Source organism: Grus americana, chromosome 4, assembly GCF_028858705.1.
Source record: "Grus americana isolate bGruAme1 chromosome 4, bGruAme1.mat, whole genome shotgun sequence".
Classification (NCBI taxonomy): Eukaryota; Metazoa; Chordata; class Aves; order Gruiformes; family Gruidae; genus Grus; species Grus americana.
Genome location: NC_072855.1, coordinates 39,675,421 through 39,747,509, shown reverse-complemented (window position 1 = coordinate 39,747,509; position 72,089 = coordinate 39,675,421). Strand labels below are relative to the sequence as shown.

At 37.1% G+C, this 72,089-nt stretch overlaps 1 long non-coding RNA gene across 2 annotated transcripts; it reads left to right on the top strand.

The window, feature by feature from the left end:
• Nucleotides 1–39,839: 39,839 nt before the first annotated feature.
• Nucleotides 39,840–64,632, top strand: LOC129205772 (uncharacterized). Of its 2 annotated transcripts, none has more exons than XR_008576851.1 (7): nt 39,840–39,926; nt 44,013–44,414; nt 44,980–45,088; nt 48,911–48,997; nt 50,159–50,372; nt 58,651–58,749; nt 61,191–64,632. It is a non-coding gene; the product is annotated as an uncharacterized LOC129205772 (long non-coding RNA). The 2 variants fall into 2 exon arrangements; XR_008576850.1 differs by having other exon boundaries at nt 39,860–39,953.
• Nucleotides 64,633–72,089: the final 7,457 nt, after the last annotated feature.

The window sequence follows — 72,089 nt, the reverse complement described above, 5'->3', positions numbered from 1 at the left end:
GCGAAGTGTAGGATATTTCCCCTCTGATGGCCAGTAGGCTCTTACATGTACTGAATGAGGCTAAACCTTGCTAGCTGTATCCGCTGGAAAAGAAGGATGACTAATTTCACCTGTTGCAGAAAGAAAAAAACATGTCTGATCCCAATATAATAAGATTAGAACTGAAGATAGAGGTGGTATTTTTCAGCCTCAAACATCAGTGTAAGGATGGAAATTGCTTTGCTTGTATTGTTTAACTAGACGGGCATCTAATTGTGCACTTTAGGTCATAATGCTAATTGTTATGAAACAGAGAACATTAAAAATTAATAGATAAGGAAGAAAATTATTAAATGCTTGCTCTGTGAGGGAAGCAGCATTCCCTATCAAATATCCTAGCAATTTATATTTATGGAAAACTTGGCTTTGTGCGTGGAGCATCTTCTTGAGAGGATTGTTTGGCCTCTGAGCATGCAGTTTTCTGATGGTTTTGCATTATTAAACCATCTAGTAAAATCCAGCTGCTAACAGCTGAGCAGAACAAATCTATTGGGGGCTATAAATTTTGAAATGAATAATTATTCTCAAAACATGAGAAGCTGGCAGAGCTAGTGTAACATAAGAGACAAATTATTTTAGTCTTGAAACTCCATAGTCTCTTCTAATCTGTTTATTCTTTTGCTTTCATTATAAAACTTTTTTTTTAATGCAAACTGCTGTTGGGGTCTGTATTTCATGAGAATTGCCCTCATCACCAAGCGCACAAATAGTCTTTGAAATAGGAGTCAAAGTACTTGCATAGAGTACCTACTTGTATAAAATAAGTCTGTGTGACATGCTGAAGATGTGGTATGCCAAACTTGATATTTATGCAACTATTATATAGTCTTCGTAGTATAAATTAGTACCATAATTATTGCAGTCACTGAGTCATGCAGTAGTATAGACAGAAATTGAAGAATATTAGCTGACCCACTGAAACAGCCAGTGCTCAAGCTCTGAATCATCCAGGTTAGCTTTTACAGTGGTGTTTGCTGAGGGGAATCACTTTGTAAATTGCCTCCTGGGCAGTTTTCTTGGAACTGTATTTTCCGCCAATGATTTCCTGTGGGATGCTAAGTCACTTAACTTTTCAGCTGCCTCCTAGAGAAATTATTTCAAGCAGCTGTAAATGGAATTTTGATAACTGAACTTCATCTGCTGGTTTTCATCACTTATGTGAAAACATGGCATCTTGATTAATATAATTTTCATCCTTTTTTTTTTTTTTAATGACCATTGCACTATGAATGCTTAAATGAAGAGTTGTCTTTTTTGAAAAGTTGTGTTTAATTCTCTGCTCACTCACAATTTGAGGAAGTAGGGGGAGAAGCTGAGTCCTTGAACATTGAAAAGAACTTTGCTTAGGCTATGGCACAGAATAAAGGAATTGTTACTACTTAGAACTTGGATGACATCATTTTAGTGAAGGGGCTATCTGCATGTACTATAAAGAAAAAGTAGTTTACACCTCATACTGCATGCCAGAAATGGACTTGCCCTGCGTGTAGTGGCAAGTCCCCAAACAAGCACAGAACAAAGTAGATCACATCACAGTAGATCCAACGCGTCTGTTTGACCGGTGCGTACAGGCACCGCATGTGAGTGCACCGTTACTACTGGGTCATTCACCTCCAGCCTCAAGAGGCCATGTTTTAAGGGACTCTGATGATATTATTTTTTTTTTTAATGCACTCAGGCCTTTATGTTTAAAGGCAATAGAAAAATATTTTGCTTTTTTGTTACTAAGAAGGAAGATGGTGCGTATGCATTGGTTGGAAATGAAAAATGTCCGAGATATACACATTCAACATTTAATGAATTATATCAACTTTTTAGTGTGTTTCAGTAGGAAGTCAGGCAAGTTCAGAAGTGCAAGGTTTGCTTGGATGCTTTCACTCAAATGGAAGGAATCTCTGTGTTTTTCTATTAGATCTGATTCTAAAGAATTTTGATTTGAACACAGAATGATTTCTTTCAACTCTTTTAGCAAAGTATGAATCTGAACCTCTGAAGGAACTGTCTTTTCTGGAGGAAAACTGAAGGTGGTAGGCTGTGCTATTTGTTAATTGACTGCTACTTATCAGCCAGGTAACTGCTTGATATTTTAATCTGGAAACATACAGTTTGCTGTTCTAGAAATAAATTATGAAAAGGCCCCTGAAAAATGATATATTACTTGAGTCCATGTTATATTTGAAATTGTGAAAGAACTCTGGACATGCAGCCTATTCTAACATGATCCTAGATATTTATGGGTCAGTTAGATTATTTTCATAATTTTATCCCTTTTTTTACTTTCTGTGTAACAAGGAAAAAGTCTTTAACTTAAATATTGGGGTTTTTTCTGGCCTTAGAAATAAAAGGCTTTGGTCACATTTTTGTAAAATGCCTTGTCTGAATGCTGCATCCTTTGGGGAGAAGATATAGTTGTGCAATTGCTTGGTGTGTGATAATCTTAAATATTTCATAAGTGTTACTTTTTTATGCTTAGTTTTCAAGGCTTAGACTTACTGTGTCAATTCATTGCTGGCAGCCTACTTGAAACTAAATGTCAAACAGCTTCTTATTGTTCCAGAAAGGGTCCTTAGGCTGGCTTGGTTCTAAGGTTCAGGTATGCAAAAGGAAACATGGAAAAAGTTTGAACGGACAAGGTAAACTTGAGAGCATTGCAAAAAAATTTGAAACGGTTCCAATTATTCTACTTGATATTTTTTCTAGCCATTAAGATTTTGCATAAGAAAGTATACTAACTGTTATGGTCATGCCTCAAAAATCTCTTTAGTTGCCATAGAAGATCCTTAGTATGCTATTTTATTTTAGAGAAAATATGCAGCTTGCTTTATTCTCTAGGCAGTATAACTTGTTTTTCATGAGTTACAGTCCCCTCCACAAAATCTAATAACTCCTATAACAAACATCGATCTACTATGCCATGAAAAGAAACAATTTTCCTAAGGTATATTAAAATTCTTGTTTTGACACCACAGGTTAGTAATAAATCATACTAGAACCCCTTGTTTGAATTTTGACCTAGTTCAGGAATATTATGTTTCACTGAATAATTTCATAAGAAATGTTTACCTATTTCAGAAAAAAAGCATTTTACTTTTTGCAAAAAGTTCAAATGTAGGTGTCTAAACTGTTTAGGGCAAATAATCATAAAAGGATGCAAGCAAATACACCTTGGTATTATGCAGTGCCCTGATTTTTTTTGTGAATGTCAAGATTTTTGAAATCTTCATTGATGACCTTCCTTGTTCTGGGTTTGGTGTTTTGGTGTGGTGGGTTTTCTTTTTCTTTTTTTTCTTTTTTTTTTTTTTTTTACACTTTATTGTAAATGTAGCTCAGAATTACCAGTTTCTAGGAACTGATTTTTTTTGTTTAACAGAGCTTAATGGCTTCACAGGGAACACAGTCTTGTGGGAACATCCCTCTTGAGACTGATTAATGCAAGCTGATGTTATTTTCAGGTTACTATATCTGATCTTTGTCATGGTGATGTATGTAATCTATTTAACTGTTCCAAGTGCACAGAGACTAGAATAAATGAATATGTCTGTGTAGGGCTGACAAATATTTAGACAATTTTTCTTATTTATTTAGCTTGTCAAGGTAAATTTAGAAAATAATTTTTTATTCCCCTTAAAAATAATCAAAACACATTGAAAAGCTCACAACTAATTATATATATTATTTATATCTCTATATATGGATATAAATAAATAATTCTGGGAATATCCTGAAGTTTCACGGCTACAGGAAGAAACTTTAATGTCTGGAAACATTGCAGATATTTAAACTATACCAACGTGCTCTTTTAGTTCTCACAATGCAGTGTACTTCCATGTTCTACAGAAAATAGACAACTATGCGTTACAGGGTCCATAGGAGACACATCCTGTCTCAGAAATTACTTGATCTAGAATTAATCAAGAAGGAAAAAAAGACTGCCAGGGGGTGTATTTTCAGCACGTGTTACTGATATGACCAATGGATTTTTTTTAAAAAAGCATGTATAAAACATGCATAACCTGTCTAGCTGGATTTAAATGTTTTTACCTTAGATGGTAGAAAATAAGGAATCAAACTTTAAAAGGTGAATTACCCTCCACAAGCAAAACAGAGACAAGTATTTTGGCTGATTATGAATTTCCATCTGTGCCATATTTGGTACTCAACAATTCATAAAATGAGAGCACAAAATCAGTAGAATCAGCTAATCCTGACTGAAAGTTTTATAAAATAACTAACATCCTATTGCATAGGTTAGATCTATTTTGTTAGCCTCTCTGCTGGTGTTAAATCATAGACAGTATGATTCCACACTCCTGTTTTCTGTACTAGCCAGGAAAGATGGTTAGATCCATGCTGCAGCCTTTGTGAGACTGAGGTATTTTAAAGGAAAACATGAGCTAACGATGAAAGCCAATTTGTGTTCAGAAAGAAGAGTTCATGTATTGGAGAGTTAAATTCCAGTAATTGGCATAATACTAAGCACTGTCTCTAATTACATGCAAATGTTTCAGTACTAAACACTGTAGAATGCTGGAAATGTAGATTGCTAAAATAAAGTATAAAAAAATGCAGCTGAACTAGAAGTACAAATTAACGGTGAGATTCCAAAGAGGGAGTTCTCCCCTAGTGCTTATATGTCTTTTGTTAGTTTAAACTTTTGCAGCTTGAAAAGCAAATGAGTGAGTGACTGGAATAAGTATTCTTGGAAAACTGAAGAAAAAGAAATGAGGGAATATTTTTAAATAAAAATCAACTTCTACCTTTAAATGCTTCTTTACCTATGTTCATGGGTGAATTTGTCTTGTAGAATCAAAAAAAAGTAAAACTCATGGGTTGAGATAAAGAAAGTTTAATAGGCCAGAAAAGGAAGAGAATAATAATAATGATGATAAAATAATATACAAAGCAAATTATGTACAGCACAATTGCTCACCAGCTGCTAAGCGATGCCCAGCTAGTTCCTGAGCCACGGTACTCCTTGGTTAGCTCCCCCCGGCTTATATACTGAGCATGACATCATATGGTATGGAATATCCCTTTGGTCAGTTTAGGTCAGCTGTCCCGGCTGTGTCCCCTCCCAATTTCTTGTGCCCCTCCTGCAGAAGGCTCGTGCCTCCTCACTGGCAGGGCCTGGGAAGCTGAAAAGTCCTTGACTTAATTGTAAACGCTGCTTAGCAGCAACAAAAACATTAGTGTCTTATCAACGTTGTCTTCATACTGAGTCCAAACCACAGCACTATACCGGCTACTAAGAAGAAAATTAACTCTGTCCCACCCGAAACCAGGACACCAGGCTTCCGTAGATTGTCAAGTATAATCTAACACTTTCAGACCTTAACAGTTCTGAAATATGCCTCTTTTTTTTTTATGCAGGATTTTTCTGCAAAGATTCCTATATTGACTACACCTGAAAGGTTAAAGTGTGAAATAATGAGTACTATTTAATTTTGAATATTGGGTGGTTTTTTTAAATACTCTAATCTAGATTTTTTTTTTCCAAAAAAGTGATTGCACTGGACAGTTAAGACTGGATTCACCTTATCTGATCAGTATTGGCTAGAAAGTTAAGTGATAAATCTTGAACTAGTTTCCACAGTCCTTTCCTAGGTAATTGAGAAAGAACCACTTCTGAAGAGTGATTAATTTTACCTATTCTGGACATCAGTTTTAGATAGGAATGAATCTTCATATGAAACTGCCCTTCTCTCCAACTGGAGAAAGGTGAAAGTCTGGTTAATTGCTACAGACAATCTGACTTAAAGATGATTAGTGGTGCACAGGGTGACCCTTACAGTTTGAAACTGAGACGACTTTATCATAGATAAAATTAGATAGCTGAGTTCACCTGTTGTGTTGCATCCTATAGTAGGATGTTGGTAACAAAAATGTCTACATGAGGCTTCATGTGGTAGAAAGAAAGGAAAATGTAGCAGGAAAGAGGGAGGGAAATAGCAGAAGAAACAGAACACTGATTTAGTTGCGTTTATTCCTATCAAGGCATAATTGCACCTGATTCTGGAGACTCCTTAATCTTTTTTGGTTTTGTTTGTAACTGAAAGCTTCAATCACTTTAGAGACTGGAGTAAGAGAAAAAGGTCAGCAACAGTTGACCTTAAAAGCATATTCATTTAAATTTAAGAGTCGTTTCACCTAACAGTAAATTAAAAACAACTTTTCATGAAAGCTGACTGAGAAGCAGGCAGCTGCCACTCAGGTTCCATGCTCGTTCCTGAGCAATAGCTGTTCTGTGATGTCAAAAAGCACAGTAGCAGCATGTTCTTTCATTTTCTAACAAGTCCTTGCCGTAATGTTTAGGGCTGGGCTGTTTGCATACATAGTTTGAAGAGCACTGATGTGTCTTCCTGTTGGACACACACTCAAAATGGCTACAGAAGATGCAGTACAACATAGAAATAGGTGAATTTGATCCTTGTCTAAGTCTCAGACTGTTTACAATAGTAGTATTCGAGTTTTGTTCTGTGGTTGTCTGTCTGAACTAAATATCAAAGAATCTCAGAATAGTTGAGGCAGGAAGGGATGTCTGGAAACTGTCTAGTCCAATCCCTGTGCCCAAAGCAGGGGCACCTAGAGCGGTTTGTGCTGAGGGCTGTGCCCAGCTGGCTTGTGAATATCTCCAAGCAGGGAGACTCTGCAACCTCTCCAGACAACCTGTGCCAGTGTTTTATCACCCTCACAGGAATAAAGTTTGGGTTTTTTTCTAATGTTTAAATGGAACTTCCTGAATTCCAGTTTGTGCCCATTGCCTCTTGTCCTGTCTCTGGGAACCACTGAAAAGTCTGACTCTCTCCTTTTACCACCCCCCAAAGGGACCTCTGGAGATCATCTAGTCTGACTCCCCTGCTAAAGCAGGTTCTCCCAGAGCAGGTTTCACAGGATTGCATCCAGGTGGCGATGCACGCTGATTTGACTTCCCCTGAGCTTTCTCTTCTCCAGACTGAACAGTCCCAGCCCTCTCAGCCTTTCCTCATGTGAAAGATACTTTGGTTGCTCAATCAGCTTCCTGGCTCTTTGCAGCGTGTGCTCTGGTATGCCTTCGTTGTACTGGGGAGCCCAGAACTGGACCTAGCATGGTGAATGCATCTCACCAGGGCTGGTGAGATCACCTCCCTCCATCTCTGATGCTCTGCCTAATGCATCCCGGGATTTTGCTGGCTTGCTTTGCCACAGGAGCACGTTGCTAGCTCATGTTAAACTTGCTGTCTACAAGGACCTCCAAGGTCATCTTTTGCAGTCAAGGCTGCCTCATCCTCTGTCCCTGGGCAGAGGTTCTGGCTTTCCCTGCTGCTCTACCATGCTTGGGGAAACTCCCCCTCCTTGCTCTCCCAGCACATCCTTCCCAAAGAAGAGGTATCCATCCACGGCAGTGCTGCATGGCGGTGACCTGTCCCACCACATCTCTGCCATCCCCGTAAGATTGTAGCTCTTCAACTCATGAGTCTAGAATAGTCTAAACTCAGCAGAATAACAAAAGCAGAAATCCAGAGGAATGTCCAGATATCTAAATAGTTGTGTGTGATATAGCAAAGGTGGCAGCAGTAATTGCAAGAAGGAAAACAAAAAATTGGTGAAAAATATCATAAATGCCTTCTTGCAATGTTATCGGTTTAGCAGATCTCATGAATATGTCAAGGTTCCACTTTGTGATTTTAGAGTCTGACAATTGCAGTGAAGCAAATAATATCCTACTATGTTAGTTATAGTGTTTGTTTTAATTTTTATTCATGATATGGGGAAAACTTGTATTGGCTGAACCTGCATGCCTACATGTGGAAATCAAGGAGGGGGGGGGGGAAAGGCGGGTTTAAGGATACAACAGGCAGGGGATATTGAGATATTGAAGATGTTTGCAAAATGGTTTTATTTGATTGCAAAAATGTGGCAACTGTGTTCACCTGTTTCAGGTAGATTTTTAAACAAATGCTTGCATTCAGAGTCTTATGGGTTGTATGATAATGCCTTTAACTTTCATCTGTGTAAATATTTTTACATGGGGACTTGTTATAGGGAAACAAAATAGATGTTATTTTTAGTCTCTTAAAATGAAAAATTCTATAGTGATATTGGTTAATTTAGACACTTAATTTCTGCCTACCTAAGCGTGTTAAATTACAGCCTGTCTGATACAGCTGGCAGTTACAGCCAATGTATTTTAGAATTAATGGAAAACAAGAGGTCATTGATCTTGTGATTCAGTTCAGAAAAACACTATTTTAGTAAATGTAAAAATTTGCAGAAATGAACTCTTAAGTTCGGTCTGGTATCTGACTGAAAGAATTGTTTGGCTAGCTTTTATTGCCTAATAGTTTTATTTAGATTTTTGGCATTTAGCAATGGTACAGTCATGCTGGGAGTAACACAGGTTGCTCAATAATGTGTTTTGTTTCCGTAAATGGACACAGTGTATGTTAGGGTTTCATGTTGTGTTTGCCATTATTTATTTCAAAACTTGTGTTTAGAAGTTACTATTCATATTTGCAAAAAATAATACAATGAAAAATGGTAGAGGTTGGTGTCGCTCTTACTTGCTGCATGCTGATAGATATCTTCAGGTTTTTAATATGTGAAGTCTCCAAAAAGATGGAAGTCAGGAAGGAATTGGAAATACTTAATACTGTTGTAGTGCAAAAGTGTCAGTAAAATCTGATGTCTTTGCAGGCAGTCTTTAATTTGAAGATGTGGCTTCAAAAGATCAAGTTTATTGTATGTGACATGTTTTCTGAAGATTTTATTTGGGTGGATTTACAGTTAGTTGTCCCAATCACTATAGCCTTAGATATCAGAAAGGAGATTAGCCTAACACTGGCACCAGATTCTGCCTCCAGAAGTTTTATAAATCACTTGAAAGAGAACAACAATAGTTGTAAATTTTGTACTCAATCTATTATCTTGGTAGCAAACTCTGGAAGTCTAAAATAAAAAATGGGTTTGTTCCGTACTATGCATAAGGATGTTTTCAGTACTCCACGATCCAAGAGGGGAGCCAGCAGTTTCTAGCATCCCAAAAGCTTCTGTTGCTTTAGTAGGGGCAAAGGAGCTGGAATCAGCTTCCAACCCAGCTATTTATTTCTGAAAAAGTAGTTGACATCTGGTATAAATAGTTCAGCCTCTCAAGTGAATCTAATGCTTGTTGCTCAAAGTAGAGAATCAAATCCAAAAGTCTTTAATAATTTTAGTGGGTTTTTGCAGAACAATTAATCTGTTACCCAGTTATTAACATAATCATTTTTAAGGGTCTACTATTATTCAAGAACATTTTATTCACTTTCATTCTGTGTTTCTAAGTACTAAAACTCCAAATGAATTTTACTTTCATGTGCTATCATGGTACGCAATACAAGAAAACATACTGATCTAAATATTATTTGGCAACATCTAAGCTGAGACTCATTGCTTGGAGAAAAATGAATGATTTCCCCCCCCCCCCATATCTGCCTTCTGAATTCTTTGAGCTTCTCTTTTGATTTTTTGCCTTCCTGTTTTTTCATGTCTCTTGTTAATTTTACATGTTGCTTGACATTCTGCATTTATTATTTTAGCAATAGCTCAACGTTTTGTGCCAGTATAATAGCCCAAATTCTGAATATTCCATAATTTATCCTCATTATACATTCATTGTACTAGACCTCCTGGCTTAGGAAACTCTTACAGAGCTACCACAAATCACCCTATGTTAGCAGGCTACATTTTTCACTGAAGACGATAACGATCATATTGGCTGAGAAAGGAGTTCTAGGGTTGAGTCACATACCACGTTTCAGCTACTTTTCGGTGAAAGATTTCCCTTTTTCCTTCCTCTGTCCCACTTAATGTTTCAACCAGCAATCTGAGTGTTTGAACATCTAGTGTGGATTGGTGGCTTTTTTAATGTGATTTCTGAGCACTCGAGATACTTTCAAACCAGTACTATAGTCTTGCTACAGCTTTTATAATTCTCGAGGGAAAATGAGTACAACAATTTTGGTGGTCCTTAGTTATGTAGGTTCATCTTGCAGTCTGCAGCTGAATCCGTGTTAAAGGACCCTTGGATACCACCCTGAGCAGCATTTGTTGGGAAGACAAAGGCTCTGCTGTTGCGGCCTTGGTCTCTGCTTCAACAGCAGTGAGGCAAAGCGTGCCAGCTGAACGGTTGTCTGCAAAGAGCTTGAAAATCCCTCCTAGCATAAACATCTCATTTGTGTATCCAACTGGACAGAGCCTGGATTAACCAGGTTGTGCACCACCTGGAATGGTTCTGCAGACTGGGGGGGTGGCTGATGGCTTTGCAGGAGCAAAGAGAGCTTCATCTCTTTGCCTTCAGCACAGCCCCGGCTCTATGATTTCCAAGTCATTTGGAGTAGTTAGGAAACCCAGAACACCTGTGCTTTGCCGAGCTCTCCTCCTGCTTCATCATCTTCAGGTTATTGGATAGCAAAGTACGCTGTGAGGATGGAGCGGATTAAAAGAAAGCACTAAAGGGAAGATACGATGTTTACAGTACAGAAAATTGTTATACGTTGCTGCTGTTGTGAATTGTCTGGTGAGTCTATAGTGCTACCCAGACAGTGGTTTTCTTTGGTGGTGTTTTCACCATACTTTTTCTTTTCATTCTTGACTTCTCTAGGATTTATTTATAACTTTCCATTTTTCTTTTTTTTTTTTTTTAAAAAAAACCTGTATTCCTTTATAGACTATTTTATGTCCTTTTGGCTTCCCCCTCTGCTCTCCACCCCAGGAATCTTCTTTCAAGTTCTGACTCTTAACTTCTTACAGTTTTACCTTCTGCTATAACAATTCTACTCGGTTCTTCTCAGTCTTGCTTATCCTTCTCTTTTTCCTGTCTTCCTCACTTGTGTATCAAATTGGAAATATCACAAAGCATGCTGATTCCTCATGGGAAGTGTTGTGTCTCTTTGAAAATACCATCATAATTGAAATCAATTTCATGCAAAACCACACAATGACAGAATAAGTGCTATTTAGCTCCTTTTACTGTGATGTTCCTGGAATTTGGAGTGATTGGTTAATGGTGAGCTGTTGATACCTTGTACTCAATGATAAAGAGACAAGACTAAACAAGAGAGAGTTCAACTATAGTGTGCAAAGTGATTCTGAAATTGTTGTACTTTGTATTAACACAAGATGTCAAAATCACTCTATCTTATTTTTCCCCTCCTCCCTCAATGGATTAGTCAATTGGTAGTTAACAAAATAACTGCAAAAAAAACCCCAACATAATTAAGAAAAGCCTTTCTTTCTTTAATTAGATCTTGCCTTTTCTATCTTGGAGAGAACCCAGTGTTCATGACAGTACCATAAGGTCATTTAATGTCAGTGTGATGGGTATTCCTTGATTTTTTTTTTTTTTTTTAGAGCAGTTGAAGCTGTGGAAGAATGAGAGCATGGCCAAATGCTATTAACCAGGCAATATATCCCGTAAAAACTATCATCACTGTAATTCCAGTCTATGCTTTCAGACCTTTCCACAACATGACACCAGCACAGATGGCAATGCAACAACATGATAAATCCCATAGAAAGCTTGTTGCAATTGGAATAGGTGAGGATCGTGGATCAGTACAGAAGGGTTGTCCTTATGTGCAAATGCCTCAGTCCGCAACAGAAGCTCAAATCTGTGAAACTTATTTATCCGTTCATCTTGAGTCGTTCCTAATGCCAGCTGACCACAACTCTTGCTCAACCTTCAGGGAAACAAACCATGCATACTAAATCTCTCCTGATTATTCTGAGGTACAAGCACCATAGGCCCAGATCTACAAATAATATTTTTAGATGCTTAATTCATATTGATTTAAGTAGGGCTATGTATCTAAGCAACCTTGACATCAAAAACTTTCCCTTCTGCTGTTTGTTTATTGCAAATAAAATGACTAGTGTCTTGTACTTCCAAGTGAGGCTGTACAAAGTAGAACATGAGTCTCTGCTATTTTCATTCCTACATCTTATAGAAGAAGCATATACAATTCTATAATTTTTTTCCCAGTCCTTTTTGAGGAATAACTTTGGGTTCAATCATATTATATACCATAATGCTACTTTTATTTCCAAAGGATGTGTGCTGGGGCCCTGCTTTCCTGGAAATGGCTGAACGTCTGCTTGCTGATGGGAAGTAGTGAATTAATTTCTTGCTTTGCTTCTGCATGCAGCTTTTGCTTTCCCTATTAAACTGTCTTTATCTTCACCCAAGAGTTTTCTTGCTTTTACTATTCCAATTCTCTCCCCCCTCCCGCTGCATGGATGTGAGCGAGCAGCTGGGTGGTGCTGAGCTGCCTACAGGGGTTAAACCATAATGACTGTGTAGAAAATTTGTCTAATGTGAAGACTTTCAGAATCTCATAAATGTAGTTGGTAGTTAGTGATTTTGAAACTGTACTGAAACCTGGCTTATTTTTTCCCTTCTATTTTTAAAACCTTATTGCAGAGTACCCAGCACGTTCAACCACGAAGATACCTGCATTTTTTATATTGTTGTCCAATGGACTTCAAACTTTTTTGTTTAGCAAAAATAATTTCTCGTTATGTTCCAAAACATGCTGAGTGACTCAATCTGCCATAATGCATTTCTTCTTAAAGTGTCAGCTCAATCTCAGAAAGAAAATAAACTTTAGAATGTGGAGGCATAAAATCAGGAAAGGTCCATGGGATGTTTAGATAGAGCATCACTAATGGTCAGGAGAACAGGAAGCGAAGATAACTGCAGATGGAAAAAACACAAAACAGTAAAAGGGAAAATGAGGAATGTCTGGTTTTAACCTTTAGAAAAAGCTGAACTGAATTTCAAGGTTGAAATGGAATCTGAAACCATGTAATGGGGTTTTATACTGAATGTTTGTCAGAACTCTAATGATTTTTGCTTTTCAGCAATCTACTTCATGACAACGAGAAGTATCCTTCTGTTCTCCTGTGCCCTGACAACATCACAGGTAATGCTGTAGCGTATGAAGTCTCAGGCATATAATTGATTCCACTTCAGTTATATATGTGGTCAGACCTTTTATAATGATAAAAGTATTTTGTTTCAATCTTGATTCTTTTTCTTGATTTTAAAAAAAATAACGAAAGAAAAAAACATTTGTTTTCTGTTAGAAGTATGGGAATGAACAAGCAAAGTACAAATGTTAAACAAGATCAGAAAAGCTGTAGTGAGATCGAAGTTACTTCAAAAAGCTTTGTTGCTTTACTGTTTCCTTTTCTGTGCACAGACATTTGTGTATATGGTGGCAGTAGTAACCTAGGGAAAGAACAGAGGTAAGAAAGGGGAAGAACAGTGGTGTGGAGATGGAGGTTAGAAGAACTGCCAGCGAATGATAGAAACACTCCTAACATATTAAATAAAAGATCAGCTTAACATTGCTGTTGCCCAGGGAGCTCCGTAAGCATGGGGTGGGTTTGACGTGGAAGAGGATTGCATTTGCTCTTGGAGTTGTCATTCCTGCTGGGATCAGTGCTGAAAGGATTTTTCTCAACTTAAAATGCTTGTTCTGTCTCAGAGAATTCCTGTTTTTACCTTCCAGATGGGTTGGAAGGTGCTTTCAGGTTGGCTGGAATGGGACGGAGAAACACAATCCATGTTCTGTGGGAATGCAGTTACGGATGTCACTAGGAGATATTTGCCTGTTTCAGGTGGCTTCTGTGGTTACATAGGAGGAAAAACTAAACATTTTAGTTTGTAGTTTGAAAAGGAAAAGGTGCTTCCTTACAGTGTTGGCAATAACTTTCAAACAGCTGTCTACCTGTGCTGTGTAAAGCATTTGTATTTCAAACACAGCAGTGGTTGAAAGAAGATAAACATTCATGAGCTCAAAAAATTGTTATAAGTTTTGATGCACAAAGTTACTACATGGTTCATGCAAGGAAAGAAAATTGGACACACTTGGCTGTGACAAGGCTCAGCAAGACTTTCAAACACAAAATATCAACTGCCAGATGTGCTTTATCTTTATTACATGGGAGAAGAATATAAATGAGGTCAAACACCTGTGTGCGTAAGCTGGCATTTCAGATAACGTTTTTTCGCACTTGGTATGTTTGTAGCATTTAGATTTGTCACTTAGGAAACTGCATGACACTTCTAATGTGTTGTTAAAAAATGACTTAGAGCTAGAGATTTTTGATTAATTATGCTACTTGTAAAAATATTCCAAATTGTGTGTCCTGGAAAAAAGTATAGGAGTTGTAGGACTTGACAGCTGAAACATGACTTCTAGTTCATGAATGTTGATGACAGCAGTAACTGAATCTTTGATACAATACACTCATGCCTGCTCATCCTCAGGAGAAGCCATATAATTTTTAATCCCCAAGCAAATGAACCATTGTTTCTGGTTCATAGGAAGGTGTACTATGGGTTGTTTTGTGATTGATTAAAGAAAATAAAAGTAGAAAGCATCACAATAACTACTCTTTAAAAACCCAACTCCTATCATAGTGAGAATATTTCCATATTTTTCTTTAGGTAACAATTTAATTTATGAAGTATTAAAATTTTAAGCATACTGTTGACATAAATTAAGAATTCACATAAGTTATAATGAAATTATAAGAGTAGAGGCAGAGGAGAAGGAACTAAAACCTACCACAGGGAAGTAGCTTTTACTATTTTTACTGATATCAGTAACACTTGGTGAGTCTGCAGCACTATTCTAAGACTTCAGCTTGTGCCAATCTGTTTGCTGGCCTAAGTAAAACAATTTTTATTCCAGAAACTCCATTCTCAATCTTTTCAGCAAACTCAATGTTGGAAAGGTCCTTCTGAAATGGTTGAAATTTTAGCTCTGTATTTCTACTAGGAAAAGTGACAAACCTTAGTGAATAAGAAATTAAAATTTAGAAACTGAATATTTTGAAACTATTTTAATAATAGAAGGTAGAAAGGAAAATGGACATTTGAGTTAAGAAAAAAAAAATGCAGCAGTTAACATACAAGGGATCATTGTAAAGGGATTGTTACCAAAGAGATCTTGTAGGACTTGTGTTTCTGATTTCTAAGATTTCTGTTGTTGTTCTCTGAAATAATCTGATATGTCAAGCTGCTTTTAACCCTCAGCAGTACAGTAAGACTGCTACCAGCTCCTGTTGCAAGGATGGGCTGGAAAAAAAGCCAGTGCTTGTTTGAGTGTTACTTCTGCGCTACCTTTTGTTAGAGACACAACAGGCAAATTCAGTCTATTTGGGATGGTGAGAAAGGAGGGATGTTCTTGTTAAGGGAAGAGTGAATTGAGGACTGGGCTGTTTGCTCATCAGAAAGCTTTGGCTGGAATGCTGCATCTTCCTGTCTTGAAGCTTCTGGTAAAAATATTTTGTTCTTTATTGATGGGAGACAAATGTGTGCAGATTTTTTGGCAATATTTTACATGTATATGGGTAGACAAATATAATACTGGGAAATGTATATATAATAAAAATAATATACTCATTGGTTGCAAAGCATAAGATGAAATGGCTTGTCAATACCTCAAATGATATAGCTTTTCCCTCATTTAGACATCTGCTATATAGCAATAATTCACTTTTTTGAAAGGCACGTTAGTTGTGTTTTGAATTTTTGAGCTAAGGACATGAATGAGAAAAAAGATTTCAAAATGGTGGCAAGGTCCTACCATTAAACTCTAGGCCAAGCAGAACTGAACTTGTAACTTCAACAAGGAGGAATGCTAACCTACAGATGTGAGGCCTCATGAAACCCAATAATACTATGGTTCTATTAATAAAAGCAATTCCTCTCAGTTTAACTGTGATAATATCTTAAAAGAAAATCTCTTCTTGCAGAAAATACTTTAAAATTGCACCTGGGGACATAGACAGTGTATATGAGTACAAAATACCAGAAACCAGTAGAGAGCTCTTGGAGGCTGCTCTAGGTCAGGATCCGTGTGATATTGCCCCTTAAAGTCACCTGGGCTGTGCAAGGGGATGCAGGGCGCCTCTAGGCTGCACTTTGAGAAAGTAGTTCCCTATTCAGTCTGCAATAACATAAAACAGTTCCACCACTGAAAAAGCAAGCACCTATGTCCTCCTAAATGCAGCTGCTAATTCTCAAGATGAGAATATTTTTGTTAATTTACAACACTATGGATTTTTCCACCTGTCTCATTTGTGCAGGTCTGGGGTTTTCCATTTGTCCCTGTTATTTCTTCTTTTGATGAAACTCATTTTACTGAGATAAAGTAAAATAAAAAATTGATATGGGTTTACATGGGTACATGGATTTTTTCTTCCTCCTTTTCTTATTAAAAAAAAAAATAAATCCCACAGGATATGTGTTTACTGGTTTTATTTCTTATATCCTCTTTCGAAGTGGGCTGTTAAATTCCAGAGATTAGAAATAATTCACACTTTGTTTTCTTGCAAATATAAGGGATTCCTCAGAACAGTTTGTTGCATCCAGTTTATATGGCTTATTACAAGTCTCTTCTAGCAGCATAGCAGGGATAGGCCTGGACTCACTGTATTGAAACTGTTCAGGGCTGGATTTTCACTTGGAGATCAGTTGCATTTACAGACATTTGATCCAGTAGCAGACTGGTCCTATGAATGAGCTGGGACTGGTGCCTGGGTTGGCAGTATTTGCTCTGATGTCACTGAAAATATGGTATTCCCAACATAGATCTATTTGTACATTATGTTAAAGCTGTAGAAAGTCAATTTTCTACTCCTTGGGTCTAGATAATGCCTTTAAAGTAGGTTCTGGAAAATGACTTTTTTTTTTCTTGAAAACCTTTGAATTATGTAGGCACATTGGTGGGTATTAAATTAATTGTGATCACTTAAGAGAAAGACATTGCCAGCATTGATGATAATTTAATGAGGATATTTGCTCAATACAACGTGGTGAAAGTGAGAGTGAAAAGGTACATCTTATTCTGTAAACTCACCTTGTGGCTCCATTCAGGCTACTCTGCTAACTTGAAAAAAAAAGGAATTAAAGGGGATGGCAGAAAAAGACCAAAAAAAGATTATTTACTTTAATAATAAAATTGATAACAACACTAGGCAGAGATGATTTAGTTTTACAAAGTAAAAAGGACATGAAAATATGATTTCATATTGACCAATGTTGTGAAATGTATTCACAAAGGTTGAAGACATTTCCCGATCTAACACAGTGGTGCCTTTCCACGGGTACCACCTTGGCTCTTCATTGCTATCAGTCTTTCTTGGTCAGCACTGGTTCCAGAGTACTTTGGGAAATCACGTGCACAAATTTCTTAGTTGGAGGTTGCGCTCAAAACAGCTCTTAGTGAGAAAGGGAAAGGTGAGGGTTGGATGTTATAAGTCATCTGTACACACAGCTAAATGAGAGTAAACGTTAAATTGAGTACTATTGTATTCTGGTGTATCTTGAATGTGCTCTTAAAACACAGGTGTATTCTGAATGAAACAATTGTGCTAGTCTTATCTTGTTTCTACTCAAGCAAAACTATCACTTACAGAAAATAGTTTCCCAATCAAAGACTACAGAAGCTTCTCATCCGCTCCATCATAGATGAAAAAATGCATGACTAGATGAAATTTCAGGAGCACAACCGACTTCCAAAATACATCTTTTCTACAGTACGGTTTCATTTTGGCATAAAATGAGTATGGTTGTATTATGGCAGGATCTACATGAAATGTGCATTTGCCAACACTTTGGGAAAGATATTGTGAATTAAGTTTGGTATGTGAAACCATGAATATATACAAAAGTGCAACATCACACATAACGGGGTTCTGTTTTTCTTGCCTGTCTGGGAAAACTAAGCCAAACCAAAGTTATCCTTTCCTGAGTGACTCATATAACAATTCAAAATGTCATATAGTAAATAGAAATTCTGAATTGTCAGTATAAGGTTTGCTTTTCTTGCTTATCAGGAAAGGTAATGAAGAATTTTCTTGTTCTAGAGGACTTCTTGGCAGAAATTAAGAAATTAAATTTATGACATGTGTTTCAAAATACCTGCAAATTATTCACGGCCTCATAACAAACTGATGCAAAATTCAGGTAACTTGAAAATCTTTCCATTAGTTATACTTAGTTCTGCTCTCAATTTTTTTTGACTGACGTGTTTTTTTCCAGTCTGAAGCAAATTCAGGAAAATAAGGTGTAATTAAGAAACAGTCCCTTGAATTTACCTGCACTGATAATCAGCATGAGGTTTCAGCTTGCACAGGAATGTAATTCTCGTCTTCTACACCTCAACCAAAGATGAACATGAGATGAACAAAGACGAATCATTTAGGCCATACAGAGAGAAAGGAAAGCTCCATCAGGTTTGGTACTGAAGATATTTTTCACAATAGCAGAACCCTTGGCTGATTCTACAAATTTTGCCTGAATCATTCCTTGCTTTTCAGACAAGGTCTCACGGTGGGATTTTTCTGTCCTCAGCTTAAGCTCAATACAGCAGCAGTAAACAAGAATTTAGTGCCACAAGTTTATATGGGCTTTTCTGTTCCTTTCCTTTAACAAAATAAAAATATGAGAGCATTCAAAAGGTAGGATACAGTGGAGCACCAAGGCTTGCAACAGGATCATAGTTAAAAACTGCCCTTCTTATCATTGATAAACAGTTTTTGTTATCTCTGTATAACTGATGTTGATCACATCATTACTGAATATGTTTCCAAGCTAACTATAAATTGTAATTTACCATAGAAAAAGTTTAATTGAAATATTGTATAAATAACTGATGGTTAGTCATTCTGAGGAGCTTTAATCACATACCTTAAACTGTAAGGAAAAACCCTCAAGCCTAAAGATAAATATTGATACAAGTCTTTATATTAGAAGCACAGGCAAAATAATGTTGGAGCAAGATGGATTACTTCATAAGCATAAATGACATCTGTTACAGCGAAGGCATTAACTTGCATGTAGCTTCAAAGAATTAATTGCTCAAAAGTGATTAGATTGATTTTTAACTGTTTGCAGAGTTCTTCAAATTGGCCCCTGTCAATGATAACCTAAGAAGTTAATATTTACTTCCTTGTTACATTTCCAAAGATGAATTGAGACATTATGTTACTATTCCTCTCTAGCTATCAATAGATAACTTTTAATGGGGAAAAAAAAGGAGTGATAGTTTTGCAGAAAAAAAAAAATTGTGCATGCTTTCCACAGAACAATTGGAATGAACGCAAATGGATGGGCTATTTATTAATGATCTATCAGAGACAGCAATTGTTCTTAATTTTTCCTATATGATTTGTTTTGTATGTACAGCCCTGACATCAGAGAAGGCAACTCTCTCCAGGTTAGTGACAGAGTACTTCAAATGTTTAAAATAAATTTTCTCTTTTGCAGTTAAATAATAATAAACTCAGAATTTTATTAAATTATGATAAAAGCTTTAGATGGATATATCTGCTATGCTGAGTTAGTCAAATACAGTAGAGCTCATATCTCCAATACAAGTAGGAACCCTGAGCACAGGACATTAGATCCATCAGATAAAATTGATCAACAATGCTTATATTAATAAGCTTCTGAATATAAATTACTGAGAAAATGATTCATTGTCAGCAAGCCTCCTGTCATTGTAATGTGTTGAATAAATGTATGTGTGATCAAATCTATTTAATTTTTTTCTTCCTTCTGTCTTGTATTAAAAAAAAAAACCAAAACAACTCAATCTATGGTTTATTACGCTCAAGATTTAAAATTTCAGGACAGTCTAAGCAATATTATTAATTCAGCTATATTTCTTTTATTTTAAAGATTAAAAATTAAGAGGAGTTCTAGATGTTGGTTGAGTGCATCATCAAGTTCATGTATCCATGCGTTTATATTGGTTTTCTCTCTCATTCAGGAATGGAGAGAAAGACTGGTTGCCCTCTGTCTCTGCTGCTTACCCTAGCTGCTGATGTTCTTCTACCAGTATTTTTAGACATGTGGTCATTATTCAAGACCTTGGAAAATTTTGACCAATAGGGACAAAAAGCTCCCCTGTAGCGGTAAAAAGAGAACACTTTGATGAAAAAATATTTTCTTGACAGGACAACATGTTTCTTACTACTGAATATATAAACGTTATTAAAACTAGACAGAAAGATGGTGTTCATCATAGTCTGGGTCATGATTTCTCAGAGCAGTTCAAAAGGACAATATTAATGGGTATATTAATAATAACTGTCACTTAATAAATATGTTCTTGATGTAGGCATTTTACTTATTCTTTTATACAGTAATCATTTTGCAATACTTATGCTAACAGTAATTAATATTCCACAAAGAATGCTGTCACAGAAAAGTAATCTTCAGACTTGCAAATGTGCTTTTGGTTTTCACTTTGAAAGATTACTTGAATTATGTTTCTGATAGTCCGAAGCTTTTGACTGATGCACCATGTTAGACCTCTAGGGGCTGATAAGACAGATAAAACTCCTTGTGAAAGCAGTTGTGGTGGAGAGTGGGTTTTATTTCTCACGTTATACCCATAAACGTGTGAAATCTTTCTAATTTGTGATGTGAAAAGGAATTTCAAAAGCTGACGCAATCACTCAGAGATTTCAAGTGTGACGCTTGCTGCCTGTAATTCCACTGCTTCTCCCAATACCTGATAGGGATCACTGTTGATGCTGGGCTCTACATTTTGAGGGATTTGGGAACTGGAATAAATAATAAAAAGTTATGGAGAAATTAATTTTCTGCATCAAATGTTTGTGGTACTTGGGAAAGGAGCATATCTGTTGACACTATATGATTCTTGTTTTTTATATGCAAATAAAACTGAATTAGTCAAACTTAGAATTATCATCCTGTAGCTTTTCTATAACATCTTGCCAACTACAGGCAGTACTTCATTAGCATTTGGCAAAAAATATTTGGTTTACTACACACGGATTTATTTTTTTAACTACTACACACAGCTGATTTTTGAAAGTGAAGGTCTAGGAGGACATTAAATCCACAAAACTTAGTGATTATGTGTATGCAAGTGTGAATGCCTCAAAGTATTAAAAAAAAAAAATTTGTGATCCACTTTCTACAAGTATTACATCTAATTAGTTCATTGGCAAAAGTGTTAATCAAATTTGGTTCTGGACCTAATGCTATTGTTCACCACAGAAAGTCAATTTTTAATCTGTAAAGGCAGGAATGCCTGTTGGAAATGTTTTGGTTGTGATGACTTACCAAGCTAAAAAAAAAAGGAAATACACCATAAAAGGATGAATGTCTAATCATTGCTGATGATATTCTGAATAATCTATACCGGGTGGGGGGGGAAGTAGTCAGTGCATACAAAAGATCTATTAACTTCAAAACAAATTGAGATAAAGGATGTTGCCTAACAGATAAACTCGATAAAATTGTACCCTGGTTACAGACAAGTCATTGGAGATGAAGCTTGAAAAATCCATATTATATCATTTCTTTATTATCCAAAATTGAACATAGAAGGAAGATCTTGTGATTAGGGCAATGGACCAGAAAATAGGCAATTCTAAGTTTAATCGCTGGTTCTGCCTTGCCCTCTATGTATGATAAAGACAAAATTACTCCTCTCCTGGTTCTCAGCTACATAAAATCATGATTTATAATAAGTTTTAAGTCTTTCATGAGCATAAGGTGCAACCAACTGATTTGAAATATAAGTTTTGACTAAGTAATAATCGCAAGAAACTTTGATTCTCAATGAAAGTAACTATGCATGAAACAGTATTTCCCTTTTTTTGTATCATGACCGTCCCTCCGGATGGCAAAACAAAAGCCTACCCTGCTTTGGTAACTGATGTGATGATTTTTTTTTTTTTTTTTTGAAAAGGAAAATATTTACTGATAATCTTTTAAAACCATGAAAACGTTTATCTTTGTACTTAGGTTGTTATGGGGAGTGCATCTTATACAGGAAGTCAAAGAGTATTGTTAGGCCAATTAAAATCTTCAAAGCTAATAAGACAACAAAAATTTATTGTGGTTAGTCCAGTTACAAAGATGCTAACATTCCCTGTCCAAATTATCTAATTAACACAAACCAAACCTCCTTAGCAATAGAGATATAAATTGTTACCGAGAAGCTTATCAATATGTACCCCTCTTTGTCTGGTGTCATGTTCTTTCTTCTTCTGACTCGCCAGGTGGTCTGGTTGCCAACAACTGTCTCCTCCAAGGCGGCAGCGTGGAGAGTTGTAGTGAGTTGTCAGCATCCCCAGTTCTTTGCTAAATGTCTTGTAGTCTTGATGGAAAGAGGATATAGTTGTGTTTTGCAGTCTTTATTGGGAGTGACTGCCCTTACTTGTATTTGACTTGTCAAGTGTGGCACGTATAATTTGAATGCATGCAAATTATAATGGTTGTTTTCAAGTGCTCAGCCTAAAGCAGGATTGTTTCAACAACATATTTTCAAATTCATAGTCTCTTAGTGTATGCATTTTATATTACTCATTCCAATTTATGTAAGAGTTTCATGAGTAGAAATCAATGCTGGGACCTGAATCAGAATCTTGCCCTTGTCAGTCTTTTTCACTGTAAACTACTTCTGGATTTGGATTTAAGAATTTCATATCTGTAATCCAGAGTTTCCAGTGTCCTTATCTCTGCCGCCTCAGAGGTTAGCAGAGGTTGGGTCCAAAAGTATAGCTATTTCTATAAATAAGATGATGCGTAGGTTAGAAAAATCTATACCTATCTGTTCAAATCCACTGAGCTCATGTTTTCTTTACTGTGTCCAGAAATCAGTTAAAAAGCACATGTATCTGTTAGCCCTTACACATGATTGTTCTGTTTCTGCAGTCCATTCTGCAAAGGCCAAATAAATCATCAGTCATGTGGAAAGCAGACTAGAATGAATGAGATACTTCACTAAAGAACTGTATGCGAGGTACTTAAGACAGATGTACTAAAGTTAGGCAACGTTGTTTCTTCACTTCAGTAGATTGTTTTATATTTATTTTAAAGGAAAAATCTATACAACTTCAACTTTTTTGTGCAACATCTGGAACACTCAAGTTTAAGATGATATTGAAATTGATTGCTACCTTGCATGCATAAAACTTGTGACTATTATAACCAATGGGTACTTTATTAGTTTTGCAAGACTGCAAATTGGAATGTTTTTCAAATAAAGTTTCATCTTTTGAATGTTCATTTTCTATGCAACTGCACGGAAAGACCTGGGATCTGGATTCCTAAAAAGATGGCCATGCTATAAACCATGTTTTTACTAACAGTTGCCTATTGTAAAAGATAAACATAACACCAACATAGATACTCTGATTTAAAACAGAGAGTGGGACCTTCAAATTAATAAAACTCACCCAGAGAGAAAAAAAATATTAAAAATTTACAATGCACTTCGATGTTATAGGCAATGATGCAATAGTTGCTGAGAGTAGCGGCCTGCCAGGAGCACTAACGGCACCACGTCAGATGCCTGTTTACCAGATGCTTTAACCCAGAAAGCCAAGCTCGCCGCTTCCGTTGCGTAGGGAATGTCAGGATACGCGAATGGTCGTCCTGGAGAGGGACCTTTCACAGAAGGCTTGGGAGCTAGGATGGGGTCAGCTCAGCTCCTCCTCGCTGTAGGACCAGTTTAATTTTTCTTTTTTGTCTGCCCTTCTAGAAAGCATCTTATGATGTAATTTGATATACTTCAGGCAGTTGATGTGTGCTATGAAACAAGCATTTTTTCATACCGCATCCCCCACTGTACAGTAGCGTGAAATCACAGCAAATTCAATCCTATAAAACTATTCCTTTTTTCATTACTGTGTCTGTCAGGGGTTCTCTTTGTCACTTGTTCTTTATAACAGCTCCAAACTTTTGTTCTGCTTCTTATCCTGTATGTACATACAGTTGCTTTGTGACAGAAGTATTGATTGGAAGACAATTAAAGGTTTGGATGTGGAAAAGGACCTCAAAGTTCAGAGTCTGGAACAAAAAGCTTTCGTCTATTTTGTGGTTTTTTTTTTTAAATGCTAAGTGTTCAAGGTATTTGGTGATTTAGGTTTGCAAAGCAGCATACTTCCAGGTTTTTATTCTTGTGCTTTGAAATTTAGGTTGGTGGAGTGCTTGGATTTCCTTCTTAAATGTAAAGGTCAGGTCATTAGGTGAAAGAAGTGAAAGACTGCAATTTTTTTTGTCAGTATTTGTGGTAATAGCTCCAGTGTATATATCCCATTTTGTGAGTTCCAAGTTCCTCACAACAGGCATCTTTTTTTTTTTTTTTTTTAAAGTATTTAGGCAATTATAATGCAGCTTTCTGCTTTATGGAGTTGTTTCTAAGTATCATTTCAAAACAATTAAGTGACAAATGAGAAAATCTTGAGATAATCCTCCACAGAAATGTCCAAAAGGAAATGAAGTAAATGAAGGATAAGGTCAAGAAAGTAGAGACAGACTCAAGAAGAAGCAGAGATCAACTGGACGTGCTAAGGAGCAGTTTGTCGAAGGCAGGTAAAGGATCCCAGGCTACAGGTGTGGAACTTGCACCAGTGGTTTAACACAGATGGAAATCTGGCTGTTGCAAAGCTGTGGTCGATCTGGCTTTCATTCCATTAATCGCAAGACCTGAACCATAGCTCACTGCCTAACACATTGAAACCCTTCCTAAATGCTTTTTTGTGAAACATTGCTCTATGAAAAATAGCTGAAAATAAAACTGTGATTTATTGCAGGCTTAGATTTAAAACTTGGAACTACTAGCTGCCGATACCTCTGTCCAGACCGTGGTGCTTTCTGTGCCGAGAGGCCATCTGTAACCCGCGAGCCTCAGGTGATTCATGCCGCTTCTGTTGAGGAGCAGACAGGGGAATTACAAGTGAAGGAGAACGTGCCTGGTTTTCTTTCACTGACTGATAATTTGTATGGAGGAGTCATGTGTTGAGGTACAAAAAAACCAGCAATAACTGCTCCACGAGAGCTTCCAATAAACTGTATTGTAAATGATTGTTTTCTCATGAGAAGTTGCCGAAGTTTAGTGAGGTAAATGTACTTCTCTGAGAGTTGGGTTGCTTTTTTTTGAGAGAGAAAAGGCTGACCCCTAAATTCACAGACTTAACGAAAAATGTAAAGTAGAAAAAGTGTTGGAATGTGGATAATATAAATTTTTTAGAAGGTGTAATTTTTCATTAAGAATGATTTCAGATTTTTATAAGCTAAAAAAACCCTCAGTTTTTTTACTTGAGATTTTTTTGTTTTCTATGTGCTCTAGACAACAAATTAGACTGTTATGATTTAAATTATCTTGAAGGATCACAGTTGGAGCTAGTATTTGTCAGACTCTGTACAATAGGTAATTAGATAATGAATATTGCCAAATAAACTATGATAACATTTGCTAATAGTGGGGCACTATGAATTGGCTTTTGTCAATTATAATAAAATTACATATGAAAATATATTTTGTAGATACACAGTTTTCCCAACCATTGCGTACAACCAGTAGGCTCTAAGGAAGGATGGGGATGTGAGAGAAACGATCTTTCTTGTGGTTGCATTAAATTTTCATGTGTGTTGCTACAACAGATACGAGGTTTTGAGCTTGCCAATGGCAACTGTTGAGTCTTTCTGAAATTTGTGGTTTCGCAGTGTACCTAAAAGCACAGATTTCGTAAGTTTCTGGAAATGTGTCACAAAGCAACCTCTGTTCTGGGATAAGAAATAACAGTTTTCCTGTTATTACTATGCATTTACTCAGGCTTGTACCTCGATGGTTTTTATTTCTCATCTGGATCAGGAGAATTATTTACTGAAGCTCATCTAACATTTTGTTAGAGCTGTCATAGAATCGTCACCTGGTAATCAACCTTTTGCTTTCTCTCTGTAGAAAGTAGGGACACGTATAAAGCCAGTTATCTCGTGTTACAGAAGGCTGACAAAACAGAAGCACTGTTTAAAAATGAAATAACTTCTTTAGAGTAAGTGTCTGCAACCAGTTTCCAGATGACACAATGCGTGATAAGCCACAACTGTGGTATTAAGCAAGAAATTGACATAGGCTAGTGGATAAAAATATAAGGTAATCACAGTTACAATTAGGCCTGATGTTGCTGGTGATTGTATTAAACTTGCCTGTGTCTAATCCATTGGTGAAAGAAAAAGAAATTTAATCATGTTCTACAAAATGACTGCATTTGCAGATGTATCCTTATTTTTCTTCCCCAGAATTCTATCCATATGTATTACAGACCTATATAATTTTTTTCATACTCTTATGATACCAGAAACAACATTTGTTTCCCTCTGAGGACCCCTTTTCTGATGTAAGGCCAATTTCTTTATTTGCCTAATCTGTTCCTGTACCAATTTGTTTATTTCATGTCAATGATTCAGATCGTAGGAACAGTCAGATAAGCAACATTAGTATAGTTAGCAACCTGTGCTGAATGTGACGATGATTTCAATCTCGTTCCTGAGAGAACCCACCACCTCTGCGAGCACAGCTCTCAGCCTTAACTGCAGATACCAGAGATCAAGATTAAAAAATTAAGGAGAATAAAAAAGCATTCTCAAATCCACAGGTGCTTCTTCAGGCATCAGTACAGCAATATAGGAAAGGTTACAGATATTTTCTAGAACAAATGTATGAACAATTAACAAGAGAAGCGTAGCAAACATTCAGGACACAATTATCCAGGATGACTAATGTGATGAAGCTATATAAAACTTAACAATTTCTGCCTGTACACTTTTTTTTGTTTGTTTCAACAGTGGGTAAACAAAAATTCTGTCATACTGTCTATTCTCTTTTGAAGGCAAAGGAAGACACAGAGATGCTGCAACATTAATATACTTAAAGAGATTTTCTTCTCTCCTCTGTCCCTTTTTACCTTTTTTTTTTTACTTCACTGAATCTAAATAGCCACAGAATATCGCTTATCAGCAGTATAAAGCAACAAAAACTTCTGGCAGGGCCTTAGAAATTTAAACTGGCTATAATCTGTCGAAGTAATTCATTTAGACATGCTACCATGTGTTTTGGTACAACAGCAAAGGAATTTTTCAATGATACTACAAATGAATAAGACTGCAATTGGGCACCTTCTTGTGAAAGTGTGTTCTGGTTTGACCAGTTTCTCATAAATTCTATTTAATGAATTTTGTTTCTGGACTCCAGAGGTTTGCAGGATTTTGAAGTGTGCTCGTTGTTTAATTAACATGTAGCACCCTCGCTGTTCATGTGCCAAAACTCATGTTTAGAAAATATGTGGAAACTCCCATTTTCCTTAAGCATAGGTCTTCATCTGGAACAATTCTGTAAGTCGTGATAATTTAACCACTAATGTATTAAAAAAAACAGTTGTCAAGAAAGACTGGGTTTATTTGATGGAAGACATTTTTGTGTTCCTTTGAAGGACAATGTCTGTGAAGAGTATAAAACAGAAAAGCTGCAATGCCTTCAGAAGAATTTACAGAACTGCATTGTTGATTTCTCTATGGATATACCTTATACACTTAATGAATTACGTATTGTACTTCTTTGTTTTTAGAAACAACCTTGGCATCAGTTAAAATCTGGTGATAAATGACTAGGTGAAATTGCCATTAAAGTTAATGGAAAGCAGTGTTCAGCTTTCAAGTTCAGCTTTGGACTGACTTAAAACAAAAGTTAAAAATCATGCAACTGACCCGTTTTATTCTTCTCGCTGCCTAGATTTTTCCCATATGGTATTAAAGGAAGCATCTTATCGTAAAATTTTAGAACTATTATTATATACAATTTATCAGAAGAGAGCTACCATAGTCTAATATTTTCATCCTCATCGTTTTTATGCTGTTGTTGTATCTTGAGGGACACATGCTAAAAGAAATAGAATTGGGAAAGATTTCTTCTTTTGTTTTATAATGTCTAAATAACTTCTGACAACTACTTTTTTCTTTTTTCTCTTTTTCCTCTTTTTTTTTTTTTTTTTTCTTTTCAGTGGGGATATTTATTTGTTCAAGTTTTCCCTTGAAACTGGGTTTCCTGCTGACTTGATGTCTTGGTTGAACACTGCAAAATGAACTTTTCAAATGGAAATGAGCGTGTGCGTGAACTTTTAGTTTCTGAACTGACTCTGCTAGAGTCAACAGAAGGAACATTCTTTGATTTACTAGATTAGGTTTCCAGGGCTAAATTTGCAAAACAGTTAAGCTCAGACCCCGTGGCACTAGCTGTCTGAACGCTGCAGGGTGGCTGCTGGGGGCACCACACCAACGTAGGCTGTAGCAGTGGGCACCGACCTCTTCCTCTTAGCAGTCTGTCCCTCTCTTGACGCTGCCTCCCTTGCCCTGGTGAATTGCCTAGGTTTTTTGTCCAACTGCTAGAGAAAAATCAAGTGCCTATAAATGGAAGTCGTTTTCTTAACAGTACACTGAAAAAAAATTACAATCAGGAAATCAAAGAGCAGAAATTGAATGAATGGAATGAATGAATGGAATCAAAAATCATCTCTCACTTAGCCAGAAGTTTTGTTGATGAAAAAGGTGCAGAATCATCTACTTAAGGCTGGAAGATGATTTCCATCTTCAGGTTTTCATCTCTAAATTCTCTCTAAAGCAAATAACCTGTGCCTTTCTTACAGAACATACTGATAAAGTCCTTGCTTGGATTGTGAGAAGCACAGGTAAAAATAAAAAAAATCTTTCTTTTGCTCTTGGAGACTTGACTAAGATGTAGACATCTGAAAAATGTCATACTTTAATTCCAGGCTGTGAAATACTGTAGGTACTTTTGCCTTTCCTGATGCAGTTGTGTACTCCTCCTGGCTCAGTAAATTAATGACTGCTAATTCAGAAGTGCTAAGGCATTCCTTGATGCCAATTGTACTTGAAGACCTTTTCAGAGCTCCCTCCTATAATACTTGCATCTTTTCTCTTTTAACATAGTAATTTAATCTCACGGAACTAACACGAATTTAAATATTTAAATGTACATTGTTATTTTATGTATCTGGATTATGTCTTAGGCTTAAAAAACAAAATAATTCTTAGAAAAGTCATGAAATAAAATGCAACAATAATTTTCACTTCATTTTCACATTTTGTAGTACATAGCCCATTCCTAGTGGTGCCACTGCTGGTTTTGGGTTCCTTACCTAGGCTATGAAGTTATGTATTTTGTAATTAGACAAACAAAAAACTCCCAAAACACACACACACACACCCCGAGTAATATTTTTCTTTAATTTTGGATAATAGCATTTTAAAATAGATATCTCATTGAAACTAGTAACGTTACTAGATGGTCAGTAAAGAGAATATGGGGCTGGCAAGCACTTGAACACTACAAGTACGTATGAAAGTCAGTGTGATAATTTTGGGTATTATATTAGGTCATTACTGTATGTTGTCTGGCTTTCATTTAAAGTGGAAAAAACCACATTTTTATGCTGTGGCTTTCTTATACTCTTCTATTATTCTTGAACTGAATATACTCTTCCTTATTTCTTTAAGGGCACAAGTGCAAAATTCAGTTCCACTAAACAAGAACATGAAGGAAAATGCCATTTCAACACGAAATTTTGATAGCATGTGAATCCTTCAGGAATCACATGTGAAATCTTAATTCTGAATTTTTAAGTGTCCAATTGAGTTCAGCTACAGAATCAAGTTGTAATGCTGTAGAATAATCTCCAAGCTGCCCTTGATTTAATTTTGATATCATGTTTTAAGAATATACCCCTATAGATATTCTGGACCAGTATTTTTTCATATATTTTCTGGATTTATGATGAAGGGTTTTTACCCTGTCTGATCTAAAACTGAACATAAGGTGTACAGCTCAGATTTATTATTAAGACAGAACTAAATAGAATATTTCAGCTGGGACTGATCTTCTAATCTAACTGCCTGACCACTTCAGGGCCGACCATAAGTTAAAGCATGTTATTAGAGGTGTTGTCCAAATGCCGCTTAAACACTGACAGGCTTGGAGCATCGACCATCTCTCCAGGAAGCCTGTTCCAGGGTTTGACCACCCTGTTGATAAAGAAATGCTTCTTAATGTCCAGTCTGAACCTCCCCTGGTGCAGCTGTGAACCATTCCCACGTGTCCTGTCATGGGTACCAGGAAGAAGAGCTCAGCACCTCTGTCTCCACTTGCCCTCTTCAGGAAGCTGTAGAGAGCCATGAGGTTGCCTCCTTCTCTGGTTTGGAGAAAAACCCAACATCCTCAGCTGCTCCTCATAGGACATGCCTTCCAACCCTTTCACCAGCAAAAAAACCCTATGAATATCAAATTTTATTTTGAGGTAAGTTTCACACAGAGACAGCAGGTTGTGCGGAGCTCCCTTTGTCCACAGCTACAGTGAGCTTCCAGCTGCCTGTAGAACCATAACAGGGTACAGACTAGGGCTACGTGTGTTTCCTTACCTTTAGGTCAATGTCCTTGTAGAAAGTTGCAGCACTCTCGAGCTGAATGATAGAAGAAGGAGAGGACAGGTACATGCCATGATCTGGTCATGTCCCTGCCTGAGGATGTGGTTATCAAAGAGGAACAGAGCAGCCACCCCTCATTTCCGTGGGGCAGCCCCTGCCTCCCTGCCTTCCAGCCTCAAGTCAAGGCTGTCAAACCTATGTCTCCCTGACAGACTGGAGACACCTGCCCTGGCCCAACCATGTCACCAGCTCACCTGCACTGTGGGCCACCACCAGTGTTTTCCCCACTGTGACCTGGATGCTATTACAGTAACCGACAGATACGGTCAACTTGCATGATGCCAGGACATGCCACGACAGCGAGTGGGCTCACGATGAACAGTCAGGGACTGCATCCTCTGTGTGCAAACTCTGACCTTCTACCAAAATGGTAGATAATCTACAATTATCAGATTATAATTTTCCAGGCAGTGGACCTGTTAGCTGTGCCATCTTCAGCTGGGAGAAATTAAGATCCCCAAAGGTTTACTAGTCCTATATATGTTGGACTTAATCCAAGAAAGTTGTCTAACTCATCTGCTGCCTTCAGTAGCCATATTGCCCTCAAGGAAGGCAGGTGTTTTCTAGACATCAGTAAAGCTGCTGGGATGAGAACCAGACTGAGCAGCTCTGAACAGGTCATTACCCATTTCTGTGCCTGTGCGTGAAAGAAGGTGCTGAAACGCTGTAATCCTCTAGCATTTTACACCTTGTTTGCGTTCAGTCTTTGCAGGGATAAGCGGTTACACAGGGTGCAAAGCACTTATGACTCAAGCCTGTGGTGTTTCCAGATGGGACGAGCAGCACCGGCATCTGAGACCTCACGAGAGGTCCTGCCTGCATTTTCAGACACTAGGAGTTCGTACGCTTCAGCTAAGCTCCAGATAAGCACGTTGACTTTGCGAGACTCTTCTGAATCTAGCACAAGTTCTGAGCTATTTAAAGCTTTTGTTCACTTATCATTTCTTGTTTCCTCTTTTTACCCAGAAATAGATTAAAATAGAATATTGGATGAAAGGAAAGCATCTACATTTGCATACAGGCAACAGTTTCATATTGCTGATGTGAAATATCTAGTAATTGAAAGGAAGGAATCAGCTTTATGAAGTTCAATGGGTTTGCTTTGTTTCAGCTTTCCATCTTTTGCAATAATGTTCTTGTTTGCATTGTATGAACGTGTCTAGATACAGAAAGCATTCTGCTGGCCTTCAGCTAATCAGAATTAAATCATTAGAGTATGTAGGAATTTTCTTTCTAGTTTAAAGATGGGTAATACTTCATCACCTCACGTTCTTGCTTTGATTCACAGAACAACCTCTCACGCTATTTACTAGCTACATAAGCATCTAGTTTCCTAGAGCTACAATAAAAAAGTCACAACGGGCAATTCTGTTTCTGAAATTTTGTGCCAGATTTCGCTGCCCATGTAACTGACCTTTCCCTGTTTTTCTTGAAGCATTCCTACCTGCTGCAAGGCTGACTTGGTGCTTTTTTCCCCCCATATGTTCCCCATTTTTAGTACGTTTAGACGTTTTATCCCTCAGGCCTTTACTTTGAAATGTAGAAACTGTAATGTTTGGACTGCCTCTCTTATCTTTACAGTCCCGTCTGTTTTTTCCTGTATCGATAGATTTTCATTCTATATAAAAGAGTTTTCACTGAGGTCTTAATACACTTGATCACATCCATGAGGTCAGTAACGATCTTTGACAACATGCTAAGAGAAAAATGTTAAAATAACAAAAATTAGAAATAATTAAGTGTACTTATGCTATCTCATGAAAGTTAGAGGATAAAATAGGAACAAAAAAGAGAGAATCTTATGCAAAATTTAAAGTATAATTAAGCATATTTTTTTAAAAAACAACAAAACCCACACTAAGAAATTTGACTCCTGAACTAAAATAAATATTTAGAGTATCTTATATTCAGGTTGCTTATTGTTACACAGAGAAATCGTACGGATCCCATCAAATCCCTTATCTGCAGGGAAGAAAAAACTGTAAAAACACTAACTTAACCTTATTAATATGAAACTCTCCAGTTTTAAGGAAGAAAAGGAGTAGTGCTGCCTCCTGCTTTGTTTTATGAGAAAAAAATAAATTGCCTTGTGAATGCAGATTCTCACCATTTTCAAGACTATTCCGCTACACCTTTATAATAAAGCTGGGAAGGCATTGGAGAAGATTGATAAGGACTTACTGTTTCTTTTTGGGTCCTGCACGGGGAGGGGGGGGTTAGTAAGATTTTGTCAGCTCTCATCCTTGCTTCTGTTTCTGTAGTACAGGATAGTAAATGCTCTTATTTCTGTCTTCTCAAATACTGGCTAAAGTAACTCCATCTGAAGTATTAGAGATGGATTCAGAGTAGCCTCGTCTGCCTTTGCATTTTGTTTTATTGAACAGACTCTTGTCTTTCCTCTAGTTAAACAGAGTGCTGACGTGGAAGCCACACAGCCTTGTTGTACATCACCTTACTTCAAATATTTTGGAGGCATTTCACTTTTTAGTAGAATGTTTCCTTCTTTCATCTTTCTATGGGTAGAGAGGGTTTCCTCTCTTGCTGAGAAGTTAATCTTCAACTTCCAATGACTGAAAACAATCAATGAAAACTAGATAGATTTTATGTCAAACATTGTTACAAATATGCAAGTTATTTTTGGTGACGGTAACTACCTACTTGTAAATATTGTGCAAGAGTATGATAGATTCTCTATCACTTGAAATTTTTCTACTCTTTCAGTCTCAATAAGGTTTTAAAGTATTTGCTTTAACAATGAATTCACACTTGATGCAAGAGATACTAGGTGAATTCTTGTTACATAGGGATTTGGAATAGATATCACAAACTCTTTCCCTTGTTTTCAAATCTGTTGGCAGTCTGATGTAGAGTCTGATATAAAATTACTCTTCACGGAGTACAATTTCATTTTGGAGCTATGTGTAAAATAATATATACATCTATGTCAAGAAGGTGTGAAGCTACATCATGGGCAGAATTAATATTCTGTTGCTATTTCTCAACAGTACTTGTCATGGTCTTATTTTAAGTAAAAAGTTCATATTTGGGAGTTGTACTAAAATCTGTTGTGGCAGGGTTTTTAGTAATTTCGTTTATCCCTAACAGTCCATCTGTATATTCCATAACAGATACTTAGTTGTCATCGTTAAAAACCCAAGGATTAGTCATGTAGCAATCTTAATTGTTTTCTCTGTTATTCTTTGCCACTTGTTTTACCATTGGTTGAGCTGGTTGTTAGTACATTATCCCTGGCCCAGGGCACCAAACCTTTCAAATACCACTTATTCAGGTGCGTGCTCTGCCAGTTACATCCATTGTGCGTTCTTCCACTTACCTTGTAAACAGGTTTATTTTGGTTTTGGTTTGGTGGGGTTTTTTTTTTTTTTTTCTGCTAGGTGTCATATCTATAACTGCACCTATTCATGGAAAAAAAAAGGCAACTGCAAGGCTATGTGAAATTGATACACATCGCTGAAAGAAATGTACTTGGATATGTGTTGTCATGGTTTTACTTTCCATGCCAATTGTACATCAAGGTTCAAAGGAAAGGAAAGTGTTTGGTTTTGTTATCTCTTCAGTCTGTGCCTTGCCAGAACTTTTATATTTATTCTGATGAGATTCTATAGTTCAACCTATTGCTAAATCGTACATATAATATTATTGGGGAGTGCTAGGACAGCACCTTGAAGGGGGGGGCGGGGGAATGAGGCTTATGAGCACATCACATCTGTAATTGATATATGTCTATTTCTCTCTCCACTAATCTGGTTAGGCATGTGGGAAAAAGACCATCAGATGATTCTATAAACTGATTTCTGATGTCTGAAAAAGGTTTATTTGATTTTCTTGCAGGAAAGGCAGTTGAGAGATTTATGGTATTAAAGCATGCAGTTGAAGACTGAGTGTGCTCAGCAAAATGTCTGACTTCATGCATTATTTTAGGCATGTCATTCTCTCTGAACAGATGTTCTTCTCTGAAAGATGTTCAGGTTAGGAGCAATTGTATTCTGTATTTGTATACGTACTGGAACAAAACAAGTTAACTGTTATCGAAATGCCACCAGCAAGCCTTATTTCTACAATATACTGAGCCAATATTTTTCTCCCAAGATTCATGTTTAATTAAAAAAACTCCAGAGAATACATTTAGTTGGGAACTTCAAAATAAAGAATCCATATAATTTCTGAAAGGTCTCCTGCGAAATACTAGTGCTGTGCTGTCTCTGAACTAATAGATGTCAAAATGAGGGAAAAACCAAAGCAATTAGTAAATGTTATATATCATTTGAGGAAGTTAAGATTTTTAATTAGAGTATTTAAAGAAGAAAAACTTTAGAATAACAATTGAGTAAATTTTAGATACATCTTTTTCTGATGTAAATTCTGAATACTGTATCCCCTAACTTTCCTAACTGTTACTTATTATTTCCTAATGACATTGAAAATCCTATTTTTCAAAATTACAGAATTCAGGGCTGTAATTGTGGAGAAAATGTTTGCCACTGGGCAAGCAACAGAAAGGAGATGAAGCAATACAGTACCTGATTTGGGAATGTAGAGGTATATATAGGCAGAGAAATAAGTTTTTGTACATGTGATTATTTTTGTAAAACAGAAAAAAACCTCAAATCTGAAGTCTATAGTAAAATGTTTAGCATTCATGTATGAGGTTAAATATGACTCAGATGATTGAACAGCATCAATATTAATAGTTTGAGGAAGGAAGCAGCAGCAAAGAATTGCCATGCAATTGAACAAAATGAATGAATGTATGTGAGAACATCTGAAAAAGCCATATATCTCCAAGGTGTGTGTGTGTTATGCCATGAAATGCTAATGATGTTGAACTAATATTTTATTTTCAGAAGCATTTCTCTCTATCTTCTATAGCAAATAACTGAAAATGACTTTTCCAGGTCACACTTACAATATTTCTCTGTCCTGAGGTGAAGATTGACTATTATTGGCATCACTCGTAAGCATTGACCAAAAGTACTACAGGAGCATTATAGTTGTTTGTCTGTCATTGCAGACCTTCATCATCACCCATTAAAAATCTGCTCCAATAGTCGTTGCTATCACAGCATTTTCCATTCTTCACCCTACCACATGAAACTTCCTGAATGTACTGTTTATGCTAAAATAACTGCTACAAATACAGATACAATAGGCTATAGTAGGATATTTTTTATTTTTCAATAATGTTATTTATGCTTCACACTGATGCTAGTAGAAAGTAATGGAGCATCCTTCCTGTGGCTGTGCAGCAGCAGCCATCTTGTATTTATTCTGCATTAGGCTGTAGAAGTCTCACTTTTCTGAGCAACGTTATTGTGATACAAATGAGGGATATCTTACAGTACAATATATTTTTTTTCTAGGTTTAAATTTCCTATATTTTTAAGCCTCTGCCTACATCATCTCTCCATTATGTAATTTCTTATGGAAAAATTGCTTCACTATGCCGGAAATCACTGTCAAACTTCTCCAGAACACGTTTTCAGGGGACAGCAGGGTATGCCTGCATAAAAGAAATCATCCTGTGCTCAGTGACGACCCAAGATCCTTTATGATCACAGCCATTGACACGTTGGTTGGAATCACTTTCTTAATGAACTATTGATGGAACAAGTGTGGCGAGAAATTTGTTATGAATTAATGAAGGAAGAATAAAAATGCAGTAAAAAAATTATACTGAAACAGAAACTATTGCAAATAAAATATCAGAACAAAAATCTAGTAACATTTTCTGGTAATTCAGCAACTGTTAGTTGGGTTACTGCTGCCCCTGGGTACACCGACATTTTCATATGCACTAATTAGCAAAGAGGTCAAATAAAATTTCAAATAAAATAGTTGATTTGTGGCGTTTTGCCTCTATGGAGAAACTAATCTCAAATAAGCTCTGGAATAACTGTCAAAGTAAAACACTAGGTATACTCATTCTGCTTGCCAGGACTGGCTATTATATACATCTAATTAACTGCAAACGAAATGGAGAAAAATACATTTGTAGATTTTTTAAAATTATTTTTATCTTTTAATGAAGGTTGAACAGTAGCTGTATGCTGAAGTACGAGATGACGTTGCCCTGCGTGCGTACACACACACACTTGCTTTTGGATATAATCGAACGCTGGAGCATGTGACAGCGATGCGGAGGCTGCCCTGGTGAAGGAACAAAGAGCCCAACGTCTCTTCCACTGGCTGGGCGAGCCTGCGACGCTGCGCGCTTGGGCTGGCCGCACCAGCGAGCTCTTTTTGCTAATTAGCGCATATAGAAATACCCAATTACACGGGAGCAATACTGACTTGAATAGAGACAGCTGAAGTACCAGAAGAAGTTATAAACTGTATTTCCAAACCAACCATAACTGCAATTCTTGTTTTAATCACAGAATTTCCCAGTTAAAATTTCCAGCTGCGCTACAACCATAACTTTATCTCCATGAAGAATGGAAGAATAAATGACTAAATATTTAAGCAATAGCATCATCCATGCTCTCACAACCAGTGTCTACAACACAAGTGCTTATAGAATTATAGGTATTCCTATCTAAAAAAGCAAAATTATTCTGTGTCTTAATGAAAAGCCAAAAGATTGTCTGAATTCTAATAATAGGTCTCAGTTGCCTGGTTTCTTTAGCCCAAATCGCTTCTCGATGAGTTACTGTGCTCCTTCTGTACTGCTGGAACAGCGCAGAAGTAATGACAAAGAGATTTTTGTTCCTTGCTCCTCTTGCAGACCTACTTTTTCCTGGCCAGGAGTGTGACCAGAAGGATCTTAAATCTCTCTCTCTCTGAATATCCTTATCACGGGAGCATACTTGCAGATCACTGGGGTATTGCAAGCACACGTGTAAGCAGTTCCACTCAGCTGAAATAAATGGGTGCAAGTGTGTCTGGGTGAGAACGCTTATCATCCAGTCTACCATGCAAGCAGACTGCGGTATTTAACTAAATATGGTACCGTGCCTGAATGAGAGCAAAAAAAGCCACCAAACATTCCCCCCCCCCAAAAAAAATGTAACAGTAAATCTGAATAAAAAGTATTTCAGTGTTTCTATCATGAACTTGCTCAAGGTCATGCGTGTTTATACACATAAGCGGTGCTAAATTACTGCAGCAGAGCTAAATCCTAAGGCGGCTGTTAAGATCAGCAAAGTTGCTACTCAGTAAGTTACAAATTTCTATGGAATTAGTTTTGAAAAATACCATTTGTATCTCCTCAAAATACTTTAAAAAAAGGAGATGTTTGAAATGTTTGCTTAAAGATTTGGTTTAGTTTCCAGTAAAATAAAATCATATAGCCATAATAGCATCAGTTACATTTCTTTGTAAATTAACCTATATATAAAGTTGGTATTTACAAATTAAGTGCTTTTTGTTTAGTATTTTTCACTACTTAATTATTTCCATTCATTTTGTATAGATGGATTTGCTTGTCAGTGCATAATGATCCATTTTTATATATTCATACATCATGCATTATTACAGTGCGCTGCTCCAAAATATAAAGGTTTCATGAGGATGAACTTGGCAGGATGGTTTTCCGCATAAAAGTTAAAATAGAGCAAATTTAACTCTAATAAAGTCAGAAAGGGAGGTATTTGTCAATAAGAGCTAGTAAAAGGTTTTATGTAAAGAGGTGGAGAAAACAAATTTTAGACATGCACAGTTTTTAAAAGCTTATATCGGCATTTTTTATTTTATTCTCCATGAAGAATTAATCTCAGGCAAAATCAGTAATAATATCAAACTGTCATCTGATACTTTTGAAATGCCCTAAAACAAACCAAATGACCTTTTTTTTTTCCCCTTTCTTTCCCTGAAATGAAGGCAATGCTTAGCCTCCTGTTCAAGGATCCATGAAAACTAAACCAAATTTAGTTCCAATCAGGCATTGGAACAGGCTGCCCAGAGAGGTGGTGGCGTCACCATCCCTGGAGGTGTCCAAAAAAGCGTGTAGACGTGGCACTCCAGGACATGGTTTAGTAGACATGGTGGTGTTGGGTTGATGGTTGGACTTGATGATCTTAGAGGTCTTTTCCCACCTTAAGATTCTATGATTCGTTCAGTTTCTCCCCTTGTGAAGTTAGGTGGCGCTTTCTTAATAGGTGGTTGCAAGTGTGGGTTACTGAGCAGCGTGGAGGGGAATGAAACATGATAAATGCAATTAATTTCTGGATTATTAATGCCATGTGCTTATGGCACACACCCTTATTACTTTGTTTTGTTTCAAACCGTATGTATATCATAACGTGTATGTGCACGTAATTTTTCGGTAGGCAAAATAGAATATCAGATCTGTTGTGATCTATACTACATGTAGCACTGATGATGCAGCTGTTTTTCACTGCTTTCTTTGGACTGTTTTAGTTCTCTCTGAAATCAGGGGAAAAAATTTCTCAGTGTTAAGAGTTGAAGCATAACTGTACGTTGAAATTTCTGAGGTATTCGAAAAATTCTTCAGGCCCCATCTATTTTACTTCTGTTCAATGTACGATGAGCAGGAATGAATCCTTAAATGCTGTGCTGTGCCACGTGCACTGGAAAAGGCGGCCTTATTCTCCTTCAGTTCTTGTTCTCACTCTCAACTCCTGTTGCTTTCTTTTAAGATCATTAATTCTTTATAAGGATACACAAGGCATTCATATGTTACTCATGCCCTTGTTTTGGCTTGCTACTTTGAGAAATGTCTAAAAAGCTGAAAAGTTTTAAGTAATTTATTTTTTTGTATCTAAAAGAAGAGATGGTATTTATTTTATATATTATATAGAGGGCAAAGTCTTTGCTTTGCTGAAATCTACAGAGAAATTTCCACTGGAGCTAAGCTTTCCTCAGATAATCTTAATGATAATTGCTCTGAACACTTTAACAATCATTCTTTTCTATATTGGCCCACGTTTGTTTGCCAGTTAAAACATGAACAAATCAGTCATCGTTACAGGGAGATGCTTTTAATTACACCTTCAAGACTGTTTTTTGGTTTGGGTTTTTTGTTTGTTTGTTTGTTTGTTTTAAATCAAATCAGTAGTTCCAAATAAATTTTTGACAGCTGAGTTGTATTTCTGTTTCCCAATATTACACTCACAGAGCTGCAGTCAGCTTTCAACATACATAATCTACAGGTAAAAATTTTGTGATAAGGTACTTATATTGATACACTCATCTCCCTTTTAGCAAGTCAATAAAAGGGAAAATTCAGCTCAGAAAGTCCTAATGTACAGTCAAGTGTTACGGTTGGCATGAGACACATTGAAATAGTGAACTATGGATTTGTTTCTGTTGCAGGCCTCTGATATCCCATGAGTATGCTGAAAACAGGATCTGGTTTTGAACAGAGGCAGTATTTGGCTAACTGCACTGTCACCAGCCCTCATAATTTGTTTAAAGACCCTTTCACCTTGCCTGACGTCGCAATTCTTGCATCAGCCGGTGGTTACGACCCCTGGCAGGTAGGAACGCAGGGAGGCTGCTCGCGCTGCCACCGGGCTGAAGCCCTAGAGGTTTTGCTGCCAGCATCATCGCAGTGAGTAACAAACTGTCAGCTCCTAAAGTACGTAAGATTAACTAATTGTTGGAGTTTAGGGATTGTATGCTTGCTGCAAAAAAAAAAAAAAAAGAAAATCAAAGTTGGCTACTGGAGTATTGTGTCTGGCTGTTAATTAGTTATTGCCTTGGAGGCAAGCTCGTCTACTGAAATATGAGTTTGCCAGGTCTATGAAGTGTATTTTCACCAGTATGCATTATGTGATGAAATGATGCCTCAAACTGTAAAGAGTAACAGAAAAAACATTATTTTAAAAAATCTAATGTAGGCTGTGCAATGAGCAGGACTCTGAGGTGGGGAGGTTCAGTGTCTTGCAAATGAAGATTTGGCGAAGGTAAATTTTTGGGAAGCACATAAGAACTTCACTTGACAATCTTATTCCTCTGGGATGTTGTTTTTGCCAGCACTTTGGTCCTTTTAAGTGTCCTGTATTTGCTATGTTTACTGAAAGTTATCAGTGTAAAGAAAGAAAGAAAAAGATTTGCTTACTGATTCTTTTAATTAAAAATACTATAGAATATTTATGGCAATCAGTGGATGGGGAATATGTTTTAGGAGGAACAAGCTGGTAATAGCGGGGTCGTTGACTTAACTTTTCTTTCCTAGAGTTCTCTGAAATATGTTGTAAATCATATTGCAAATTTGTACACATATGTAAATAAACTGCAGCTGTAAACTCTTCAGATTTTAGTCAATCATTGATAAACTACCACCTAACAGAACTCATACTAAAGATCTAAAGATTTAAATAAGGTAGTGTCATGAATATATGCAATTAAAATCTAAGTGGTTTTATAGAAATTGAATCTAATTTTTATGCTTCCTTATACGACATTGGAGAGCTGATTAAAAAATGTAAGCATTGATTTCACACTGAAAGTTATAATAGATAATAAAGTGAGATTATGTGCAAAGATTACGTTAATTTTCAGCAGTTGCCACTTAAATTATTTTGGAAGTCAGAAATTGTTGTAAATACAGTTTTGATATCCGCAGATGGAAAAGTTGGTGTGCATTAGGAAAGGAAAACTACCCAACAATCTGGTTAACGTGGCTAGAGGACTGTGTTGTTTTCATGTGGTAATGAAAATCAGCTCTAACGCAGCCACAGAGGAGGCCATAGAAGACACGTTGTTTCCAAAACTACACGTTAACGTAGTTTAACCTTTGTGCTTCTGTAAGCTGAGCATACAAAAAGGTTTGTTTTTTCTACGTGTTTGACACTAGTTACTCAGTCCTCTGATCCTTGGAGACAAGCATGTGTATTTATTGAGGTGAAATGTAATAGTGTAAGACAAATTGTCTGTGGCAGCTAGTTTGAACTTGTTGAATGTGCTGTAAGTTTTAGGAATCGCGTAGAAAATCACTTTTGCTAATCACAGGGGGAGTTGAATCATCTGGGGAGGGGGGTGATTTGAGGATGGCAGACACTTCACGAGTCCAATACTGGCACTTCCTCTTTGTGGGGAGGGGACCAAGCTCGCTTTATGGTGAGCTGTGCGCATGTTTTCAATGCAGAGGCTTAAAGACAAAAAAAATAGGAAAGAAAGAATCAATTCCTTATGGTCCAGTCCGAGTACGTGCAACACTGTATTTTCTCTTACACCAAAAGAGGAGCTGTTCTGAGAAAATGGGGGAAGAATGCCCAATTACCCAACCCAAAAGCCTTCCTCGAGCATAGTGCAGGGTGGGTGAGGACCAAGGGCAGTCTGAGAGCAAGGACAATTTAATTGCACGTGTACAGCACTCAGCACGCGTGTTGAGGATTTTCTCAGGTAGAAAGCTGTGAAACCAGCTCTGCTCTCGCTCAGCTGAGCAGATAGGACCAGACTGTTCAGCCTACTGCAAGTGACAGCAACATTCAATGGGCTTTGTTAAACCCTTGTTACAGTTTTAAATTAATACGAACATGTACGTAAGACTATGATTAAATACAAATGTACAAGCAATAACTTGGCCAGAAAAAGGAAATAAAACAGAGGTCTGTATGACTCCATGCTTAACTCAAACCATTGAATACCATGTTCTATAAAGCAATGTTTAGTCCTCACTTATGATCAAACATAAAGTCTTGAAAACTGATAGATGGTTCTCTTACTGAAGAGTGTAACTGACACTGAAAAATTATCCCTTACCTAAATGCCTGGTATTTTTAACTTGAGTTTCAAGACAGCTTTTCATTGCTTGTGTCACAGATTACCACCAAATGTTTCAATCAGTAACCCAACTTCAAATCTGAGAATTGCACACCTAAAAGAAAAGACGGTAACTTACATTTGTTTTAAAAATGTCTTTTGGTAACTCCTGTCTATTAATTCAAAAGTACAGTATTGCCTACGGGCTTGGCTACCTGTTTAATGGTACCCAGATAAAATACTGAAGTTTGTATGCCTAGACAATTACTCCTTGTCTGAAAACACGTAACTACAGAAGGGTTAAATTATATCCTTTGCTGTAGAGCGAGGATGTAAAAATGTAACTAAAAATAAACCCGGTTTCAGCTTGTGAGGACAGGAGCAGCAGCAGAGCGGGTTAGTCAATCCAAAAATAGTCTCCTTATATCTACAAATTAACAGAAAAGGCACGCTTCCTTTTTAAGGTTTTCAAAGCAAAATGCAGACAGATTTATCCATAACAGCAGCAATTTTTCTCCAAAAGATTTGACTGTCAGAGGATTGTATGAAGAGCAGAAAGCTGCTTTTCAATATGCAGATATTTCTAAAATAGGTGCAGGAGATGTTTCCTTTTGCTAGAATTTTATTGATGGTCTGTTTTCTGATGGCATTCGTATCGCAGATAACCTCCTGCTGTGCCGGGGAAATTGCGTGTAATTTGTGTTACGTTTCAGAATTAGGAGCGTGTTTATACAAGCAGTATCTGTGGGTACAAAAATTCTTTTACAATATTTTCATCTGTAAGCTATTGCTGCTTTCAGTTGTGTAGGATGTTTCTGCTGTTACTGTGCAGTGACACATTAGGCTAGGCATGTAAAGTAATGCAATGTGACTGATACAAGCTGATGTTACACTTCACAGCACAATGCTTCATAATGTGTTATGTCAATGAGAGCATTTAAAAAAAATTTAATTCTCCAGAAAGAACTAATAAAAGAATCTAAGAATAACCTTCCCTCTCCCTTCCTCCTGTCTCCCTCAAAAAACAAAAACCACTGAGAGCAGAAAGTAATTTGTATTTGATGTACAAAAGTAACTTTCGGAGGATGCACAGCAGTAAGTCATTGTATAACATACATAGAACTGAATTAAGAAGGGGAAATAATTCTTATTTTAAGTCTCTTTTTCTCTTTACAGAGTGAAAATTATTTCACAGTTGTGATTTTTACTGGTTTTCAAAGCCATATATTTTTAGAGGAGTGAGCGTGGAGTATTTTAATATTCTTAAAGTCTATACAATTTTATAAGCATTTTCAGCTTATAAGGCAATATACTTCTTAAATTCCAAACAGAAATACTGGTTTTACTGAATTTTCTTAGGTTTCACTCCATTGTATATTCCTTTTACTTCTTTCAATTTTGAACTTTTATGTCTGTTTTTGAAGGTATATTTTTTATTTTTTTTTAAACCCATACATTTCTCAATGTTTCCCCAAATGTTACTGTAGGCTTTTTGCAATTATTTTTTTTTTTTCTGTGACCTCTCCTATAATTGGGAAATCTTTCCATCTTCTTCTAAAACTCAGTGCTAATACATCAGATCATTTAATCTGACTCCTGATATTATTGATACTAGTTGAGTGTTTGGGCACCGTTTGCTGCTGGTAATTTTCTACCCTGACGGTTGTTTGGAGTTTTGCCATCTGTGGTCAGGGAGAGAGGGAGCGTGTCCCGTACACACAGAATGGACACTCAATGGGTATTTTGGGCTTCTCTGTGCTGGTGCACCCCACGTTTTTAATGCGCATCTTTTCAGTACCTGGACTCTGCATGTGTGTTAAATTGGTGGGATGGTATCCAGGCCTGGAAATCTCTAGCTTTAACGATGTATTATAGTAAAAAGCAAGTTCTCTTTTAAAGGTACCTTTTACTGCAACATGTCCCACGATAGTCTCTTGTAGGCAGCTTGACTCCAAGAAGAAACTGAAGCCGTTCCTGTGAAGTGAGAGCCGGACCTGACTAAGGTTGGTGCTCCCTTGCATCGTGAGGAACACTGAAGTCAGAGGTGGCTCCAGCCTGCCACGCTACAGTGTGCTCAGGGAAATACACCACCGTCTTCATGAATGAAAAGCAAATGGACGTAATCGACTTCAGCCTGAAGGAGGCAGAGAGATTAAAGGGGTGGAAGGAGCCCAAGCCCTTGTTACTCCAGCCCAGCGCTCCACTCCCAGCAAACACAGAGGAACATCGGTCACCCAGGAGGAGTTTCTCATCTGGATAGGCAACTTTATGTTCTCTCAGGACAGACGCTAACTATAAGAGGCAAATGCAAGACCGTCATTGAAATTAGCAGGTAATGAGAATTGCTGTTAGATTTAGACCATTAGATGTTAGAATTAAGATCTTACTAGCAAATATGCTTCTGCAGAAAAAAAAAATATCCAACAAGGAAAGCAAATTTCTTAAACTGGTCAACCTTCTTTTGGCCTGAAGGTTAGAAAATGTTCTTGATAAATCAATGTTATACCACCTTTCACAAATGAAGCAAAAGGAAGTTCAGAAATTAGTGAAACTTTAGCATTTAGAATAATAAGATGGAGGAATTAAAAATGGGGAAGAGTTTGCCTTTATTAATCCAAGAGTGTTCTTTTGCAGATCAGTCTTTTTGATTCCAGGAGAAAATAGATTTTATTCTTCCATACTAGAACCAGATTGTTATTTTGTTAAAACCATTATTTTATTCCCCATAAAATTGCTTGTCCGTAGATCATTTCGACACTAACAAAAGGGTTTAACTGGGCTGCCTCTTTATCAGTGCATCTCAGCTATCCAAGGATTATTCGCTCAACCCAGGTCATCTTCCAGGACAAATTGCTCTTAATCTCAGCCTCCATAAAATATTTCTTATCCACTTATAGTTGCAGGTGTGACCTTCATATGAGAACTAAACAGCTGAGAATGAGGAACACCATCTCATTTTGCTGGGCATCAAGAGCTCCATCCTCATTATACTCTTATTTAAGTAAGGTAAGAGAGTAAAATAAGCTACTAATCTGTATAATTAGCAATTCTGGATAATAAGGTCTTCTACTGAATTGTCTGTACTGGCTATGTGCCTGTTTATAACAGCTTAAATTTCACAAATGATTATAAAATTGCTGAGAGAGATGTCAAAACACAGAAGGCCATCTAAAACCAAGCTGCTGCTAAGAGAGAAGCTCCTTCTGAGTTTTAGAAGTGAAGAGCATAATGCCTGCAGCAAAGCCCTCAACCTCCTTGGCCATCCCAAGGAGGAGGAAAGAGGACACCTAAAGGTACCTTTTTCCTTTGCCAAGTTAGACAGATCGTAAACCCCACCTTTGGTATTTGAGAGTCAATACACGCTGGATTACACTTTCCCATCCCGTCGGTGGGATAACCCCTCACGTTCCCCCTCAGGTCTGCAGTGTATAACTGCCTTCAGGGACAGAGGGTTCCCTTCCTGCTGGCTCCAGGAGCCGTTCCAACCCTTGATGCTGGGCAAAAGGAATGAGTAAAGGCTCTTTCATGTTTTAAAGATACGAACACTTTTAAGATACAAATGATAACGGCACAACAATTTTAAGATACGAATAAAGATATAAGCAGTTCTATAAATGAAAGGTTTTAAATACAAATAAGTGGATCATAGAGAGCTAGGTCAGTATTCTCAGAAAGGACCTGTGTCCTGTGCTGGGGAGCTGGGGCATCCAATGATCTCTTTCATGACATGACCACGCGCCATCTGAAAATCACTGAGGTTCTTTTTTCCACTGCTCACTGGGCTTTTCCAGAGTCTTGCTTCTGCTTTACATACTAAAGTTATGCATGGCAAACTTATGTATAATCACTTATTCTTGTAAACTTGTACAGATCATCTCTTCCATAGTATTAATCCCTGATTTATTTTTCAGCTTCTGTTGTTCTAGTCTGAACAAGTTCATTTTTTTCAGTCTTTTCTTGTAAAAATATGCTTGTCATTTCCCAAGTCACTCTAAATAGCATTGCCAGCACCAGTCCCAAATTTATATTCCTGCTTCTTGAATGTGATTGATTACAACTAAGGTCCAACTGAGGAACAGAAATTTAGTAAATAGCTCTGTGTTTCTACATATCAAGAGGATGTAGATAACTTGCCTAATAAATCATGGTGTTTATTTCTCAGCCACAGCTTATCGATTGTTCATAATCATTCTGTGTTTGGCTGATATAAAATGAACTTCAGTCTCCCACACTGTTTCCAACAAGGAGGGAGCTCTGAAGATAAAGCAGAAGTTTCCTATGGGAGTGATACCGCACTTTTCATGGCAGCAGTTCATACATTTCTAGAGACCCAGGTAGTAGTCATTCAGGCATCTTCTGTAGCATATTCTCATTTTTTCCAATGTGCTGATCGTACTGATCAGATGTCGTTGCTAGTATAACTTGTTATTGTGGACATGATCTACTACTGGACAGCTACTCCACGTAGTTAAGGATTAAATTATCACACTATATTAATAGTTATTTCCTGACAATCTGAAAGGAGAAACTAATAGTAAGGATAAGAAAGCTTGTCATTTATGAACTGAAAAGGTCACTCTGTTTCTTCAGAGTAGAACTGGATTTTCCTTTCCAGTACTGAATCACCCCTTTTAACTCTCGAGAAGAAAGAAGTAATAGTTTTCCTTAATGTGTAAGTTTCTTTTAGTGTGTTTATGTGTGCCTGGCTTTTTTTGGTATTGTTTTTTCCCAGAATAATGTCAGACTGTGGAGTCCCACAACATTACTTGAAACAATAAATTACAAGACAAATATCAGAGACAACAAATATGTCGTATCAAGGAAACAAAGTATGATAGATAAGCTCAGGTGTTAAAAAACATATAGACTTTATCTCCTGCTGGGAGACACTACCCAGAGATTATGCTGACTGCTCAGAAAGCATATCATGAACAAATTTCCATGCGTCTAAAATTTAGCATAAACTCTTTTCTTTAGCACCAGGTCCCCTAACCTCTGTTGCTGCTGTTGCCAGCACTCCTCAGGAAGTCCCTGTCACTTCCTTTGCAAAGAAAAGAAACTCTTTTCTGGCCCTCGCTTGCTTTACTTGGAGAGAGAGAAGAGAAGGGACCTGAGCTGCGGAGCCGCAGGTGGTGGAGTCCTGCTGTCTCCTGCAGGGCTCTGCTGCCTTCGTCCTCTGCGGCTGCTGAGATTCTCCGGTGGGAGAAAGCCCACCTCCACTTTTCTCTGCATGCTCGCTTCTGCTCTTTACTTCTAAACTTCCCCTGAAAATACCCTCTTTTTTTATTTCTGTCAAGAAAATGGAGATAGCTAACACTGGCTGGACTTGTACTTTGACACCTGGTATATTTTGCTATAGTATCAGCAATAAACAGTTCAGGTTAAGTATGGTTATGGAAAAAATAAAGGTCAGTTTTAGATTTTCTCCATGTCAATCTGGTCCTTTCCTTTTTCCTGCAGCAGTAAAAGCTGATGTAGAAATAACAATAGGGATGATTTGTTTTGTTTAGACTTACAATACCTTAGCTTGGCGCTTTTTAGAAAGAAGAGAGGATGGCAAAACTGTGTGAAAACCTCACACCTTAAATGTACTCTTATATTTGAATAATAATAGTAATAATTTACCATTATCGTACTACTGTTATGTTTAGAAGGACTGCACAGAGACTATGCTGTCAGGTTCAGCTTTTACCTTTTTTTTTTCTGGGGGGGGGGGGGGGGAGGGCCACATGGTAAATATCTATAAATGTGTTAAACAATCTTTTAAACCAGTGAAGCAAACCAGGCAGATTGAAAGCACAGTTTATTGTTTTAGGTATGGGCTTTACATTTGATGAATCACTATTTCTCTCCGGGAATAAAGGGAGTAAGAGTCTGGTAAGAGTCCCAGACACAGGTTCGACATCTAAGTCCAAGCTCAGAGAGATCCCAACCGGTGAGCGCTGTGAACACGTTGATGCAACAGATGGGTGTCAGTGCACAGACTCCATTCACTATGGAAGGGGCTTTAGCTAAGTTCCTAAATAATTGTTGCAATTAGATATCTGAATTAAAGTGGAATTAATCCAGGTCCACTGAAATAAATTCTTCAGTTCTTGATCCACAATTTCAAAAGACAAATGAGAAGAAATAAGTAAAGCGCTGTCCCTTTTCTTTTACTACATGCGCTAATGAGATTAAAATATTACCTATGCATTACCGCAATGTGTGTGCTTCAGGAAAGGCAAGAGAAAAAATTAAATATAATTTCATTTTTGGATATGGGCCATCAAACCCACTGTTGCTGTGGGCCGGCCACTATGGCGGGGTCTCGCACTCTGCCCGACCGCAGCTGGAGGGCTGCTGGGAACGGACACGCGCTCCGTTACAAGTGCCAGCTCTGATGGGTTACACGCTGTAGTACAGAATGGTTCTTCGGCAAGTGCTTTTGTACAGAATGTTTCACAGGAATTGTGGTTATTACTGGAAGGTAACATTAAAACCAACATGAGAACTGACTAAAGGTTACAGCATTTGGCGTTACACATCTTCTGCAGTTAGCATGTAGTCCTCTTGGGGTGAGGGTGATGGAGGTAGGAGCAAGTGTTGTAACATGAGATGTGACATCACCTGATTTATTCATGTGCTTGAACAGCGGGCTATGTTATCTGCTTGATTCATCATTTTTAAAGGAAATAATTATAACTGAATTTTAGCCAGAGCCATAAAAAAAGAGAGAGTCAGCTTGGAATGGATGAGAGAAACAGCTTGATAGTAGTTGAGTTCCTATCACAAAATCACTTATTTGCCTTTTTTTTTTTTTTTGCATATGGATGGACATAATAAAAGGTAGTGATGTGAAAAGAACTGAAGATCTCAATTTTCTTTTCCCTGGAAGGAGGAGAGAATGGAAGATATCTGTTGAGGAGACACAGAGTATGTAGAAAGAATTTTAAGACATCATTATAATCTTCTCACAGCTGAAAGAGGCATGCCCCACCTGGAAGCTACTTCATCATCATAGCTGATTTTTATATTAAAAAAATCAAATATTTAAGATTATTAAAACCTCCAGTGTTTTAAGATTTATTTTGGGGAGACCACAGAGAGACTGTAGAAAAGCGAGTGTACTCTGCCTTGAAAACTGAGGGTACTTTCCTGGTTTTGAGTCATTGAAGTAGAAAGTATCTATACTTCCACGCATTGAAGAATGACAGTGGGACCTAGTGCTCTTCATTTTGAGATGCTAAGGCGTTCAGCATTTAGCCCCAGTGCCAGGTAGTATTAAGTGTTCAGGTGTCATACCTAGATCTAACAGAAAGCATTAATGTACATATTAATATGTGCTTTTAATTAAAATAATTTGAATTGTTTTAAACTATTGTTCACCTAAATGAATTTCTATAGATATGTTTTCAGTAAAACAATTTATATGGTCTGTAAGATTTAATCAATCTAATCCATTATTTTCAGTCAATATTTCTCTGATAGGGAAACTGATATTTTATCATCATGCTTCTATTGGAGACCTTTGCTTTTTGAGAGTTATCTGAAAGCCAAAATAATGGCTGTTGAAGATTTTTGTTTGTTAACAGTAAAACCCCCTTTTTTTAAGGAAGGGGAGATACCTGTTATTGTGTCTTGTATTTTGGAAAATGGGACTGCATTCAGAGTTTATTCATAGTTAGTCTGTAATAAACAAATAACAACAGTTTTAATTAGAATAATATCTTTGCCAGCTAATTATTTTTTTGGTTCCTTATATTTAATTTCAAAACATTGAGTTGTTTTGCTAGACTGTTACCCTGTACTGGGAGTAGGATACACTGAAAGGAAGTGGTATTTATGCAAGATCAAGAGTCTGTGTTTCTTAGGGAAATTATTCCTACTTTAAAAAAAATAGGGCACTTTGAAAATTTTTGAAAAAAATACTTGAAAAGGGATAGAGACAGTAGAAACTGTTGGGGGAAGAGGAACAGAGGCTAGTAATATAAATTTTCTGGCACTAATGTAGCCTAGAATAATTTGCTTAAATAGGTAATCAGGTTCTGTTTTTAATGAAAAACTAATACTTAGATTTTTGCTGGGGGGCTTCAGGAAATTATTTTCTTAAGGACGTATGGATGTCAGCAATGAATTGAAAGGATAAAGGAAGAGGCTCTCTATCTAACTATGACTACGCGTGATGTGGAAAACTAAAGACTAATGCCAGCAGAGAGAGAAGTGACAACTCACCACTGCTACCATGACCCCCCCCCGGCATCTTCCCATCTCAGAGCTCATCTCTCGTCTTTGTTGAAAGCAGCAACGGGTAAGTTCAGAGAGGTGTTCTGGCTGGTGAGGCTATTGTAACACATGAAGGAAGGCTGGTGAAAGCCTAAGTTCAGTGCAACCAAGGCTCGGGAAGTTGCTTTAGGCTATGCAACAGCAGCAGCAGCAGCGGGCCAGAAAGCCTCACGTGTGTTGTTACAGGAAGGTCAAGGAGGTAGCTTGACCTTGAAAGGAAAGAGATGAAAAATATCTGTGGTGGAAGGAACAGAAAAATGTTTTCTTAGGTATTGAATGTAGAGAGCATTGCCAGTCTGGTTTCAACTTAATAATAATAATAATATGCTGAAAGAACATTGTATTTTTAATCTATATATGTTACCACTTGAATTTGTACCTATAGAACCACAATGGGGAACTGGAACTTGGTGCTTGCCAAGCCGGGAGCTTCCGCTTGAGCTTGCAACACATACAGCAAGGCTTCAGAAAGGACTCCTGTACTCAGCCAGAGCGAGGAGAGAGCTCACGACATGGGAGAAGGGAGACAGATGTCTCCTGCACTTTGCACTCTTCCCTCTTGCTTTGCCAGTTCCAGAATTAGCTCTGGCACGGACGCAAGGGCAGAGTGAAATCTGTCCTGAGCCTCTCCGTGCACTGATGCTGGGAACAGCCCTGCCCTCCTGCAGTAGCCCATAGCTACTCCAGACCTCCTGTTAGCCATTCAGCATCTTTGTACGTATTTTTGGGGAAGAAGGAAGCACAAAATTCTGCTTCCTCACCTGGCTTCTAGAATTTCTTATTTCAATTCTGAGTGTGCCATAACTGTAATGATCAAAGACTCTCATGGAAGGATTGATTATATGACTACTCTGTATTTCACCCTCTTCATCTTGACATGACTGAAATACATCTTAGTAAAAATGCTAGCTTTGATTAGACCAGATAAAGTATTGGATTGGGACATTTTGGTACAGCCACGTGTTTCTGCTCAAATGTTTTAACATATTAGCTAGCTTTCCCTTAGTTTAGTTAGTTGTTCTTAACAGACACTCATTAAGTCCTGACAATGTGAAAATCTTTCAGACTTTGAACTTAGATTGAAAGCACACTGCTACTTTCCAGTCAAAATTGCTATGAACTTGGTGGTTAACCTGTGTCACAAAAAAAAAAAAATATAGTGGACCCTCTTATGCAGTCCTATATCATCAAAGTATTTAAAATCACATAGTTCCAACAGCAAGTACAGCCTCAGAGTTTGTTTTTTATGGAGCTGCAGATTATAACTGTACAAGAAAATCAGTACAGTTCCCAGCCCCTACATCACTCACCTGAGAATGAAAAATGTCTCAGCAGGAGCTCCTAACTACATAAATGGGCGGAACAGAAGTATTTTATTCCACTCTACCCTTTTGTGGCAGAGTAGAAGGCAAGAATGAGTTGTATTGAAAACATAAAGGTAAAGGAAAAAGTATACTATACTGGTGAAATAGCATGGATAGTGCTATCAAATGTAACACAAAATAGGAGTAAAGAAGCGGATATTTTTTATGCCTGGCAAGTCTAGCATCCTGTTGCACAATAAGTGTGTTGAATTAATATCTGTGGTCTTTGCTATGGTGCTACTATGTAGAACCAACAAAAGGATATATAAAAGAACAACCTCTGAATCTCTTGGTGAAGCAGTTTAAGTACTAGAGTTGTATGTACTCAGAAGAATCCATTGTCCCAGAACTATACTGAGCCAACCCAAAGTCTCTCATGCTTTGTTTAGAAAAACAAATCAAACCCTGAATTTGTAGAGCACCTGGCAGATGAGTGTCTGATATAGTTTACAAAAATTATTTTCCCCTTATTACTCTGAGTATTCCCCTTGTTACTCTGAGAAAAACACTCTAAATTTAAAAAACCCCCTGATGCTTCAAATACCTACAACTTCTTATCAACGTGTTGTTCTACTGTCACCAGAAATAGCAATGAAGCGCTTTCCATTCTGCATCGCTAGCACACAGCACGGTTGCTGGTTAGGAAGCAAATAAAATGAACTAAAAACCCTGACATCAGTAGTCTTGTGACAAAGAAAGCATAGAAGCTGTTGGACATTCATTTTAACAGAAATTGAGAAATAAATTTGTTATTATGAAAATAATATTAATATCATGTCAATCACGTCAATTCCATAATTGAGTCTTACTTAACAGATGTTTTACTGAAATTTGCATAGTGTTGCTGAGGTTGCTTGAAGCTTTTCCTACAGCATATGTTGGTGTACGGTTTTTTAGGTCAGCGATTACCGTACACGCAGATGAATTCAGAAAAAAAAAAAAAAAAAGAATATTCTTATTTCTACTCCTTTTTACTTAATTTTGCTGATGTTAAAGGGCAAAATGAAAAAGGTGAGTTTATCTTCTAAAAATCTGTCTCACTGTTTCCATCATATTAAGTTATACATAGCTTCTAGAATCATTCAGCAGAAGACCTTTCCTTAACTAATTATTAACCAAACCCAAATTTACAAACTTCATAAGCACAGCTTGTCAGTCACAAACATGTCTGTCACAGTCTTGACAGACTTAACACCTCTACAGTTTGCAGTCTTACTTTGGTACCAAATTTTTATCTGAGAGCTTTGGATTTGTAACCTTTCATGTCTAAACTAATAAAATAGGATAAAATCAGGTCAATACTTGGATGAAGGATCTGCTATCTCACAGGCTAATCCAGGTAGCAGCAGATACACGCTTACTCCTCACTTAGGTCTGAATCATTGTCACTGCTCTGCAACCAGATTTACTGTCTTTTGCTAAGGCATCCAACATAAAGATCCAGCCTATTTACTGCTAGAAAAAAGAATTTAGACATAGACATATCAGTCTCAGTCCTGACAAAATTCTAGCCTGGGTATTAAATTCTTCTTGCCTAATTCTTTCCTTGTTTATTTGTTGTTAACTGAGTGGAGAATTTTTTTTATTCTGAGAGAAGCAAACTCGTTTCACTGCCATTGACCTCTGAATCCTAAAAGAGCAAAGATATTTATTTTGAACATGAGAATTATCTCAAAGTGAGATAACTCTCTTTACATGTATCATTCATATGCAGATCTCAAAGTACTTCACACGGTAGGAAAGACTGATTATCCACACTTTACAAGTGGGAACAAGGCATTTGCAAGCATCAGATCATCACCCTAGGAGAAATGCCAGAAGAGAAGATATGCCATCAAAGTCTGTCTGATCACTATCCATAAAGGCAAACTCTTTCACTGAAGTAAGAGATTCAGCATACTGATCAATCAGTGAGATGTTCAGCCCCTAAAACAATATTTGGAGGAAGATGTGGAGCAAAGCCGTGAGTGAGTGAAACAAAAATGCAGGGCTGGCAAAATTCAGCAAACAAAAGTTAGAATATGGCAAGGACGCTAGAGTTTAAAATATGGTTACAGAGATGTAAAATGCAGGCAAATTATAATCATCCAATGAGTAATACCAATTGCTTTTTTTGAGCTGATGAAATGACTAGCATCTTCAGACTAGCCTTAGTCAGTATCTGGTGCTCATAATCACAGAGATAAGTCAGTAGAGTTATAGCTACCATAATTATTTTAAGTACTCTTTTAGAGAAAATATGTATTTATACTGAAGACTTATTAGGATAATCAGGTTATGAAAGACGTGCTACATGATTTTCATCACCTTTTGCAAACTGGAATCTCTAAAATCCTACAAGAGCGTATTATATGTCAAGGATCTAGTCCGATCGGTTTTGTCGGAAATGTGTTGTCACAGTAGAAAAGCATGGGTCTAGTTCATATAGTAGCCATCTAATAAAACCAAACCAACCAAAAACCTCTCACCTTTTGTAGGAAATGATTTTCATAAGCAGGAAATATTCTCCCGTAAGCAATACCCATATTAAAATATTTAATTACCTAGATGCAACACTATATCCACAAATCTTCGTTTGAATGTTTTAACCTTGCAACATGCTATGATTTACTCCCTGGTGCACTGGTAAGCAAGAAATATCAAATCACAAAAATTTTACAGTATTTGAATGAATTCCTACTGTACACACTATTTTATTTCTGTGTCGATCAGAGTTTGTTGGACTCATATGACTGTTTGTTTTTGTGTTGTTTTGTAAATCCAAAGAATTTTATGAAATATTTCAACACATCATACACATCGTAATGTATTGAGTCCATATAACAGTGAATCAAACAAGTTGTTTTGCAATTCAGTTTACAATGATTCTGGTTTTGTAGTCACATTATTCAACATGGGACAGTGTCAGTTGTGTTTTAAAAGTGGGTTCATGATTTTTAACTGTAAACTTTAAAAAGTTGGAAAATAACTGAAATTATCCGAGGAAAAGAAAAGTTGTTTTTAATTGCCAATTTATGCTTCTTATGTTAAGATACGTTCTGAAAAATGTGGTTTAAAACTAGCTTTAAATATATTGCTATTAAGCACAAAGGAAAACATAGTGTATTCTAAGTGAAGTCAAAGAGAGTGGTGACATTTAATGATGGGCTTTAAAGGAGGGTAGACAAGGTTTCAGCCAGTGTTTCCAAATACATAAGCAGTTCTAGCAGTTGAAAGCAGAGCATTTAAATCCTTTTGACATTCTTAATTGGATGTTCCCTCGCTCTCTTGCCCATCTTGCTATTTGCCTTTATTTCTCTCAGTTTTTCAGAATATTAAAAATGTTCATAACCTTACAAAAATAATGCACTTAAATATTTGTAGCACATATGAGGTCAAATTGTGTGCACAGCACAGAACCATTAGAGTCAGTGGAATTATACCTGGTGATATTTTGCCCCCTGCATTTATCAGACAAGGCAGATAAACAGATGCGTACACTTCTTTAAAATCTTATTTTTGCCAGAGGTTAGATATGTGAAGAATCAAACTGACAGTCATGGAGGTTTTGGTGCAGAATGGGAGTAGCATGAGCTCTGCAACCGTGTCTATGTGTGTTTATATGTGCGTGCGTGTGTATGTATATGCATGCCAGTATATATCAAAAATATTTTAGGCCAATTTTTTTATCCTAGAATCTAGATTCTAGAAAAGCTATTTCACGTTATATGAATCTTCTGTATTTTTTGGCTGATGTTTTTATATCACATTTGTTGGGATGTGATGCGGGATGTGCTCAGGGTACAATAGTGTAAGACCACCAAGCACCTATCACAGAGCTTTCAATCACCAAAAAATCTGCATGTGAGGGTGGAAGGGAATTACGGTCTTTACTGTGTTGAAAAAAAATATTTTTAAAAAAGATTAATTATAAGAGGAAGAGAAACCAAAAATGCCCACATGACTATGCTAGTGTGTATTTGTACATTTTCACTGTGTATCATGCAGCCCTATGCTTTGGTTTCCAAGGAAGCAAACCATTAATTTAAGCACAACACTGTGGGAGCATTCTTAAGCCCTGAAGCTGAGAGGTATGCAATGCAATGTGACTGTTTGAGTACAAAGTTTAATCTACCACAATTGTAGGTATTGCAGGCTTAAAGAAAAAGACAAACAGGTGGGGTTTCTGAAATTTTTATCTTTTGTAATCATCTCTACTTTTCATATTCTTCTGAAAAATTGTTAGTAAGTGGATCTTTTTTCACCTTGTCTTGGGCTCGTACTTCTGAAGCCAATATCACTCTACATTTTCATGATTTTATTTTATATTTTAGTTTATATTTTATTTTATTTTTCCCCACCCCCTCAGTTATATAACTGCGTTGTGGGTTGTGGGGTTTTGTTTTTTTCCCAAACCACTCGCTTCAAAACATTTTATCTGTTTAGCACAGTACATCCCAAGCTATTGAACAGATCAGCAAAGACAAAATGTGGCAGCCATAGCCTCAGGTAACTCACAAATGGGCTGCGTTTTCACAACTGAGAGACTGAAGGAGAAAGCACGACTTGCTCTGCTTAGCAGTAACTGAGTTAATTATTTGCTGACAATGATATGCCATGATAATTGCCACATTTCACAGGATTCCACAGAGATTCATAGGTTACCAGGTTTCAAATGTGATTAACCAAGCTAAAAGAAATAAAATCAGGATGTTCATGAACAGCAGGTTGCTGGAAACAGTATGGCAGGAGCCGTACCACTACAAGCTTGTCCTCTTCTTACACCTCCTGCAGGCACCTGCTCCTGACCTGGGCCAGAGCTGCGCATTGGCCGCGGTGTGATTTTGTGGCTGTCCACGGGGAGTCCCAGACATAGCTGTGGCACTTTTACAATGTGCTGTGAAAGCGATGCACGGCTGGCAGTCGAGGCCCCATGCGTGTATAACGCGGCTGACTCACCGAGTGGGACTTCTTTATGGCTGTTGCTCTGGCTGACGTGCTGACCACCTGCAAATCCTGGACCAATCAATGGCAAAAGTCCCTTTTTATTCCCCTCAAAGGAGAAGAGATGCTGAAAGGAAGAGAAGCACAGCCATCAAAGATAGGATATGTTAGGAACCAAGAATCAGCCATAGGCAGAGGACAACAGCTACCAAGAGCTGTGAGAAGCAAGGTTTTCGGGGTAAAATGAGCAGGCGGCGTACGTAAGTAGGGCAGCTTCGGGACAGCAGGCGATGTAGCAAGTTATTGATCCTATGGAGAGTGAGGCAGCTACAGCTGTGATGCACAAAGTGAGCTGCCTTTGGCAGGCACAGAATAGAAACTAAACTACTTAGGAGAGCACTAGAATAGGTCTGAGGGGCAAGCAGGGACACCACTAGTGAAAGGGGAAGGAAAGATGGTGAACTGCTACCTAGAATGGTGCACGGTCTGATCCAAAATCCGACTGAGGAGAGAGTAAGGATATTACTGCAGAGACAGAAACCAAACCAGGTGAAAAGATAAGCCACCGTTAAAAAAAAAAAAAAAAAAACAACCAAAAACAAACAACCCCAAACCTTACATTTCTATTAACATACATTTCTCATGAGTCTTGGGCCCTCAGGTAAAAAGTTCTTGTTTAGAAATAGAAATTTTTCATGTTTACTATCCACAGTTAAGTATTTCAAAACTTCCATGAGGGGGTTATGTTACACCCATAGCGCTGCAGACCATTTACCCCACTGACCATTTTGTCTCACTTTCTCTTTGGTAGTAGATTAGAAAGGAAATAGGCATCCACTGCTTTGCCACATTGTGGGATACTAGAGCAGGATCTTGGAGTTGCTTCTTTTGATACAATAAATATACCCTTCTCTGTTTCTTTCTACATCAGAGCTGTGAAAAAAAGAAGTGTTACAATTATGCACATAAATGCTTCTTAGATGTGAAACTTTTGTGACAGTGTTTTTAGCCCCAAGAAAGTCATGGTTATTTTGGGGATTCTTGCAATTTCTGTAGTGTAGATGCAGGAGGAGAAATGGATGAGCTAGTGGCTGTTAAAGACCTTTACCCGTGCCACAGCAGTCTGATGTTCTCGGGCAATTATTGGAAATAAGGAAAATAGAATTTTCTAAGGAACTGCTGATTATGAGTGAAACAGGTTAAAAAAAAGTTACGTGCAAAGTATGTTTTGTGTCTTGGGTATAAATACCTTTGTGTAAAAATACCTTTTTGGTATTTTTGTTTGGTTCTTTTTTTTAGAACACAAGCAAATTGGAGGAAGTTAGTTAAATATGATCTCAGTTCCTAACTAAGCTAAAAAAATCTTCACAATCCCCCATCACTCCGCAGTGACTTAGAAAAGGGTCCTGCATAATGACCTTTGCTTCAAAGAGTCTATTCAGGACAAAAGTGATTTGTTCTCCAGAGCTCCTGAATGCTGATAATGACCAGATTAATAAGAATAAGATAATTATTCAGATTGTAGGATTTTGGGAGATATGATAGGCAAGGAGATGAGGGCAGATAGGGACAAGACTTATACACTCTTAGTCACAATCTTTGTTGTTAGTGGATCAAGGTTTTAAGCTAGGAAGGGGCGGGCATAGCATGATTTATAGCCCTTAAGGTTAAAGTTGCTTTCGGAATTTGAGTGTACAGATGTTCACTCTTCATTCATGCCCATAGCAGAAAAGAAACAGGTTTTTAATTTTGACTGTGCTGTTGCAAGAACACTTGACAGCCCTCTCCTTATAAGCGTTTGTGAGTAATTTAATTATTACTTCTTGCTGTGCAATACCTCAGAGCCTAGGGGGATGAAGGGGCTCAGCAACTTGTTCAGCTTCTCACAGCTTTCTCTAAGGTTTGCATCCTCTGCCCTTTGGTTATCTCTCATTATTGGCACACTCAAATTACTTTTTTAAACTGATTTGTTAAAGATAAGGTTAGCAGTCTTGTTTGGGTTTTTTTCCCCAACAGTGTTTCTGTGCTTTTCTGGACCATTTCAGGAGGCAAACAGTTATGATGATCATAACTGCAACCACGCTATGATCTGCATATTTTTAATGGTGCGCTCAGGTAATTTCTACTGGTTTATTACTTTTGTTATTTCATTTACTATTAGTGCTGTTTCTTGCTACAGCTTACAATGTTTTCATTAGAATGAAAATGTTCATCCATAATTTAGTACTGTTTTTTTTAGCATAAGACATGCTGTGTTAGCTCAGATGTTAAACACAGCCCTTACAGTAGGCAACCAGTAAATCTCCCAAATGTACTAACTATGTGCTAACCCATCTAGTGTAGAAAGGTATTTGGAATCGGACACCTTTTCCCAAGAAAATTCCTCCTTTAACTAAAGGAAGATGTTGCCATTTTTGCCTGTGATCAGCTATTTTGGGCTTATCCAGAAACAAATAAATTTAGCAGGCTAGAGGGGAAACAGAAGTTGAAATAATCCATCAGCCTCCCTAGGCTCACTCTGGATATTGTGTCATAGGTAATCCCTTTCTTTGTACGCTTCCCTTTTGTTAACTCCTCAGCAGATCTTTGGTGATATTAAGAGTGATATTAGCTAATAGAAACACAGTCACATAACCAGGCATGAGGATAAACACGTATCTGTAAAGTTAGATTTGTGTTGACTTGTTCCCATACAGTCTGTATGGACACTGAATGCACCGTCATGCTGGACTGACGGTGCTGCGCTCCCAGCGATTTCCTCACTGCTCACTCTTCTGGAGTATCTGAAGGATGGTGGGGATTGCACTTGGTTTGGCAAAGAGGAATCTGCCAAACTGAGCTTCCACACTTGGACAGGTACATGTTCTAGGATCAAGGATCTGTTCAACCCTTTTAGAATTCAAAACATTTCAGGAATAACTTGATGTCAAGAACTGCCATATTCAGTGCTCTTGTTTAACTAGTATAGGCTTTGGAGCCACTTTTTTGGTCTTGGTTTGGGTCATATTGCTTGGTCTCAATTTGTGTTTTAAGCAAAAAGTCAATATTCAAATACTCATTTTGGAGGATGCTGGAAGATTCTTTGCATACTTGCAGACACCTCAAACACACTCCCAATTGCTCCCCAATCAGCAGTTGTACATTAATTTCTGGTAGCATTCGTAAGCCTTACAGAACTTGAAGCTTTGTAAACCTCAACCTTTTTTTTTTTTTTTTTAAATTATTTCTATATAGGAGGTAATGGGATCATCTGACTCGCACATGCCATACATCCTTGCAAAGAGCACATACTAACTGCAGGTTCTCTCTGTGCACAGCTGTTCAATATCTCAGTTTCCTACAACACATTCAAATTTGATGGTTAACCAGTATCCAAATTCTCAGGTGCTCGACTGTTGCAGGCTGTAGTAAGACATCTGTAGCCATCTGTACGAGGTGTGGAACCACTTCCAAAAATTTATCAAGTGAAAGAGACTGAACATGCTGCTGGAGCAAGCCCAAAGCTATTACAGAAGGGTTCTTGCTGTGGGGGCTCCTCTGTAAATGCAGGCACCATTTTGTTCACTTTTCTCCCATTATCATGTGAATATCATGTGAGGAATTTTGGTGCCACATTTTAATCCCCTTTTTTTCTGAGTGTTTTTGTGCCAATATTCTTTGGTACTGTATTTGAAACCTTTTCTTGCAAAAAACTCCAAAACCAGACAAAACCCAACCAAACAACACCCCCCCATCTGGTGCTTAAGTTGTGACATCCTTCTGGAAATCATAGAATCAAGGAATGGTTTGGGTTGGAAGGGAACTTAAAGATCATCTAGTTCCAACCCCCCTGCTGCAGGCAGGGACACCCTCCACTAGACCAGGTTGCCCAAAGCCCCATCCAGCCTGGCCTTGAACACTTCCAGGGACGGGGCATCCACAACTTCTCTGGGCAACCTGTCCCAGTGCCTCACCACTCTCATAGTGAAGAATTTCTTTCTAACATCTGATCTAAATCGACCCTCCTTCAGCTTAAACCCATTACCCCTTGTCCTGTCACTACACTCCCCGATAAACAGTCCCTCACCATCTTTCCTGTAGGTCCCAAACAACTATCATGTTGCAGCTTTACCTTTCATTAGGCATTAAATTTTAAATAGTCTTATAAAAAAAATTTATACAATTTATATACAAGATTGCAGAAAGGCTAAAGGCTATATGCTTCCCTTAGGGTGCATAATCAAGTCTTTTTCTATATAGTTGAGAGTGGTTAAACAGCTGAGAGTCATAAAAGAACAGGAAGAATATTAAGAATTGGAGAAATTTATTTTGCACCAGTTTTTAAGAATAAGTCCATATAATTTTCTTAAAATTTATTGCTGAGTCCAAGAATGGAGAAAGGCAACCATATAGGGGCAGGGAAATTAATAGTTAAATGTGATTCTGGATGTGGGAAAATTCAGAAGCTGTGTGTGTTATGTGTGAGGGGGTTAATTTGTGTTACATGCTTTTCAACTGTGAACACATAACCTTAAATCCCAAAAGATAATGATGTTGTTCTTTTGTGTTAATCACAGTCAGAGCGAAGCTTGCCCACCAATGCTGAGAGGATTTCACTGTCTGAAGAAATTACCTCATGAAGGAGGCTGGCTTGGAGATGAATGCAGACTGTGACAGGAGCTGCATTATCTTCAGTATCTGTCACGCCAATGGGCAAATAAACAGAAGCCAACACTATTTCTTTAATATTTCACAAATTTTTAAATTTGTGGTTTTCTTTATTTTGGAGGCAAATTGAATGGTACATCACGTATCTTTGAAAATAGGGGCAAGTTGCACATAATGAACATTTTTCTTCACTAGTGTTTCTCTTATTTGCTGTTTCTTCCTGGAATATTATTTACAGATAGTTTTTATCCTCTCCAGAATTGTGATTTTGAAAATTCTGCAATTCAAGACACACCTGTTTCCTAAAATGCAATCTGTGAGTGGGTGTCACAATACTTCAGTTCTGCTTACCACCAGGATATCTCCAGTGTTTTAAACACCACTGTGTATCACTTTTATGCCAAGCAGTTATCAAGAAGAAATGAAATTGGGAGAACTATCATGTGATAGATAAGCTTTGTTTCTTAGAAACAGCCTGGTCATTCAAGAGTTAGTCTACAGTGTGATTCCTATCTTGTGTAATGCTGCAGCACGCTATTAAAAACAGCAGATGTTCACTCTAGGGATGGTTGCACTTCATTTGTGAACAAAGTGATTCCCATGTGTATCATAACAAGGTATATTCTCTGTCATACCTTGAAACTCAAACAAATCCAACCAATGTAAAATTGACTTGAATAATTGAAACAGAATTTGACCTACGTGTTCTCATTGTTAAGCTTTATAAAGCATTTATGATCCATGCAAATGAAGACAGCTCATGTATACTAATGCAATGCTATTATTCTAATTATCTTTGCATATGGCATAGTAAATATTGATACTATTAATAAAGTTAAAGCAAGATGGAATTGCATATTCATAATTTAGTTCACAGTACATTACAGATGTTTTATGCTGAGAATTAATGCTGTGTGAAGTTATACATAACTTTGATAGGCTTTAATTTGACTGCTTATGTTATCTACCATATGTCTATTCTGTCCTTGATTATAACCTTCTGGCAAAGAAAAATTGTCATCTATGAGGTTTTCAATACGAAAAAAAATCAAGAACTATAAATGAAAAGTCCGATTTTGAAGAGCTACCACATTAATCTCAAAGGCGTTCTGCTTGTTTCATCACTAGAATAAGAAATGCCATTTGTGTGATTCCCCCTACCCGCCCCCTCACTATAGTTGATTGGTTTAGTATGGTTTCAGCACTGCTTTTGATTCTTCATATCCTCCTCCTCCTCTGTATTTTGGATGTTCTGGATTTCTAGAATTTCAACTGAAAAATCTTGTGTAGACTCCCAAACCTTTGCCTGAACTCCAGTCCTTGTGAATCTGGGGTATTGTCTCTTGAATCCTGCTAGCATCTGAGATTTATTTTTTTCTAAATCTGAATATAGAACTGCCTTCTTTCGAATTTCTCTTTACTGCCTCATTTCTCTTGAATTATTGTCATTCCCAGGCTTGCATTTAGACTTTTGGTCTATTTGTCTTTCGTCCTCACTCTGACAATTAGCTTTCTCTTGTCTTCTGCAGTTCAACTTCAGCAATTTGTCATTCCTTTCTCCAGTGCTTCTCTTTTTCTGAGCTAGTGAAAAAAAAAAAAATCTAAAGTTTAAAAATACTTTGAGAAAGAGGATTCACTTATCTTAAAGCTAAGTAATTCCACTCCCTTTTCTCCACTGTTAATTTTCCTTGGAACACAAGCAGGAAAGTCCAAGAATGCTCCATGGGGCCCATTTCTTTTGTTTCTGTGTGTGGCCCCATGCAGTTTTTGCAGGGCTAGCATTTTTTTTTTTCTTTTCCCCTTGAAGAAGCAGTTTTATATAGAAAAACAGTGTCTTAGCACAATCTGTTCTCTAGAGATAAGTGGCCTGAGTTTTTTTCTTTTTGGTGTTTGTTTTCTTCCTGCACTAGACATGCTTGGAAACTTGTATATTAATACAACTGCAATGGACTTTCAGGTCTTTTAAGCTCCTGTATAATTCATTATGCTTTCAAGAGCAACTACTAGCTGGTTCATGTATTGTAAATAAGTAAATTTCATTATAGGCACTTAAAATTCTCTCTATATATGAATATAAACTAAGCCAATGAAGGAACTGCTATTTGATTGCTAGCCCTTTTTATTCTTCAGGCAGAGGTGCTCTGCCACCAAATGATAAATGGAAAGGGATTAAATAGAAATCAAGAATTTAAAATAATCTTCAGGGAAGCCCTCAAGTACACTGTAAATGACATTGATTAAGGCATATTTCAGCAGATACTTAGCTTGAGATAAATTAAGAATAAGTCTAACTCAGCATGGTATAAAGTTCACAGATATATGCTCAGAGTACAAGTAACTAAAGTTTATCTCTAAGCGTTCTTCAGTTTTGCACATCGGGCCCCCAGGATCATATTTTCTGGATGCCTGGTTGCATTATCTGTGCCTGGCGCAAAAGTACTGACCTGAAAGTCTTGCTTAAGTGACCATCTAAGAATCCTTTTTTAAAATCAGTCACAAGCATGGACAGGATTCTTTTCTCCAGAGCAACATAAATTATTCTGCCTTATTTACAAAATCTTAATTTTTAAACAGTTTTCTGCATAATTTAGAAATAATGCACAAATCTTAATTCACAGACAACCTTTAATCATCAGGCACAAAGGTATTTTGAATGGAATGAGGTAATAGTGAGGAGGAAGAGAGTAATCATTTTCTTAAAGACAATAATTTTAAAAGCCTATCTTTCTGATTCATCCAGTAGAACCATCAATCCTTTTATTTAATGAATTAAGGCCTACCATTTGCTTAAGAAAAAAATTCACTAGTATTCTCCCACTCCACCTAGCACTAGCTAGAACTTTAAAAAACCCCACATCAAACCCCAAAACCCGACAACCAACTTTCAAAATTAACGTTAACATCAGAGCAGCACTCAGTTTAGAAAAATCTATAATTAAATTATCAAGCACATAATATAGACATTAAAATAACATTGATATCCTAGCATTCTCAGAAATGTTCCTTGAATTATCAGGAGTGATGGTGTTATGAGACAGTAAATCCATTTTTCTGGTAAGCATTTACTCTTGGCCTCCTCGGTGCTGCAGCTGAGCTAATAGAACACGCACATTCATGAGGCAGCTCCAGTGCCCAGGATGCTGATTATAGGTAATCCATGTATAAAGGACAGCATCTCTAAACATCTTCAGATCACTAGTTGCTCTGCTACAGCTCTACTCAAGTTTCTTGAAAGCAAAACGTTTGCAGATCTCATGCTTCATTTGAATTGTTGTAGTTAATCGTTTGTCTCTAATTAGAATCTGATTTTCTTGTTCCAGTCACAGTCTCATCTGTTTAGGGACTGTGGTAGTCCACTGAATTTGTAATGGACTTTGATTTCAAATAAAACTTTTGGGATAATTTTTCATTTTGTATTCTGAGATGAATCCATGTTTCCTATGTTTTTTTGGTTCTAAGGAAAAAGATTCTCCTCCAGCTAAATTCACTTGCCATAAACCAAATCAACTATAAAGATCATTTGATATGAAGTCCTTCAAAACAAACAATTTTTCAGTAAAAAAGATGATTTCTTTTGCAATAAAGACGTTTATGACAGGGTTCTAGGTTGTGAATCCCCAGTGGAGAAATAAAACACTTTTTCTCTGTTTTTCCTTTGGCTAGATGAACCAGGCCTTGATCTCTCCTCTGACAGCTGCTGGCTACAGCCAAATATTGTAGTCTGCTTTCTTTTCCTTTCCAACATATGGGGGGGGGCTGTGTGCACGTTACTGACGCTACTCACACTACCTCACTGCCTGCCAGCTGCTAATATAAAATGGTACTGCTCTCTAGGGACACTTGTTTTACATGTGTTTTTCCAAAGATCGGTATAAATTCTTCCCCTGTCGAGTCTAACAGTTGTTCTGTGCAGCCCTGGTTTAGCTTTACCTCTGTGATTCTGCCCTTCACGCATACGCATCTTTCAAAGTGGGCACCACAAAAACCTATGAGCACCAACTCTCATTCGCTGGAGTTCATTCACCGCTGTTTCTCATAAGATTGCAGACCAGTTCTCCCTCCGTACCCTTAATTTACATATAAAAGCTGATCAGCCCTGCTGCAGAATACACAAACGGCAGGAGCAGCCCTTCTGCTGTTCAGCCACGGTTCCCCTGTAAAGCCCCATTTACAGCGCAATTATTCTCCTTCCCCCTGTGGAAACACGACATGCACTTGTGAGATTACAATAATGCAACACTAAATTAGATTCAACAATGAAAACATCTGGAACATTCTTTCCATTATAGTACCTTTCACTTCCTACCTTTTAAGTTAAGATGTAATTTTTCTCTGGCCTTCTCTGTGTGTCTATGCATATGTACGCTTGCTGTGCACGTGCAGTAAGGCAAGGGAGCTTTGCAAACACGCAGATCCGAGCATAACTAGGGCCTAGAGTAAAAAAAATTAATCAAATTTCTGATTTCATAGTGGCTATCTGATCATTAAAGGGGACTATTTACATGATTTTCAAGTATTTCATTTAAAGAAACCTGTATTTTTATCAAAGTCATTTTGCAGATCTGCTAAATATGTACACTGGCACCCTTTAAGTCGGAAACAGTCATCAGACAATTGTAGTAAAAACTTGCATTTCTATTTAGCCAGAAGTATATTCATTGCCAAATAAAATAATCATGGAGAGGTCGACAGATGCTAGGTATACAAATTAAAGCTTTCTTGAATTTTTCATCATGGTTTCTTGATAGAAAAAAAATGATCTTATCGGGTCCTTCATATACTCCCAAGCAAATAGTTTTATGCAAATTAAAGTTGTGACATCAATGGAAAAAAAAATAGTATTATCCACAAATATTAAGAAATTGTATTCACAGGTGACTTAAACTGAATTTAACAAAAAAACCCCAAACCCCACCAAAATTACCTATAAATTTCTTATTAGTCCAATAAACAGATGTACTCATTAAGTTCTAAGGAACCATAGTTCTTGAAGTGGGCTTAGCCGCACTACAGTTGGTTTTACTGTGTAACTACATGCCTCCAATCATGTTCAATGACTAAGAGACCAAGTACATGTGTTGATCCAGCAATGCTAGACAGGAAGAATCATAGCATGAGATTTACAACTATTGTTTATTCTACTTTGAAAATTAAGTTTAATGACATTTAACACATCCATTTTAAACTGAAAATTTTCATCTGGAGAAAATAAACCGGTATTTTTCAGGGTTTGGATGTCTCAATTTAAGTGTCGTGCTTCACTTTTGGATTTATTCTGTTTTGAATCAACAGGTGTTTAATTATTTGGTGCTAAGAAACTTACAATGGAGAAACATGGGAGAGTGAAGACAAAAAGTCCTGTTTCAAACAAGGAAAACAGACCTGAGAATCTGTTTTTTCTGCTTCTCACTCAAAGGCTTTGGGCTACAAGATATTCCATGATGGCTTATTTAAAGGTCTTTCTGCTCTATTTGGTTTTCTAGACTACTGTGCATGCAATAAAAACTGGCGGGGGGCAGGGGGGGAGCAGAAACATAAATTTAAACTTTACAGAAAAAGCTAATCTGAGGAAAATTCAACATAATATATATATAAAAATATATATTTGTCCAGTCCATTGGGATTTACTCATGACTGCCTTTATAGCCAAGAAATGGCAGAAGAGAAATGCTGTAGCTAGCATTTGAAAAACTTCACACACTTCCAAAAAGATCCATGTGAAAAAAGTGAAGATTGAAACTGTTAAATTTGTTTAACATTAATTGGATTACCCCTTGGAAAAATTATAATCAGATTACCAAGTGTTTCAACTTCAGTGAATCAGTTTTCCCTCTTTGGAGTGATAGGAGGGAAAGTTCACCTTGAAAACTGGAGAATTTACAGCTCTTCCTTGTTGATAAGGGAGCAGAGAGAACTGATGTGACAGCTCAGTCTAACAGAAGCAAACTAGTTTATTCCCCCCTGTAACAACTAGCAGGATGTAATGCAGTGTCTGTTGATGAACTGAATCACTTTATCATGGTTCTTACATACTTAGCTTAATAGGCAGCATGCGTTAGATATCAAATCTTCTCTGTGTCGTAATACACTAAAAAAAGGGAATTAAAATGCAACTTACTGTTCCCTCTTGCCTTATAAATATTTATCAGCCAACAAAACGATCCACAAGTGCTTTCCAGGGTTTCTTCATCCATCAAATATCATGACAATACATTCAGCTCTTTATCACAATATGCATAACTAACATAATTTCTTCTTCACACAAAATGAAATCTCCAGTTCTTACTGCCATTTTTATTGAAACAATAATCTTGAAAATCCACATCAGCCACAAGAATATAATTCCTGTCAGTAATGATTCTTTAGCACAATTCAGTGTCAGTGACCCTGGCTAAGTTGTGGAGAGAAGAGAACCACCTGACTTTTTTTTTTTTTTTTCTTTTTCTCTTTCCAGATAGAATACTGTATGACAAAGCTCTGGAAGGGCCTGGGGGAACAATTATCGCCACATTTCTTGCACTTCTTTTTTTTCCCCCTGTTCCTCTCAGAGTGTTCTGCCTACTTATTTTGTTATTTAATAAGCTTTCTGGACAAGAAGCATGTCTTTTTCCTGGACTGGAAAACACTTTAATACTGTAGGTACTATCGCAACATACAATTACCATTATGAATAATGGAATCTTATTTAATAACAGTAATCCACAGAGGCTGGTGAACCCATGGAGCTACAGTTAGAGCATTTTTCAAAATACACAAAATCAAATAAAGGTGCAATTTGTCTCAGCAAAAGTGATTCATTATTATCCAGATTGTGCAGTTGTGAATTTTACTTGGTTTTAATCTCAGAAGATCGTAGTGCCTGTCTGTTCTGACCCCCCCAGCATTTTGATGTTGATTCTAAAGAGCTTTTTCAGCTATAAATTGGATACCATTTTTAGAGAGGGGGAAAAAAGAAAGAATTCAGACTTTGTTTGATGACATTATTTTTGCAGGAAAACCTTTTCCTTTCTTACAGATGTTGCATAAAACATGAATGCATTCTTTTCATTTCTGGTATCTTATCTTCAAAAGCACTTTAGAAATAAATCTCTCCTTTATTTTATTATGTATTAAAATGTTTGATTTGCTCAAAAATAGTCTCTTTTATGCAGGCTGGTGTGTACACTGATGAAACTCATTTTCTTTACTCCTGTGGGGAGTTTTAGAATAATTCAATTAGAAAATGTAAATGAGGTCACCTTCTCTGAAGGGCTCATATAGGGAAGGAAAAAAATTCATGGCATTACTGGAACACTATAAGTTTGACTGGCTTTGGGCTTAGAAACTGATACTTCTATCCAATGCCTTCAAACAAATAGATTTTCTGGTAACAGCTTCATTATGACTCAATCCTAAAAGTGAAGCTATTATATACTACTGTTAAATTTAAATGTGGTTTACTTGCTTCTTGTGGCATTGTCCAAATGATGAGACCAACCTGATTAGATAAAACCATGGCAAAACTTGCTGGGAATTTTGAAGCTATCATATAGTTTTATGGACTATTTATAGCCTAAACCTCAAACAGACTCCCAGTTTACTAGAGGTTTCTTTCACATTTCACAGCTGGATGGAATATAAGTATTCACCTAAAATGTGTTCATTTCCAGATACTCCACAGCGAAGATACCCTACAGAGGAATGCTATTTAGCTCATCAAGATCAGAGAGAGACGATTTGTTCCAGAGAGGCCCTAGTTCTGCAGATTATTTTGCTTTGTATGCACAGAGTACATCTCTATGTTGGGGTTTTCTCGATGTCAAATGCTACCGCTACAATCTGGCAGGCTGTTGCAGGCAGGTAGGTATTTATGTGGCTCCAAAATGTATCACATGATGCAACAAGGTTGCCCTCAAAGCAACACACATAGAGGACTAATGCTTGCTACAATTATCACTATCATGGAAATGATTCCTTTGAATAGCTCTGCTCCATGTTCCTTGTGGTTCATGCTTTGCTTTTACGAGTTTCAAATCAGTATTTTGGGCATATATTTTATACACAGAACATTCTGAAATTCAATAACTTATTCGGTTCACAAATCACGAGAATTACACAGTTATTCCAACCTACATGTTTGCTACCAAGGTGTGTCAGATTTTTTTTCCACAAACAGTATTTTTTCTCCGTCAACATCTTTAATTTCTTTCTCTTCACAAATCTCAATATTTCCTATGGTTTATTCTTAATGTCAACAATAATACCTATAGATTTTCTCATCATCCAATTTACCACAGTCTACACACTAACAATTCACACTCAATTTCGTCTTCGAAGGTCTCAATTTCCTTTTCAAAGTAGTACACTTACTAACATATGTATTTACGAGCACATTCATCTGCTTGGCCTCACAGTGGGAATATTGGGAAGAATCACCCAATAGCTCAGGTTTCTCACCTGGTTCTCATCCATTTCATCTTCTTCATGAAAGGAGTCAATAACATTTCCTAGGAAATCAAGCAGAGACCTTTGTTGATAGGATAGACTAAATTCAGACTATAAGATTCCTTACAATCAAGAATTTTAGGACCTTCGCAGTGAATTTGTTCCATTTTCCACAAAATAAAAGAAGTCCTGGATTCCACATGCTTTTCCTATGGCTGCTTGTACATCTCCTATAAGATGTTGACTACTTGAAAAAGACGTCAGAAGAAGTCTGCCTCCACTGGGCTAGAAGAATCTCATTTTGTCTAAGTGGCATAATGAGATTTTTTTTTTTTTTTTTAAATGTGAAAGGCAGGAGGAATTACAACCAAAGATAGAGGGAATAAAGCATAAATCTAAGTGTTTCCATCTTAACTAGTTGAAATAAGCTTTTAATTCACCCTACTTACAAACTTTTAAACTTTTTTTTGTTTTGGTTTTTGTTTTGTTTTCTTTTTAATGCAATTTGGCTCTAATGCTGAAGTGCCTAATCCTTTGCACGGATACACATTAAAATTCCTAGGTTTTGCACTCAGAGTTCTGGGTTTTACTCTGGAGCCAGCTGCCTTCTGAAGTTAAATTTGGCAATCCTTGCTTTGTGTCCCCAAAGTCCCTGTTGGGATCTAATCCACAGTACCTGACAACAAGATAAAAGCATGAAATCTGTCTTCTAAAATCCACACCACATTACCAGTGCATGTAACCTCATTTCATCTTGTTGTATATGACTATAGCTCTCACAGCTAGGGAGTTCTAACTAAAAGGTAATAAGCTAAATAAGCTGATTTCTTTGTGAAGTCAAGAGTACTTAAACCCCACTTGAAATTATAGTAATTTTAAGAGTAAAGTTAGGTGCTGTGAAATGCATTAGTGTTACTTTCCTCATGGGCATGTTTCATAGAAATTCTGACTCCTGTATTTCTGAGGAAAAGGCATATTTTCCTAAATTTTTCCTACTTTTGTCAGTCTTCACAAATTGCTCATAAATTCTATCTGTAAAAAAAATAAAATTATTTGACCTATACAGGTAGATTCAGCTAATAAATTAAAAAAAAAAAAGTTGAAAAAAACCCAAACAAAACCACACAATAAAATAAACCAAGTAATAATAAAGAATGAAGAAGTAAGAAGAGAAGTAATATGATTCTGAAACATTTGGGATTAGTGAAATAATTTACTTAGGCTGCCAGCAGACTAGCTGAGCCCAGAAAAATGGTTAAGATCTATCCATTCAAATTTTTCAGTGCAACATTTATCATTTCAGTTCTTTTGCTGTGTGGTGGAGAGCTGGCTGTTTCCTTCAATGGACCAACACAAAAGAGAGGGCATTCCAAATGACAGGTTATCTGAACTTGATTGCTTTTCTCATTACGAAGTTAAAGCCAGCTGCATTTGTGTTGTCATTTCCCAGACAAAGCCATCAGTGTTATGAACCTGAAGACACAGTGAGCGTCCTAACAGCCTCTAGGCTGATGTGTAAAGCGGAGAGATAAGAAAAAGTCTCAATTTTAGATGAAAGTTTCCGTTTTTGTAGTGTATCTATTCCTGTGGATTAGTCAAGAATCAAAATTTTCACATATACCTTATTTTGAAAAGTGTTTGGAAGCTACTTGAAGACAGAAAAAGGACAGATATGAAAAAAGAGCAGAACAGTCATTACTGGGAATGATTTTATAAACCATTGCTTGTTGTTAGGTTGAATGATCATACTATTTATTATGTGTGCTTATAAAATGGGCTTGAATAAATCTTTTCTAAACTAAAAAGCAATTCATGAATGACACAGGAAAAAAAAAAAAAAAGAGACTTTTTTTTTGCATTTAAGCCTTTCCCCCAAAGGTAACTGCATTTATAAAGCAATAAAATATCAGAGGAATTTAGGAAAATAACAAAAGAAAGAATAGAAGGGATAAGTGGTACCAAGCTTAATAGAATTCGCAGTAGAGTGCATAATAAATTAGCTAGAGTAACCTCTTCCTCACTAGCAATTATTTTTCAAAATTTGTGTGGGTTACTGAATCTACCCAACTATAGAAAGTGACAGAAAGGATGATAAACTAACCTACCTAAATATCCAGACTGAGACAGAGTGGGAAAGAAATCACTCACAGAGTAGTTACTAGTAGCTCACTGACAAATGGTTAACTATCCTAAATAAGGACAGAATATAACTTACAAATATTTCTACTGTATTGAGGAAGAAGGGGTGTCAAACCTTTGAAGAGTAGATTAAAATTTAAATTTTGTAGTGTTTTGGGTTTTTTTAATATATCAGCAATATCTCCCCTGACCGTGTGCCAAGCCAAAACTGAAACTCAAAAAACGCCCCAAAAAACCCCCAAAAC